The sequence below is a fragment of the Cynocephalus volans genome, chromosome 10, assembly GCF_027409185.1.
Source record: "Cynocephalus volans isolate mCynVol1 chromosome 10, mCynVol1.pri, whole genome shotgun sequence".
In the NCBI taxonomy this organism is placed as follows: domain Eukaryota; kingdom Metazoa; phylum Chordata; class Mammalia; order Dermoptera; family Cynocephalidae; genus Cynocephalus; species Cynocephalus volans.
This window is the reverse complement of record NC_084469.1, coordinates 92482958-92551930: the sequence shown is the minus strand read 5'-3', so window position 1 is coordinate 92551930 and position 68973 is coordinate 92482958. Positions and strand designations below refer to the sequence as shown.

General features: G+C 53.3%; 3 protein-coding genes and 1 non-coding gene across 5 annotated transcripts; 3 read left to right on the top strand and 1 right to left on the bottom strand.

Moving 5' to 3' along the window:
- Positions 1–11664: 11664 nt before the first annotated feature.
- LMNB2 (lamin B2) lies at positions 11665–31715 on the top strand. The gene is made up of 11 exons (XM_063112273.1): positions 11665–11928; positions 19398–19534; positions 23118–23274; positions 23444–23569; positions 26178–26474; positions 26685–26905; positions 26998–27289; positions 27374–27481; positions 27914–28033; positions 28280–28384; positions 28994–31715. The coding sequence occupies exons 1-11, from the start codon at positions 11665–11667 to the stop codon at positions 29033–29035; spliced, it is 1869 nt and encodes a 622-aa protein (XP_062968343.1). The 3' UTR covers positions 29036–31715.
- Positions 31716–32220: 505 nt separating this feature from the next.
- On the top strand, positions 32221–33207 carry TIMM13 (translocase of inner mitochondrial membrane 13). The gene is made up of 3 exons (XM_063111280.1): positions 32221–32393; positions 32482–32550; positions 32759–33207. Exons 1-3 carry the CDS (start codon positions 32274–32276, stop codon positions 32855–32857), a joined length of 288 nt encoding a protein of 95 aa, XP_062967350.1. The 5' UTR covers positions 32221–32273; the 3' UTR covers positions 32858–33207.
- A 377-nt stretch (positions 33208–33584) lies between these two features.
- Positions 33585–63015, bottom strand: TMPRSS9 (transmembrane serine protease 9). Of its 2 annotated transcripts, XM_063111277.1 has the most exons (18): positions 62874–63015; positions 59702–59829; positions 58112–58179; positions 57822–57997; positions 56925–56966; positions 54547–54660; positions 51607–51778; positions 50057–50331; positions 48405–48541; positions 45636–45954; positions 44120–44291; positions 43402–43673; positions 42606–42742; positions 38773–39175; positions 35298–35469; positions 34485–34750; positions 34257–34393; positions 33585–33746 (listed from the first exon to the last, which is right to left on the bottom strand). In XM_063111277.1, exons 1-18 carry the CDS (start codon positions 63013–63015, stop codon positions 33585–33587), a joined length of 3294 nt encoding a protein of 1097 aa, XP_062967347.1. The 2 variants fall into 2 exon arrangements, with proteins under 2 accessions (XP_062967347.1, XP_062967348.1); XM_063111278.1 differs by lacking the exon at positions 58112–58179 and having other exon boundaries at positions 57822–57963.
- A 5355-nt stretch (positions 63016–68370) lies between these two features.
- Positions 68371–68472, top strand: LOC134389878 (small nucleolar RNA U13). The gene has a single exon (XR_010024832.1). It is a non-coding gene; the product is annotated as a small nucleolar RNA U13 (small nucleolar RNA).
- Positions 68473–68973: the final 501 nt, after the last annotated feature.

The window sequence follows — 68973 nt, the reverse complement described above, 5'->3', positions numbered from 1 at the left end:
CCCACGGTCGGTCGGGGGCTCCCGGGTGACTCACATCTGTGTCCCCTCCCCCGCCAGCCTGGGGCCTGGCCTCGGCCCCGCGGCTCGGCTCCCCCGGCTCCCGGCCCGCAGGGCCGGCTGACGCATCTCACCACCTCCGCGTCGCCCACCGCGGGGGACGCGAAATGTCCCCGGGTCTGCGAGGCGCGGCGGCGCCACCTCGTGACCGTGCCGGGTCACTGCGCCCGCAGCGCCGGAAGGGACCAGCCCGCGGGGACAGAGAGGGGAGGGTGACCAGGGCGGGGACTGGGGTGACAGCTGCAATATTTTATACACACGATATTTTACACGTGCCACATCTATTTTATAGATGCAATATTTTTAAAAAGTCAAATTGAACAAATCAGCACCGTGCTCTAACCAACCCACACGCTCGATTTCAACCAATGGTGACTATGAAGTTCAGTGGCATGAAATGCGTTCAAACCGTTGTGTGACCATCATTACTATCTATATCCGAGACTTTATCCTTCCTAACATCAACTCTACCCATTAAGCAATAACTCCATTCCCCTGTCCCCACAGCTCCTGGTGACCTCTAATCTACTTTCTGTCTCTGTGGATTTGCCACTTCTGGACATTTCATCTAAGTGGGGTCACACACTACGAGAATTTTTGTGTCTGGCGTCTGTCACTGAGTGTGATGTGTTCAAGGTTCCTCCACGTGGTAGCGTGTGTCAATTCCTTTCTAAAGCTGAATAATATTCCATTTTGTGGGTGGACCACATTGTGTTTATGCAGTCACCTCTTCTGGACGCTTGGGTCGCTTTTGTCTATTGTGGGCATATGTTCTTGTAAATAAAGTTTTACTGGAAGGAGGGCTGGGAATCAGGGTGAGGCACTCACCTTAGGCACAAAATTGAAGGGAACAAAAAGCTTGGTCATCAAGGTGAACAATATTTTTATGCAATATTCTTAAAGAATCAAAATGTATGCAAAAAAAAAATCTCTCTGATGAACAGCATATCAGAATTTTAAATATAGACAGGATCTGACAGAGCCAGTTGCTGGGGGAAATCAGTTGTGGTCACATGCAGATCAGATCCTGTCTCTATTTTCAATTTTGATATTTTGTTCATCACGGATACTTGTGAGTTGTTTTTTATTTTTTTAAAATATTGCATTTCAATATTATTTATCTTCATGACTGAGTCTTTTGGCACCCTCTTAGATTTATTTTGTTTTTCTTTTTTATTCTTTTTTATTTTTTCATGAGATCTATGCTGGTCAGCCACTTAAATTTTGCACCCCAGTACCAGGACTCAGGTTGCCTCCGTCTGCCCCAAGGAAAGGTGACCCTGTCCCCTGGGAACCCACAGACCATCCCATGCCAACATGTGTGAGTCAGGATTTCCTGAACCAGGAAAACGGGTGTGTCCCTACCCACCTCCCAACTGAGATCCCTTGTCTCTAGAATAGGTACACTGAGCCACTTTTTAAAAGTACTTAGGCATGGCATCGAAGATAATAATACTCGCAAGCATTTGTTGAGGGTTTACATGATGTTGCACTTGTGTGATCGTTCATTCAGAGGAAGGAGTGACGATGTTGCGAGCTCAAGGGCACACAGCTCGGAGTTCCCTGAGGATATTCCAGAATGCTCCAGATGTGCCAAGATACCTGCGGTCAGGGCGGGGAGGAGGGACGCACGGGGTGTTTGGGGTCTAGAGAGAGAAGGCTGGGGAGATGAGGGTGGGCGGTGGGGTGGGCCACGGCGGTCCCCTTGGGAGGAGACAAAGCCAAGTCAGCGTTGAAGGATCAGTGGGAGATTCCTGGTCAAGACCGGAAATGGCATCCCAGGCCGAGGAAGCAGCCTGGACAAAGGCCCGGCCTCTCAGAGGATTGCTATGGCTGCTGTGGAGGATACACAGGAGGAAGGACTCGGGCACAGATTCTCTGAGCCCTCTTTAGCAGGGCAACGATCAAGGCACCGGATTCAGGCACAAAATTCAAGGGGGTGCTGGAAAAACTCAGGTGTCAAGATAAATCATATTTTCCTCTCTCATTTTTTATTGAGATGTGATTCACATACCATAAAACTCACCTTTCAAAAGTGTCTGATGCAGTGTCCAATTTTAGTACAGTCACGAGTTTGTACAACCATCACCCCTAATCCAGAACAAGATAAATAATATTTTAATACATTTTTAATATTTTAATTTTAATAATATTTTAATTTAAAATGAAATAAATGCCAAAAAAATCCATGATGAAGTAAATATGAACATTTTTCATCCAGACAGGACGGATAACAATGCCACACTGAGCTATTCCTGGAGCCTGAGCCAAAAGGAGAAAGCAGTATGAGCAATGCTGCCTTGATTTAAAAATTTCAAAACATATCCAATATGGAATTTTTTTGGTTTTTGTGGTGTGGTGTGGCTTTTTGGGTTTTTTTTTTTTTTTTTTTTTTTTTTGCATTCATTTCAATTTTTAAATTCTTAAATTTATTTTTATTTTTTTATTTTTGGCAGTTGGCCAGCACTGGGATCCAAACCCTGGACCTTGGCGTTATCAGCACCGTGCTATAACCAAGTCAGCTAACTGGCCAGCCCCATTTTTAAAATTGCATTAAAATATTATTTATCTTCATGACCGAGTTTTGCAGCACCACCTTAATGTTTTGTTCCAGAAGTGAGTGTCTTGCTCCCTTAATTCTTAGAACCCTGATTCTGGCATCCCTGCTCCCTGCAAACCCAGGAGGCAGGGGGATTGTTCCCATGGGAACAGTGAGGAAGCCAAGTCTCCAGAAGGCTGGGAAGTTGGCCTGCCCGGAAGAGTTGGGTCCAGGGTTCCCTCCCAGCATGGCGGTGGAATGCAGCAGAATTAGGAACCACAGCAGTGGGGAGCGATGTTTGAGAGAGGTGGGAGCAGGGACGGGGGACCCTGACATTATAGGAGGTGCCATAGAAACTCTAACCCATAATGGAATGTATTTGAAGGTGGGGTCTTTGGGAGGTGATGAGGTTTAGATGAAGACATAAGGCTGGGGCCCCTATGATGGGATTGGTGCCCTTGCTAGAAGAGGAAGCAACCAGAGCTCATTTGCTCCTCACCATGTGAAGACACAGCAAGAAGGCTGCTGTCCGTAAGCCAGGAAGAGAGTCCTCACCAGGGGCCAAACCAGTCCCCACCTTGATCTTGGACTTCCAGCCTCCAGAAAATAAATTCCTGTTGTTTAAGCCTCCCAGTCTATAGAATTCTGTTACAGCAGCTGGGGCAGACTAAGACAGGATGATGTGAGGAGCTGGGATGAGAAGGACGGGGGGCGGGGGGGGGGGGCAGACAGAGCCCCCAAAACGATGTGTGGGAGGGATGGGCGTGGCCAAGGAGGCTTCCAACTACCCCGCTTTGAATCCCAGGTCCCCTCCTGACCAGCTGTGTAAGCTTTGGCATGCCATCTTCTCTCTGTGTGCCTCAGTTTCCCCCTCTGCAAAATGGAAATAACAACACCATCTGGGATTATTCTAAGCGTGAAATGAGTTCATCACCATCCTCACTTAGAAAAGGGCTCTGTGTGTAGTAACTGCCCTGACACTGTGGGCTGTTATCTAACTTTCCTGTATTGATCGAGGGACTACCAGGTGCTGATTTGGCACTGGTGGGGGGCAGTACACAGCTACTTCAGAGGGGGTGGTTGGGTGGGCTTCTCTGAGGAGATGGCATTTGAGCTGAGATATAAATGGCATGAAAAAGCCAGGCTTGAGCGGCTCTGAGGGAAAAGCATCTCAGGCAGCAGGCTCAGCACGTGCAAAGGTCCTGAGGCGGGACCTCGCCTGGCACATCTGAGGAACCCCAAGGGAGCCCAGGTGGCTGCAGCAGAGCGAGTGAGGGGTGAGCAGAGAGGATGGGATCAGAGAGGTGGGTCTTGGGGGCTGTGGAGGGGCATCTGGATTGGACTCCAGTGTGGCCAGGAAGCTACTAGCAAGTCTGAAGCCAGGGAAGGGCTGGGCTCTGACATCATGTTTTTCTTGCAGAGATGAACAAGACGTGATTCCTGTCCCCAAGGAGAGGTTTCCGGGTGGAGGTGAGTCATCAGCTGAACTTCCAGACGTTTGTAAGACAGGAACCAGCCGGGAGGAGGTGGGGACGACATGCCAGGTGGCAGGGATTGAAGGAAAGGAGGCAAGGAGGCCGGAAGATGAGGCAGATTTGGGAAATGCTGGGGGCAACGGCAGCATGGGGGGTGGTGACGTGGCATGCGGAGGGAGGTGGCTCTGCTCTGAGCAAGAACCAGCAAGTCTGCCCGGTTCCTATCCCCCGTCCACCACTCATGAGCTGTGTGTCCTTGAGTTGGTGACTTCACCTCTCTGAAACTCCCTCTTTTCTTAGGAAAATCGAACTGGAAAGGATTACACAAAACGATGACCGAGAATGTGCTTGGCATGTAGAAAGTGCTCCGTATACCTTCCCTACTCTTGTCACCTTGAAAGCCACTCGAGGCGACCCCCTTCCCTCCCCAGATGCCCGTACCCCCGCTCAGCTGGTTCCCCCCACGGCACCCAGCAATTTCCAAAACCTAATTCGTACCATGTCCCTTCTCTGCTCACCCTCCAAAGACAAAACACCACTGGAAAACCCTTCCTGATCTTTGGATGTACCAGCCACGTTCCCACCTCCAGGCTTTGGCTTTCTCTGGTTCCGGTCTCTGGAACCCCTCCCCCCCATGCCCTCACATCCGTGTCATTCCTCCCCTACTCCCACCTGTCACCCCTCATTCCCAGCTTTGTGGGTTTTTTCCTTCTGAGCCCTTAACACCATCTAACATTCTGTACAGTTTACTATTCGACCTAATTATTATCTGTGCCTCTGGCTAGAAAGTCGGCTCCACCAGGGCAGGGATTTTCATCTGTTCTGCTCACTGCTGTGCCCCTAGCACAGAGCAGATGCCCAACTGGACTTGTCAAATGACTGAATGAGTCCCCTAGAACACGTTGAGCGTGTGAGCATTATGTTAAAGGATATACTTAAGGGCTGGCTGGTTAACTCAGTTAATTAGAATATGGTGCTGATAACACTGAGGTCCAGGGTTTGGTCCCTGTACTGGCCAGCTGCCGAAAAAAAAGGTGTGGGGAGATACTAAAAAGTAAGTAAAAAGGCAGAAGCATGACTCTCACATGAATAAATGATGGATGTGTCTCGAAGACTGTATTTAACTAATTAAATAATGAGGGCACCAGTAAGATGTTACAGTGGTTCAAAGATTTCAAAGAAGCACACGTTTTATAGGCCATCAGGATGCCAGAATAAATCTGCTTGGTCAATATTCTGGTCTCCAGGAGATAATCTGTATTTCTGTGGATGCATATGGTTTAAGCAACTGTATGGTTACAGGGTGCAGTCCCCACAAGACGGCCCTCACTTCAGATACCACCTGCAACTTTGGGGTCAGACCAGCTGGCTACAAATTCAGGGGTCCCCACGACCACCCTAAGGCTTGATAATTCACTAGAGCAGCTCGTCATACAGGAAAGTGCTCCACTTATGATTACAGCTTTTTTAGGGCAAAAAGATACAAATTATAATCAGCCAAAGGGGCTGGCCTGTTAGCTCAGTTGGTTATTGCGTGATGCTGATAACACCAAGGTCCAGGTTTTGATCCCTGTGCCAGCCAGCTGCCAACAAAACAAAGCAAAAGAAACTCAGATAAAATCAGCCAAGGGAAGAGAGGCAAAAAAGTGCAGAGTCCAGGAGAGGTCCAGAGGCAGAATTCCTGGTCCTTGTTTCCTTGTGGAGCCCTGGAATGACGTGCAACAATAAGCACAAAGTAGTCCCAAGCAGGAAGCTCACGCGAGCCTTTCATGTCTAGTGTTTTTATTTGAGTTTGGTCACACACTGCCGGCAGGACCTTCAGTCCCCAGCCCTCCTGGAAGTCAGCACCGACCCGGCACAGCTCAAAGCCCCATCAGACATCACAGTGTTTGACTAGACTGTCCAGAAGCCAGAGCCTCCAGGCAAACAAAGATATACCCATCAGACAGGACATTCCAGAGACCTAGAGGTCACCTCCTCATAGCTGAGGACGAAGGCCAGACCTCTCTCTCTGGGTGAGGCCAAAGTTCTTACTACTGCAGTGGAGAAGAGACATTTGCGCTGCTCTGTCTGTCACAACAGCTTACACACTCGTACAGTAGCTCAGAGACCGTGAAGCAGGCTGGGGCTCCCCAGAATCAGATAACACAGACCACGCTCATGTGTCAAGCAGCTTCTAGTATGGCTGCAACGGTCCCTATGATGGTTAAGTTTATATGTCAACTTGGCTGGGCCTCATGGTGCCCAGATATTCAGTCAACATTATCCGGGGCGCCTCTGTGAGGGTGTTTTTAGAAGAGATGAACCTTTGAATCCGTGCACTGAGTAAAGCAGATGCACCTCCCCAATGTGGGAAGGCTTCATCCGATCTGTCGAGGGCCTGAAGTGAACACAAAGTGAAGGAAGAGGTGGGAGGGTCCTCGAGCTGGGACGTTGGTCTTTACCTCTCCTCACACCTACACCTGGGTCTGCCGGGTCTCAGGCCTTCAGTCTCAGACAGGAGCTTACAGCATCTGCTCCCAAGAGCCTCCAGTGTGCCAACTACAGACCTTGGGACTTGTCAGCTTCCGTAATGGTCTGAGCCAATTTTTGTTTTCCTTTGGTAGCTGGCTGGTATAGGGATCCAAACCTGGACCTTGGTGTTATAGGCCATGGTCTAATCAACTGACCACGCTCTAACCAGCCAGCCAGTCCCCTAATTCTTTGTAATAAATCATTCTCTCTCTCTTTAGACACAAGGATACTTCACAAAGATCATGGAAAGATGCATATTGTCTTTTAATTCTATTTTTACACAAACTTTTTGAAGTACCCTTGTACAGATCCTGTTGGTTCAATTTCTCTGGAGAACCCTGGCTAACCCTGACTAACCCCCACTCCCCTGCTGTTCATGCTTTTGCATACCCCCCATCCCCCACCCTTAAGTATGGGTGGGACCTAGTGACTCACTTCTAACAAATACAGTGTGGTAAAAGTGATGGATCTCATCTCCAAGAATAGGTTATAAAAAGAGCGTGCCTCCTGTCTGGCTGGCCCTTTTGCCCCAATACGTGCAAGAAATGGAAGGCAGCCTCTGCCAACAACTAGTGAGAACCTGAGGCCTCAGTCCAACAACCCACAAAGACATGGATCCCATCTACATCCACACAAACAGATTCCTTCCTCGCTGAGCCTTCAGATGAGGCTGCAACCTTGTCTGGCAGCTTGACGGTTGCATTGCAGGAACCTTTGCTGCAGGGCTCCCAGCTACGTTGTGCCTGCATTCCTGACTCACAGACACTGTGAAATTATAAATGCATGCCGTTTTAAACTCCTGCATGTGGGGGATAACTTGTTACACAGCAATAGCTAACTAACGTAACTAGTTTTCTATCAAAACACAGTAGGTAAATTTTGGTCCCTTTCAATGTCGTTCAGTTTTTCTCTATAGTTGATTCAGCAACAGTGTATGAGTCTCCTGGAGCTGCTATAACAAAATATCCCCCAAACCGGGGGGGTTTAAAATGACAGAAATGTATTGTCTCACAGTTCTGGAAGCCAGAAGTCTGTAGTCAAGGTGATGGCAGGGCTGGTTCCTTCTGGAGGTTCTGAGGGAGAATGTGTTCTGTGCCTCTCTCTAGTGGTTGTGAGCAATATTTGGTATGTAGATGCATCATTGCAATCTCTGCTTCCCTCTTTACCTGGCCATCTCCCTGTGTCTGGCATTCTCCTCTCTGTGTCCAAATTCCCCTCCTCTTCTAAAGACCTCAACCATTAGATCAGGGCCCAGGAGCACATTGTATGTCTTCTCCCGCAGTTTGCTTTCTTTCCAGTGTTATGTGTGGGAGGTCATTTGTGGATGATGTTGCTGAGGCGTGTTCATTTTCATGGCTGTATAATATTTCACTGTGTGAATCTATATCAAGGTCTTGGTTTGTTCTTATCAATGGATATTTGGGTTGTTTTTGGTTCTTTTTTCTCTCTTATTATAAACAGTGAGGGTTTCAGAACCCACGTTAAACCCTCTCTCTTATGTGATGAGAAACTAAGACAGCCCCTGAACAACACACAGCAAGGACCTGCGGCTCTCAGTCCAACAGCCTGCAAGGGACTGAACTCTTCCAACAGGAAGGACCCTGTCCCAGCTGACACCTGGGTTACAGCCTTTTGAAGCCCAGAGCCAGAGGCTTTCACAGCTAATCCACATCCAGATTCCCAACTCATGGAAACTGGGATAAGAAAAATGAGTTGTTTTAAGCCACTACATTTGGGGCTCTCTGTTATGCAGCAATAGCTAACTAACCCACTGATGTCACTGGACGTATGTGTTTCCTTCTTTTGTATCTGTCTCTACCCACAGGGCCTTGTCATTTGCATTGCATGCAATGTGCCTAGGACGCGGACTTTGTGCTGGCTGTTCCTCCCCCCGGAATGCTTTTCCGTACACTGTCACACATCTGATCCCCCACTCTCTTCAATCCTTGCTCCAATGTCACCTTCTCCAAGAGTCCCACCCTGTTTAAAAATGCAAACCCTTTCCCTGCACGCTCCCAAGCCCCTTTACCCGGCATTATTTTTCCTCCATGCTTACCGTCTTCTAACACACCACATACTGGACGTACTTATATTGTATATTAGATTCTTCTCTGTCTCCCCAGGGCCTACCACGCAGCAGGTGCCCAATCACTACCTCCATTCCCTGTTGGTGCCACGCCTCCATTCAGTCACTTAGCAAACAGCTGCCAGCCAGCTACCAGCCCCAGCGCTCTGCCCGCCTCCCGGATTTCAGTTGGGATTACAGGACTGGAGCCCCAGGTTCCTGAATTCTGATACTAGACTCCAGGTTTAGCCTGCAGGCTTTGGAATCTGGGTTCCAGAATGTGTTCCCTAATCCAGGCTCCAGAATCCAGCCCCCCCAAACTCAGACTCTGTAATTCAAGATCCAGGTTTCAGAATCCAGGCCCCCCAAGATCCAGGCTCTGGAATCCAGCCCCCCAAGATGAAGAAGACTCTAGAACTCAGAATCCAGGCTACAGAATGTGGAGAATCCCAAGATCCAGGCTCCGGAATTCAGGATCCAGCCTCCGGAATTTGGTCTCCCAGAGATTCAGCCTCTGAAATCCGGTCTCCCCGAGATCCAGGCTCCGGAATTCAGGATCCAGGCTCGAAGTCCGGGCCGGGAGCCAGCAGCGGCAGTTGGGCTGAGATTTTAAACATCTGGCGCCAAAATCCAGCCCAGAGCCGGGAGGGCGGCGCAGCGGGCGGGGACAGGCGGAACTGCAGGGGCTTCCCGGGCTGGACAGCCCCGGGTGTGGGATTTGGGACCCTCACCCCGCAAAGCAGACAGCAGTGGACCTTTAACTTTCTAAGGCCCTGGAGTCAGAGAGTCCCGCGTTCGAATCCCGCCTCTGCTGGGGCAGGGGGTCCGCAGACTGGCCCCCTCCGCGTGCCTCAGTTTCCCGTCCTGGAAATGGGCCCGGAGACCCCGGCCGCATGTCGTGCCTGGACAGCCCGCGGAGGCGACAGGCCAGCTTGGTCGGGTGCCCCGGACCTCGGGCTCCGGGTGTGGCCGCCGGCGAGCTCCGGGGGAGGGGACACCCCCGCCGCTGCTGTCGCCGCCCCTCCCGCTCAGCGCCAAAATTTAAAAATTGCCCAACGCCTCCCAAATTGCGCGCGGGGAGGCGGGAGCTCCGGGCCCCACCCACGGGAAGCGCTGGGCTTTCTGGGACTTGGAGTCCAGCCCCCGGGGGTCCGCGGGGGCGGCTCCCAACGTCCCCGAGCCCCCGCCCAGCGCGGAGAGGGGAGGGCGGGGAGTGGGTTCGAGAGCCCATGTTGCAGAGGGCAAGACTGAGGCCCAGGCAGTGGTCAGCGAGAGCTTGGATGGGGAGCGGGGTGCAGCTAAGTCTGGGGGTGGGAGGTAGGTGACCCCATGCCACCCTCCAAGTTCTGCCCTGCTTCCTATCACATTATTTATTTCGCTTTAAATTCCCTCCCATTTTACCAACTGACTGTATTTTATATTCCTGCCATTAGTAGGGGACGAAAACAGTCTCAGATCCTTAAATACAAGGTAACTTTTGAGAAGAGGATACAGCCCCCGTCTAGCCAGGCACTCTTGCCTGCCTGGGATTTAAGGCTGGGGCCCATCTAGGAAGAAGGGAGTGTTAGGCACTTGAGACCGGTGGGTACCCAGGGGGGACCTACCCCGGTGTCCTCGGAAGGCTGGAAAGGGAACCAGATGACGTGTGGCAATGTCTGGAGACATAGTGGTTGTCATGACCAGGGGTGGGGAATCCTCTTGGTATCAAGTGGGTGGAGACGAGGCATCCTGCTCAACGCCCGCAATCGACAGGACCCCTTCCACCAACCCCCCACGACAGAGAAGGATCTGCCCCAAATGCCCCACAGTGCAGAGTCGAAGAAAGCCTGCTCCGTGGATTTGCCATGCTAGATAAAATTTGTGGGAGGCAATTGTTTGGACTGAGCCCTTGCAGTAGGGCCCAGCGGACCAGACCAAACCACAAGGGAGTCACTCTTGCTAAATGCAACGGAACCAAACTAAAGTTTAAAACGGGCCAGTTTTCCAAAAACCAGGAGATTCACAACAACCAACCCAAAAGGGCCCAGTGAAAGTGAACAGGCTAGATAAGGAAGTCCCCTTTGTTTCTACCGGATAAGAAAAGTGACCTTGAACCGTTTTTAGTAACCAATCCGTTTTTTGTTCCTTTTCTGTACTTTTTCCAGCCCTTCCCTGCCTAGAAAGCCACCCGTCTGCTCAGCCCTCTGGAGGGCCTTTCTGTATCATAGTGGGGATACTGCATGATTCATGAGTCGCTCATAAAAGCTGATGAGATCAGTTAACTCAATTTGTTGAAATTTTCTTTGACAGTCTCTCTGGACATTTCATGTAAGTAGCTTGGTACAATATATGGCCTTTGGTGTCTGACTTCCTTCCCTGAGCATTTTAAAAATTTTTTTGGTTTTATTTTTTGGCAGCTGGCCGGTACGGGGATTGAACCCTGGACCTTGGTGTTATCGGCACCACGCTGCAACCAACAGAGCTAACCGGCCAACCCTCTGAGCACTTTTTTTAACTTTATTTTTTAACCGACATGCAATAATTGTAGCTATTTGGGGGTACAGAGTAATATTTCGCCACATGCATACACTGTGTGATGATCAAGTCAGACTAATTAGAATAGCCTGAGCATTTCTTTAAATGTCATTTTTTAATTGATATGCAATAATGGTACATGTTTTGGGGGTACAGAGTAACATTTCGAAATATGCATGCACTCACTGTGTGATCAAATCAGGCCAAAGAGCACAGCCTGAGCATTCTGTTTTTTATTCCTTCGCTAGAGAATGGACGAAGAAGCTCAGCATGTTTCTAAGGTTCCTCCATGAGCTTCCACTGAGGTTCCGTCCGTGCATACGCCGAGGCACTAGCAAGCAACCCGCTGTCCCCCAGGGGCCGGGCGGGACTACAACTCCCGGCGTGCCCCGTGCGCGCCCGCGGCAGGACTACAAGTCCCAGGGTTCCGCGCGGCGGCGGCGGCGGCAGCGACGGCGGCGGCGGGGCGCGGCGCCATCTTGGCCGGCGGCGCGGATTGAATGAGCCCCGCGCGCCCGGGCCGCCGTCGGGAGCCGCGCAGGCCGCGAGCCGTCGCCGCCATGGCCACGCCGCCGCCCGGCCGCGCGGGCGGGCCCGCCACGCCGCTGTCGCCCACGCGCCTGTCGCGGCTGCAGGAGAAGGAGGAGCTGCGGGAGCTCAACGACCGCCTGGCGCACTACATCGACCGCGTCCGCGCGCTCGAGCTCGAGAACGACCGGCTGCTGCTCCGCATCTCCGAGAAGGAGGAGGTGACCACGCGCGAGGTGCGGCCGAGGCCACGGGGACCCGGCGCGAGGGGGCAGGCCGGGGCGGGCCCTGGCCCCTGGGGGGCTCCCGAGCGGGCGGGGCAGACTGTGATGGGACCCGCCTTCTGGGGGCCCTGGGCTGGGGTGCAGGCCGGGCAGGCCGCGTCCTCTCAGGGGTCTCCGGGGGATCTCAGGGGGCCCTGGGCTAGGGGTGCAGACCCGGCAGGCCGCATCCTCTCAGGGGCCTCCAGGGGACTTCTGTGGGCCCCCGAGGGAGGGGTACAGGCTGGGAAGTTGTCCTCTGGGGGTCCCCAGGTGGCTTCTGGGGACTCCTGAGTGAGGGGTGCAGGCAGGACAGGCCCTATCCGCCAAGGGACCAGAGATGACAGGAACCCCATAGTGAGCAGTGGAGACTGGCATGGGCTGGTCCTCTTGGAGATCCCCAGGGAGTTTCAGAGGAACCCCCCCATGGTGTAGACAAAGTGGGCCCTGTCTCTCAAGGACCTCCAGGGGGCTTTGGGGGTGCAGGCCCGGGGGCTCTTCTCTGGGGGACTCCCCAGGTGGCTTTGGGGGTCCCTGGGCGAGGGGTGCAGACTGGGCAGTCCCCACCCACTGAGGGGCCTGAGATCTTGGGGACCCCTGAGCCAGCAGTAGAGACTGGGATGGGCCCCATCCTCTGGGGGGTCCCCAGGGAGTTTTGGGGGGACCCTGCGTGTGGAGTGCAGGCTGGGCAGGCTGCATTCAACAAGGGGTCCAAAGCAATCTCAGGTAACCCCCTGAGCGTGGGGTGCAGACTAAGGCAGTGGTCCTCTGGGGTGTCCCCAGATTTCTGTTGAGAGATGGAGATGGAGCAGGCCCCACCCACTGAGGGGTCCAGGAGATTTCCCCCTTCAGAGTGAGGGCTGCAGAGAGGAGTCTCCAGAGAATTTGGGGGCCCCTGGAAAAGGGATGTAGACTGGGGCACTCAACCCAACGAGGAGTCCCTGCGGGATTGGGGGGCCCCTGAGTTTCAGACTGCAGTCTCAGGTGTGTCTTGTCCCTCATAGGATTCCAAGGAGATTTAAGGGAATCCCCCTTCCATGCTGCGGCTGTGTGATCCAGTGTAGACCCCACCCCTAAAGGAGTGTGTGTGGGTCTCCAGTGATGAGTGTGGGTATTTGGGTGTCCTGGGGGCATGTTGGGAAAGTCTCTGGTCTCTAAGGAGACTGGGGGCTCACACCCTCTGAGGGGGGCCTGAGGAGAGGTGGAGGGGCTTACAGGGTCCCTGGTCTCAGTCCACCTTGGAGCTTTGGGTCCTGTGATGAATCCTGGGGAGGTCGGTTACTGGGGTGGGAGTTGGGACCTGGGCACCGTCTTCCACTCAGGCAGGGGTGGGGGGTGCTGAGGGAGAGGTTCTGACACCTTGGGGTCCCGTAAGAAATCTGGGAGGCCCTTAGTTGGGCTCTGGAGACACTGGTGGCTTGGTAGGACCTGCCCCTGAGAGAATATGACAGAAGTGGTGACATGAGGTCTTGGATCCAGCAGGAAGTTTGGGGTTCCTGGGAGCCCTGGGCTTTAGTGCAGACTGAGGGAGAGGGGGCTAGTGAAGCCCCACCCCCAGGGGGACATGAGGCCAGGGTGTCTGGGAGTCCTGAGTGACATCTGTCCTGGGGTGGGGACCCTGGCTGACAACCTAATCCTCCCTCCTGCTGGCCACACCCAACCCAAGGGCAGGTCTTCAGAGTAAGAGGGGGGTAGGGAAACACCCACCACTTGGTTCCTGCTGGTGGGTCGGGGTCCTCATGTCCCAGGGTCTCGTTCTGAGAGGCAGGTACTGAAGCTAGGATTTACCGCTCAGCGCCTCAGCTTCCCCATCTGAAGAATGGGCAAAGTGGTGGACTTCTGGCAGGAGACCAGTTGGGGGGTGGTTGTTACTGGGAGCCACGAACCTTCTGTGTGACCTTGGGCACGTCACTTAACTCCTGTGGGTCTCAGTATTCTCGCCTGAGCGTAATGGTAACACCTACTTCTTGGAGTTGTTTCTGTTTTGTAAAATAAAAGCGACACAGCAAAGGACAGCACCCCAGAGGAAGCCCTCCACGGGCTCTGTTGTCACCGCTTCATAGTGCCTGTGAGAGGGACGGCTGTGTCTTCAGGGAGGTGGGGGTCCCGTGGAATGGTGCTGTCCTAGGGTCGCCCATTGGGCCTCCTGCATTTTGATCTGTGTGACCTTGGGCAGGCCACTCAGTCTCTTGGAGCCTCTGTTCTGCCTTCTGTCCAGCAAGGGCAGAATTGTCCCGGGTCAATTCTGAGTGACCACCTGCCTCAGCAGCATCCCCAGCACGCGGGTCCCATTCCTGCCTGCGGGGCTGGTCGGCACACGGGGTTGGAGTTGGCTCCATGTCGTCTTTGGACCTCTGCCGTCCCACCTGCAAGTGGGGTTAACATCTGCATGGATCTTTGGGGGTGCTGGGCCTGGCAAGGCTCCTGCTGGACCTGAGAGGGAAGCTGACCGGGCCGCCTCCTGTCTGGGCAGTGACATTGTCTCTTCTCAGCTCGCTGAGGCTGCTTGGAATGGGGGACTTACTTGGGGCAGCAGTGGGAGCAAGGGATGCCGTGCTGTGGATGACAGACTGCCCGCTGTGGGCCCAAGTGCCCGGACCATCACTCCTGCCCTGTCACCCACTGTGAGTGTTGAGTGTCTGCAGGGCCGGTCACAGCAGACAGCCAGGGAGTTCCAGCCAGTGCTAGTTGTCCAGGAACCCTGGCTGCTGGGGGGTGCAGTCGCATGGCTGGGGGCTTCATTGGGGGACTTTCTAGACAGAGGTCAGCAGGAAGTGAGAGTGAATAGGCAGGATGCTGGGGAGGGGTTCCTCCTGGGATGGACCCCAGTGTGTCACACAGAGGAATGGGCTCTTGATTCTACCCCCAGGGGACACTTGCCAAGTCCGGGGACATTTGTGGTCATCCTCACTGGAGGGAGGTGATAGTGGCATGTGGGTGGTGGAGGCCAGGGGTGCTGCCCAGCATCCTGAAACAGGACAACACAGCCTGCGTGTCATTAGTGTCAAGGTTGAGAAACGCTGCTGGAGAGGATGGGAAGCCACACGAGAAGTTCTTAGAAGATGCCATTTAAAGTTTTATAAGCGTTCCACAAGCCTATAATTCAGCTCAAACCGTCAGGGTGCATAAGGTAAAACTAAAGCCCCCGCCCCCATCTTGCATGTCGTTGCTCGTCCTGACCGCTTTTGGGATCCCTGTCCACACCTTTCACACTTAGGCGCAAAACCAGGACCTTTCCCGCATGAGGCTAGTTGATGCCTTTCTTGGTGGCATGGATGGTGCAGTGGTGAATGGCCACGTGCAAATATCACTGGAGGGTTTTCAGGGAAGGCAGAGGGCTGGGGGCCGGCCAGATTGATTGATGTTTGTTGGAGAAAGATCACTGGGTGCTGGGGTTGTGGGGAGGGAGGTTCCCAAGGTGCAGGTGCCCCAGGGAGCCTGCCCCTGCCAGGTGTTAAGTTCCTTGAGGGAGGAAACTTGGCTTCAGTTTCTGTTCCCTTCCCCCCACCCCTGGTGTCCTGTTGCTGCTCAGGTCTGCCCGAGGGGGCCCCGGGGTGGGGGGGCTTGGTGGAAGGAAGCGGCTTCAGAGTTGACAAGCATTTGGATTTTACCTGCAGAGCTGTAGTTCTTGGCCAGGGTGGTTTTGTCCCCCAGGAACCCCAGGAAAAGTCCACCTCGGGTTATCTGAAACTCCCCACCCCCCAGGCCAGCATGTACTGACACATTTGTTGGGATTCCTCAGGCTTGGCACTTGCAGGATGCTGTAAGAGACAAAACGAAAGTCCCAGCCTGCCTAAATCTCCCTTGCAGCACCCCCACAAGTGTAGGGTGAGGTCCTGCCTGGACACACCTGTTCCGGGGCTGAAAGGGCCTTTGTGACACTCACCCGCCTCTGGGCCTGAATCTTCTAGATCACCACAGTGAATTGGTGGTCGTTGGCAAACATTTTCTGAAAAGGTTCAGAGAGTCAATATTTTTGTCTTTGCAGGCCAGATGATCTGTCCAAGGCAAACGTCACCTTAGATAATATATAAAGAAATGGGCTAGGCTGTGTGCCAATAAAGCTTTATTTATACACACTGGAATGTGGATTTCATATAATTTGCTGTGTCACAAAATATCTTTTTCGTTTCTTTCTTCTCCCAGACGTTTAAACATGAAAAAACCCTTCTGGGCTTGCAGGCTGGATAAAAAGAGCTCGCCTGTGGGCTGGAGTTTGCAGACATGGCATAGATAACCACCTTATTAAAACCAAACAGACGATATTATCAACTAACGTCCATACCTTATTCAGGAGACAGGAGGTCTTGTTAGTGACCCCTGCGTCAGGGTGTCTGCTCAGACCCTCCCTTGGGCTTGGGGGGTTTGGGGAGCTGAGATGGCGGGACAGAGGGCAGAGGTGCATGGTGTGTTTGCAGAGTGAAGTTGGCGGAATTTATTCCAGAAGTCAGCTGGAGGTTGGGGACTGAGGGTGTGGCCACAGGTGACCCTTTGTGGGGGGGGGGCTAGAGGGGGCTCCCATGGCACAGGAGGGAGGGGCTTGTTTTGCACCCCCTCACCCCCGTATGTCCCTATCGTGGAATTGGCCCTCAGCAAACTTGATGTGCCCTGTACAGCAGTGGCCAGGAGAAGGCCCTTTACTGTTCTGCGCCTTGATATCCCCATCTGTGAAGTGGGACTAGGAACTGTTCTTGCCCCATCTGTAGGGTGAAATAAGTCAAAGCTGCTGGGTTGGGGGGCGGGGGGCAGTCTCAGGCTGGCTGTTTAATCCTACCTCCTCCGGAATTGCCTGGGACGTTCTGGTTTGAATGCTGAGTCCCACGTCTGGGTGTCCCCTTGGTCCCGAGCAAACCAGGATGATTGGTCACGCTACCAAGAGGCATGTCTTTGGTAGCCCCCATTTCCTCCTCTGCTCTGTGTCTTGTCTGTAAAAGATGGAGGGGGATGACCCTCCTGGGATCTAGGTTGACCTCCCACTCTGCACACAGATGCTCACCATTCTTCTGCAGCTTTCTGGACGTGGCACAGCTGCTAGAGTGGCCATGCAGGGCGTGGTTCTGTCTGTCACCTTTGTCCCGTCTTCTCTGTCAGCACCAGGTGCAATATAGGAGTTAACACTTAATCTCATACGATTCACCCAATTAAACTGTACAGTTGAGTGTTTTTAGTATATTCAGAGCTGTGCAACCATCACCAGTATCTGATTTTTTTCACATATGGTGTGCATACACGAGAGCACTTCAGAAAGTTCATGGATTCATATTATGTTTTAATTCCATTTTTCCACGACCTTTTTGAAGAACCCCTGTGTGTGTTTATAGATATATATCTCTCTCTCTGTATATAACAGCCTTATTGAGATATAATCCATATGCCATACGATTCACTCATTCAAAGTATACGTTTCGTCACCTGGTTAGAGCACTGTGTTATGGCACCAAGGTCAAGGGTTTGGACCCCGTCCCGGCCAGCTGCCGAAAATAAGTAAGTAAGGTGTGCAGTTCAGTGGTTTTTAGCATATTCATAGAGTTGTGTATATCATCTCTCTCCAGTTCCAGAATATGCACATCCAAAAAGAAGCCCCGTCCCCATCAGCAGTCACTCCCACCCCCTCCCCCAGCCCCGGCACCCACAAATCCACTTTCTCTCTGTGGGTCAGCCTGTTCTGGACATTTCATGTAAATGCAGTCACACACCATGTGGGCTTTTGTGTCTGGAGCCTTTTGTGGGGCGTGACATGTTCAAGGTTCATCCATGTTGTAGCGTGGTTTCTTTTCATGGCCGAGTAACGTTCCAGTGTGTGGATGGTCCGCACTGTGTGTGTCTGTTATCTGTGGATGGACATTTGGGCCGTTTCCACTTGTAGGCTGTTGTGAACAGCGTTGCCATGAGCGTGCATGCACACTTTTCTGTGTGGACGTGTATTTTCAGTTCTCTTGGGTGTGTACCTAGGAGTGAATTGCTGGGTCATATGGTGACTGCATGTTTAGCCTTTGGAGGAGCTGCTGGACTGCTTTCCGCAGCGTCCACACCAGCTGCCTGTGAGGGTTCCCATTTCCCCACATCCTCGCTAGCACCTGTGATTGTCTGTCTTTTTGATGAATGTCCTAGTGGCTGTGAAGTGACATCTCACAGAGGTTTGTTTCCACGTATTTTAAACACATTAAATGCTTAGCCCTGTGCACATGGATGGGGAGGAGACTGACTAGTAATACAAGCTGTGTTCCCAGTTGACGTGTGTGACCTGCGCAGGACAGACGGCACGTGGGGAGGCTGGGCACATGGCGGCTAAGTGGCAGCAGGATTAAGAACCGAGGGGGTTGCCTTTCAGGGGGCTGCACGCACATCCCAGTGCCCTCAAAGGCACCTCCTTAGGGCCGGGTTTAGGCGGGCCTGGCTCCATTCACCCACTGGGCTTTGAACTTGACGTCAAAACAGCTGGCTGTGGGGGCTGTCCTCCTCTGGGCATCCCCAGAGGCCCTGGGCTTTCCCAGCACCACCCGCCCTCCCAGGCTTGCTAACTGGGCCTGCTCTGTGGGGACAGCTGGGGGCACTGACCCCAGACCCTGGTGAGCAAGGGGCAGGAGCTTCTGCCAGGAGCCCCCATACAGACTACATTAGCCCACTGCCAGCTTGGGGGGATGAAGGGAGCAGCAGGGGGAGGCCAGGCACATCCTCCCATGGAGAGCCCCGGCACATGTGCTTGTGTACATTCCTGTGCATGTGCACGCACATGTGTAGTGGAAGCATGGATTTATGTTAGACCAGTACTTCTGAACTGGGGCAATGGGACATTGGGCGATGTCTGGGGATATTTATGGTTGTCAGGACTGGGGGAGCTCCAGGCATGGAGCCATGGAGGCCAGGGAAGCTGCTCAGCACCCCGCAGTGCCTAGGACGGCCCGGCTGCATAGAAGGATCCGACCCCAAATGTCCTTAGCACCCAGGGGGAGAAATCCTCAATTAGACATTCCCACCAATTTTCTGATTTCAGAAACTGGGAACGTGAGAAAGGTACATAACAACCGTGGCTTATGTAGCTATGACAACAGCTAAGGTGCTTGATTGTCCAGGTGTGGCCGGTCCTCGCCACTCTGGGATGTTGGGCTGAGGCCCATTCTCTGGTTGAGGGAACAGACTTGGTCAAGGTGGACCAAGCTCTGGGACCTAGATGGAATGCAGGGCCTTCTGGCTCCAGCACCGAGGTGCTGCCTGGCCATGGGAAGGGGCTCCTGAGGGACTGGTGCCTGCCCCTCCCTGCCAGGGGCTGTGTGTGTCACGTCTGTCCCTGCATTGTTGTCCTCTTGCTCTGTGGTCCTCTTGCTCTGTGCACTGAGCCCTGGGGCATCTGAGCGTTGACAGCAGCTGGCCCCCCAGGCTGCCGCTGTTGGCAGAGATGGAGAAGGGTCTCTCCACGGCCTTTACCTGGGCTCGGGTCTCCCCAGGTGAGCGGCATCAAGGCGCTGTACGAGTCGGAGTTGGCAGATGCCCGGAGAGTGCTGGACGAGACGGCCCGAGAGCGCGCCCAGCTGCAGATTGAGATGGGGAAACTGAAAGCCGAGCTGGAGGAGGCCAGCAAGAGGTAGGACGTCACACCAGCTGGAGTGTTGCCCTGATTCAGGGACCACGGTGTGTCCAGGGTGAGGTGGGTTCCGGCTTCTCCGAGGGAGCATGCTGCACAGCGGACCCCAGGGACGTCACTGTCCCTGTGGCTGGGATCCACTCTGAGAAACCCCCAAAGGCCCTCTGGGGGCCCTGGTCGACTCGGGCAGCCCTTGTGGGAGCAGGCCGTGTGGGTTCTTGGGGGCCGATGGGCAGCCCATGCCACACGCTCACGCTCACAACCCAAGCCCGCCTGGTCCTCTGTCCCCGCCAGCTGCTGCCAGGTCCCTTTTTTTTTTTTTGGTTATGAAAGTCATAGGCAGATGTTCACCATCCAGAAAGCGGAAAAAGCAAGGTAGTTTAAAGAAAAAATAAAATCACCTGTGAGCCTCCTCCAGGGAGAACTGCCCTGGACAGTCTGGTCTGCTCCTTTCTGTGCACACACGTAAGCATGCGTACATACGCTTGCACACACGCACATAAACATTCATACAGACACACATACCCACATGGACATGCACTCGCGTGCACACACACTTATTTACACTACAGGTGGGCGCTCCGTAGCTAACAGTGAGACTCTTCCCAGATAAGGGGCCTTATGGGCATCTACCTGTTGTCAGGTGTCCTTTGCTACTCGGTTTTGTCCCAGCTGCTGGGATGTTTCAGTGTCTAGTGTATTTAACCAGGTGCTCTGGGTCATTTTGGCTGCGATAGTCCCTTTGGGTGACAACTGTGTCTATCATCACAAACAATCATCTCTTCGACTTTTTGGCGAGACTTGCCTAATTCTGGGTGCCAAGTGTCGTGGGTGTTTATCCCATGGGACCAGCAGAGACAACCAAACACTGGCTCGGGACTGTTCTTGGCTTGAGGCTTCACCTCAAGTGAGGCCGCCTGTGCCGCGCCTGTGGACAGCCCTTCCGCAGCCTCCGCCAGCGTTACAGACCCGCATGCGCCTCTCGCTATTTCCCGCTCCATCTCTGAGCAGACAACGGATAGAGTGTTCCCATGTCCTCCCATTCCAGGCCTGCCTCAGCCTGGGAGCGACGTGCGGGTGCCCACTGTCCCCTGCTGGCAGGAGCGGTGCCCGGGCTGGGTACCCCCGGAGCTGTTGGCACCTCAACCACCTGGCGCTGGGATGGGGGGTGACAGGCAGCCGATGGCTTGAAGAAGCGCTGCCAGCGGCTTGAGAATCCACACCGTCCCCATTTGGAATCCCCTTGTGAGCCTCCATCCGGCACCCTCCATCTGCCAGGCCCATGCTGCTCCTGTGGAGAGAGCTGGCTTCCCTTTGCCGAGAGAGATGACCATCCGGGTCGGCCCAGGCCCTCCCTGCCCACCTGCCTGGGTCTCAGTGTGACAGTAGGGACCATCTGGGCCATGAGGGCAGCCAGGAGCCAGCCCTCTGCACCCACCTCCTGCAGGTGCAGGCTGCGGGCTCCAGGCTGTCTGCCTTGGCCCCCCTCACTGGAGGTTAGTAAGCACGTTTATCAGTGGAACCACGACATGCCCTCTAACATCAGCGTGGTGACTCACAGGGGATTTATGGGAGCTGAGGATCTCAGGACTGCGCCATGCCATCCTGGACAGAGGGGGTGGCACACACACGCATGCGAGGACGCACTGGATACAGGAGCTCCACTGCAGTTTAAAGGAGCATTTAGAAGACGATGCACTGTGCTCTCCCTAGGGCCCAGGATTCCTGCTTCTCGAATTTCCTGCACAGTTACATGTGTGCCATTTCTGGTCACGCCAATTTTCTCCATCTTGTTTGTTAAGCACAAACAGAGCCAGCCTCCTGACAGGTTACATCAAGTGTTTTTCTTAACAAACATGTCACCAAAACCCCATGGTGACAAAAGTGCAGGTAGCCTCATGCAGGACCTAACCAGTAAGCTGGATTTTCTCACATAATCCTCTGGGAATTATTTGTACACGGTTGAATGATCTTTTAATGCTTTGAAATTTACGAAACAAGTGCTTAAGCCAGTGAGAGCCACACATGCCCTGCTTTCTGGACCCTTCCGTGTTGTTCTGCAGCACCCTAAATTTTCGATAAAGTTGTTTAGGGGTTTTTAGGGTCCCTGATTCCTCTGCTCGTCACCTTGGTCTCTTTGCCAATCTTGAACCTGCCGGGCATGCCTTACCCAGGACCTTTGCACTCTCGAACGCTCTGCCTGGGGTGCCTTCTTCCAGCATAATCGCGTGGCTCGTTCCCGTGTACTCTTCTGCAAGCCTGTCTTGAGAGTCACCGTCCAGCACACATGGGCCTCACTTCTTCCTGGCCTCAGGTGTCCTTGTAACGCAGACTGACAGCCGACAGGCAGCGCATGTCACTGTACCTCTTCCCACAGGGATGCTCTGCTGCGTGAGGGCAGCAGTGTTGCTCCAGACACAGCCCCGGTGGGATTGGCTGCATTGTCCTGTGAGAGGGGACAGATCAGGCCCCTTCCACAAAGCTGGCATTCAGTGATGATTTGTGAATCAATGGTATCAGTCCCCCAAACCCCTGCAAAAATTCACCCTAGGGACGTCCTCTGTGAGCAGAAGAATCAGGACTGTGTGACTTAAGCTCAGGGATGGGGCTCTCTGAACCCCGAGACCCTCAGTGGAGGTCGATACAGTGCTGGGAAATAGAGCTCAGTGTCCCTGAGGGTCACCAGCAAGGACACGGGTGGCTTTGCATCTGAAGTCACAGGTCTTTATGCCACTCCACCTCATGCAGGCTGATGTGGTATCCCTAGGGGCTCCCCACCCAGGGTGACTCTGCCCCCCAAGAGACACTGCGTGTGTTTAGGGACATTTGTGATTGTCATGACTAGGGAGGGAGTTGTTACTGGCAGGGAATGGGTGGAGGCCGGGGACAGTGCTCAGCAACTGCAGTGCCCAGGATGGCCCCGCCACAGAGAGCGATCTGGCCTTGGATGTCCACAGTGCCCAGGGGGAGACCTTGGGTGTCCCCACTATTGCTCAGGAAGGCCCAGTTAATTTCTTGAGGAAGGAGGGTAAGCATTTCAACTCTAAGATTTAGAATTATGTTTATAAATCTTCAAAAGCCTAAAATTCATGTTGTTATATTTCTGTGTGTGTAAAATATTTGAATATTTGTTATCTGAAATAATATTGGAGATAATCTGGTCTGTTAGAATACCAGGTAAGCCTGCTTAAAATAGTTCGTTTACAAATGAGATCAACTTTTCAAAGGCCAGAATTTTCATTTGTAATTTTAATAAATTATACTTTAATTTTTAAAAAAATCAGAGTTCTCCCCAAATGATCCCACCCTTGTGCAAAACTTGCAGGAAAGGACATAAAAGCCCACTCCTGGAGGTCGGTTGTGAGTGATGTGTTGGTTGGTCAGTGAATTCCCAATGGTGCAGGGCAGATTGGAAGATCATATGTATATTTTACCCTTACAAGAGTAATTGAGTTGTCCTCAAGAGGGGACCAGTCAGGCCCCTTCTAGGCTCCGAGGTCCTGGTGACCTTGTACTCGGGCTTCTGGTGCTTTGGCCAGATGGCTGCTTCCGCTCCTGGCTAATTTGCCCTCTTGATTTTCAGCGCCAGGAAGAGGCAAGGTGAGCTCACAGTGGCCCAAGGCCGTGTGAAGGACCTGGAGTCCCTGTTCCACCGGAGTGAGGCGGAGCTGGCCGCTGCCCTCAGTGACAAGCGTGGCCTAGAGAATGACGTGGCAGAGCTGCGGACCCAGCTGGCCAAGGTAGGCCCTGGGCAGCTGCTGTGCCTTCGTGCTCCCAGTTTAGGGTCAGGAAGCCTCACCAGTGTGGTACGGCGCGGGCTCGTGGGGTGTACAGGTGCTGTGGGCCATGTCAGCAGGGTGTGTGCCGCACATAGACTGTCACCTAGGCTTGTTGTCCTGTGTCTCCTAGGCAGAGGACGGTCACGCAGTTGCCAAAAAGCAGCTGGAGAAGGAGACTCTGATGCGCGTAGACCTGGAGAACCGCTGCCAGAGCCTGCAGGAGGAGCTTGACTTCCGGAAGAACGTATTTGAGGAGGTGAGTCTGGGGGTCCAGCCTTAGCCTGACCCAGGCATATGGGTGTCCTGGGGCTGCTGTGACAAAGGACTGCAAACCAGGCAGCTTAAAACAACGGAGATCTACCCTCTGAAAGTTCTGGAGGGCAGAAGTCCGAAGTCAAGCAGGCTGCAGGGGAGGGTCCTTCCTGCCTCTCCCAGCTCCTGGGGCTCCAGGTGTCCCTGGGCCTATGGCCACGTCCCTCCAGTCTCTGCCTCTGTCTTCATGTGGCTTCTTCCTCCTCTGTATGTCCCTGTCCTATGTGTCTCTTATAAAGACATTTGTCACTGGATTTAGGGCCCACCTGGATAATCCGGAATGATCTCATCTCAAGACCCTTTATTTATTTATTGTATTTGTCCGTTTTTGTTGCTTATAACAAAATACCTGAAACTGGGTGATTTATAAAGAAAATGAAATTTATTGCTTACAGTTTCTGAGGCTGGGAAGTCCAAAGTCCATCTGGTGGTGGTGACAGTGACCCAGGGGTCTCACATTGCAAGATGGTGGAAGCAGAGAGAGCAGAGAGAGAGAGACAGACTCTCCCCTTCTTTGAAAACCCTCAGAACCATGCCTTTGACCACCATTTTTAATCCATTCACTACCGCACGGTCCTACAACCCAATCACCTCTTCAAGGCTCCACCTTTCAATTACCATAATAGGATTTCCCACCCTCTTAACAGTCACAGTGGGAGCTAGGTTTCTAATACATAAAACTCAATGTGAGCTTCATAGAGTTTTGGGGGGACATAATCCAATACGTGCACACATACACACATATGTACATACATAACATTTATTAATCTATCTATAGTGGCTGGCCGATATGGGGATCTGAGCCCTTGACCTTGGTGTTACAAGGCAGCACTCTAACCAAGCTAACCAGCCATGTACAAAGATCCTGTTTCCAAATAAGTTCCCATTCACAGGTTCCAGGGTTCGGGACTGCGATGCATCTTTCTGTGGGCCACTGCTGAGCCCACCACAGGGCCTCCCTGTCAGGGGGAGGGGTGAGGCCTGTCTGCTTCCTTCCCTCCCCTCCCAGCCACCTTCTCCCACCCTGCAGCCTCCTAATCTCTGGGCCTGTGGCTCCTTGGGATGGTTGGGCATGACCGGGGTCCCCAGCAGGCCAGCTGGGGTTTCTGTGACCTCTTGTCCTCTGGGATGTGGGACCATGGTGTGGGGGACCTGGCCGCATGAGATCTTCCTGACCTCATCCATCACAGAGCCCATTATGTTGTCATGGCCCAGAACATAACCCTTGGGCCAGGCTGGGCCAATTCATGCAGTCACCAGGGAGAGCCACTCGTTGGAAGGATGCCCATGCAGCTGAGGAGCAGGGCCCAGCGCTGGCCGGGCCCCGTGAGAAGCACAGGCTGCCTCGGGAGCCTGGGAGGAGGCCACCGGGGGGTTGTGAGGGGGCCTGTGGGGGAGACCGTGAAGAGACCCCCGAGGGCCACCGTGGGGCGCTCTTGGAGGGAGCTGCTGCAGGGGGCAGTGCAGAGGCCCGTGTGGGGCATGGGGGGGCGCGAGTAGCCGCGAGGGGTGCCGGGAAGGTGGGTGTGCTGCTCACAGGGCTCAGCTGGGCTGGGCCACCAGCCTGACCAGTGCTTTATAAAGATGACTGCGTTCCTTTAGACACATTCCTGCTGTTTTTGTAAACCAGTCACACAGAGATAAGTGACGAGATTTCTGTGCTAAAGGAAGTTTTGTAGTGTGAGAGCTGGAAGTTTCCTTCCCATGTGCTGTGTGAGCTCAGGTGTAGTCTGCTCTCTGCCCCAGCGCTTGACTCCACATGCGTCTGGGACAGCTGCCATTGTGACACCTGTGCCTCGTGGCCTGGGGATCTTGTCACTGTCAGTGTTACCTCCTACCGCTGTACTGAGGACAGATCTGCTGCCCCCTGTATCTCAGGCCCTGGTCACCTGGGTGGGCTCTGCCAGCAATTCATTTTCTTAAGTAACAGATTTTACGATAAATAATTCCTGTACCATAAAGTTCACCCTTTTAAAACGTACAATTCAGTGTCTTTAGGATCTTCACAGGGTTGTGCAATCATAACCACTATCTAGTTCCACAACATTCTCATCAGCCTAAAAAGAAGCCCCGTCCACCTCAGCAGTCACTCCTCATCCCTTCCCCAAGCCACAAATCCACTTTCTGTCCCTGTGGATTGGCCTGTTCTGGACCTTTCATGTAAATGGAGTCACACACTATGCAGCCTTTTGTGTCTGGCGTCTGTCACTGAGCGTGTTCCAGGTCCATCCACGTGGTAGCATGTGTCAGAGCCTTGTTCCTTTTCATGACTGTGTAATATTCTACTGTGTGGATGGACATTTGGACTGTTTCCATTCTTTGGCAATCGTGAATCATGCCGCTGTGAACATTTGTGTATCAATTGATAATTTGTGACCAAGTAACCAGGGTGACTGCCTGGAGGATTATAATTAGGACATTTTAAGCCCTCCCTTGGGCCTTATGCTTGAGACCAGGACAGGAGCTGACGGTACAGCAGGGCTGGGGGCGGCTCCCTCCCGGGGTCTCCAGATCCTGCCTGGGCAGCAAGGTCACCATGACTCTGCCCCTAGGAGGTGCGGGAGACACGGCGGCGGCATGAGCGCCGCCTGGTGGAGGTGGACAGCAGCCGGCAGCAGGAGTATGACTTCAAGATGGCCCAGGCGCTGGAGGAGCTGCGCAGCCAGCATGACGAGCAAGTACGGCTCTACCGGCTGGAGCTGGAGCAGACATACCAGGCCAAGCTGGACAGTGCCCGGCTGAGCTCCGACCAGAACGACAAGGCCGCCAGCGCCGCGCGGGAGGAGCTGAAGGAGGCCCGCATGCGCCTCGAGGCCCTCAGCTACCAGCTCTCTGGCCTCCAGAAGCAGGTGACACATGAGGGCCCCGCCCCGGCCTGCCCTCAGCTGTGTGGGCTGGGACTCCTGCCTCCGGGTGGCAGATGCAGCGGCATCTGCTCCAGCCTGCCCAGCACCCCGCTCTCCCAGCCCCTGCTGTCTCCCTTCCCTCCTGCTGTCTGGGCCTGGGTGGGCTTCTCATGACCCCAGGGACTGCCCTGACCTGGCCACCTGCCTCCCCAGGCAAGTGCTGCTGAGGACCGAATCCGGGAACTGGAGGACACGATGGCGGGAGAGCGGGACAAGTTCCGGAAGATGCTGGATGCCAAGGAGCAGGAGATGGTGGAGATGCGGGATGTAATGCAGCAGCAGTTGGCCGAGTACCAGGAGCTGCTGGACGTCAAGCTGGCCCTGGACATGGAGATCAGTGCCTACCGCAAGCTCCTGGAGGGCGAGGAGGAGAGGTGGGCACGGGGCAGGGGACAATGGGGGAGGGACGGGGTGCAGTGGCCAGGGCTCCAAGTGATCCTGCCGGCCCTGGGCTCCCTCCCCCCAGGCTGAAGCTGTCCCCCAGCCCGTCCTCGCGCGTCACCATCTCGCGGGCTACCTCGAGCAGCAGTGGTAGCAGCGTGTCAACAGCCGCACGCTCGGGCCGCAGCAAGCGCAAGAGGCTGGAGGCTGAGGAGCCAGCGGGCAGCGGCTCGAGCGGGTTGGGCACGGGCAGCAGCGGCAGCAGCAGCAGCAGCAGCTTCCACCTGGCACAGCAGGCCTCAGCCTCGGGCAGCGTCAGCATCGAGGAGATCGACCTGGATGGCAAGTTTGTGCGGCTGAAGAACAACTCAGACAAGGTGTGTGGCCACCATGTCCCCGGGCTGGGGAAGGCCCCATGGACCTGGTAGGGCTGTGTGTCAGGCGGGGGCCTCCTTTTCCAGGATCAGTCTCTGGGAAACTGGAGGATCAAGAGGCAGATTGTGGAGGGGGATGAGATTGCCTACAAGTTCACGCCCAAGTATGTCCTGCGGGCTGGCCAGACGGTCACGGTAGGTGGCGGGTTGGGGAAAGGCGGGTGGGTGGGACTGGGGGAGAAAACGGGCCTGGGGGGCTGGAGACACAGGATGTGGCTTGGGGAGGTGGCACCTGGCTCTGAGAACAGCTGCCTGCAGCCCTGGAGTACCTGTGTGACGGTGTCGCCCCATGGGGGCTCCCTGGACTCTTCAGGGATGTAACAGGGGTCTGTGTGACAGTCACAGGCACAGACCCTGGAGACCAGCAGGCTTCACATCCCATCTCGGCCCGTTTGCCAAGAGCCTTTGGCCACTGTGAACCTGTCTTTTCCTCTGTGCTCTGGGGACTCATCCCTGAGCAGCCTGAGTGGGGCTGGGAGGTTGAATGCTGCAGGGTAGGTGCCAGTTGCTAACTCCATTCCCTGGACAAGAAGTGACATTGACGGGAGGCTGTTCTTGGGTCCCCAGGTATGGGCAGCTGGTGCAGGGGTGGCTCACAGCCCCCCCTCAACGCTTGTGTGGAAGAGCCAGAACAGCTGGGGCATGGGGGAGAGCTTCCGCACCATCCTGGTCAATGCTGATGGAGAGGTGGGTGCCCGGGCTGGGGGGTGGCAGCAAGGGGGCTGTGCATTCACATCCCCACCGCCTGGCCCGCGCAGCTTCTCCCTCCTCCAGCCCACCCTTCACTGCCGGCTGGGTGCTGGAGTCTTGGGGTGGAGGCTGGGGGCCCATGGGAGGCCGCAGCCTGGCCATGCTCCTGATGCAAGCGTCTGGAGGGGTCACGACTGCCCACACCCCAGGGTGTTGCGCATTGGTGGCATTTGTCTCAAACAGGAAGTGGCCATGAGGGCCGTGAAGCAGTCCTCGGTGGTGCAGGAGAACGGGGAGGAAGAGGAGGAGGAAGCTGAGTTTGGCGAGGAGGACCTTTTCCACCAGCAGGTAGAAAGCCCTGCGCCCACACGTGCACACACACGGACCTGCACACGCACACATGCTGTACTCGCTAGGCCCCCACGAGACGCCCTCCCGGCTCTCGTGGCCGCGGTCATAGCCACACAGACTGCCACTTGAGAACTGTCCTTGCCTCCGGGATCTTGCCCGTCGTGTGGGTTCTGTGACATCACAGACCTCAGTGTAGCTCAGGTCCCCCCAGAGGTAAGCTGTTGAAAAGCCGATCCCATCTCAGAGTGGTGCCACACAGTCCCCAAAACGCTCTGTGACCACACTTCCTCTAGTCTGAGATACCAGCCACTTAAACAGTCTTTCGTTTAGAGTCCGGGAATCACAGCTGTATGAACTGCACACGTTGTAAGATCCCTCTGATCTCTGCAACTTAAAAACATGACAATGTGTACCTCACAACAGGGGTAATGTAAATATGGAAGGTTCTGGAAATAGGGACTGTTGTGGCTGCTGACCTTATCGGGAGCTGAGTTTCCTGTGGCGGCTTAGCCACTGGCCCAGTCCTGCCCCGTCCTTTCTGGGGTGGCGGGGGCAGCCGCTGTCCCCCAGGCTCCCCTAACCACTGCCGTCCTTCCTTCCTTCCAGGGGGACCCAAGGACCACCTCGAGAGGCTGCCGCCTGATGTGAACTCAACACTCTTCATTCTCACATCTTTCCTTACCCAGAGCCACTGGAAACTATTTTTATATCATTGGCTTTCTTTAGTCCTTGATACATTTCTAGAGAATTTTTAAGCAAACTGCCAGAACGTGGGGGCGGGTCTCTGTCGATCTTTCCTGTCGGTGGCTTTCCTCGGACCCTCCTTTGTCACTACTACACCACTGTCCAGGAGACTTTGGTTTTCCCTCCTATTTCACTGGTTGGTTGAATTTGAGGCCCAGAGCCAGGAACCTGAACCCTGGAGGCTGAAAGGGACTTGGGCTTGGAGCAGGAGGACACTTCACCATCTGTGTCCCTCCATCGCAGACCAGGGCCTGGAGGGACAGAGTGTGAAACTGCATAGGAACTCAGTAGTTGTGGGGTGTGCTTTTAAAGCTTTTTAAAACCAAATTGAGAATTCAGGTTCCGGCCTGGTCCCCGGGGCAGGATTTACTCTGTGGCCTGGGCTTGGAGGGTGTGCCGTGATTCCCGTTCTGATGGCATGGGCGGCAGGCTGGGCGTGTCACCCTCCATCTCCTGGGCCTCAATTCTGAAGCTTTCCACAGTTCTGTTCCTAACCCTGCAGGCCCAACAGGACAGGAGTGGGAAACTGGGACAAGCCCATTCTGTCTTGTCACCAAGATAAATGGGAAGGGAACAAATTGAGGGGATACTTGATAACCATGATTTTTGGAAGTTTTCTGCGTGTAACACAGCCAGTTCCTGACCCTGCAGGGGGAGAGATTTCACAGTGGGTCACTGGCCTCGTCCCTGTGTCCAGCTCTCAGATCCTGGGGCTGAGTGTAGCGAAACCTCCCTGTTGCCATCTCCTGTATATATACAAGCATAGATCGATATTGTAGCTTTTATGTAACTTTCTCGCTGAAATCATGTTTCTCAGACTGACATGCCAATGCCAATGACCCCTTATCTCGATGGCTCCAAATCCCAGTCGAGCTTCTGCTGGCCCGGCACCCTTTTCTGCAATAGCTCACCGTTTACACCCCTCCCACATAGATACACAGAAGTTATTTTTTTAATGGATATTTATTTTTTTACATTGGTCAGTACACAGATTGCCGGGACCCCCATTCAGCGGCTCACACCAGGGCCGCAAGGACAAGCTGACCATTCTCTCAGAGGGTGGCATGGGGGCGAGGACCTGTCTCAAAGAGCTCTGAACCTCCCAAACAGCAAACTTCCTTCAAAAAGCGCAGCTCCAGTCTTAAGATGCCACTTCTGAGCCACGGATGCGTGCCCTGCTGTTCCCTGCCCGCAGGGCAGCTCCCACACTCACGCTGCAGCCTGGCTTCCCTTGGGAATTACTTATGGCTGGGAGGGAGTGGCAGGCCTGAGTCCCAGGCCAGGAAAGTGCCTGTGGCCGACGAAACAAAAACGCTGCTTTGGCACCTAGGACCAACCAGCTGCCCCTTGCTTTTGGAAGTCTCCTTCCTGGTGACAGTTCCCTGCGTCGTGTGTCACTCCTGTGTAGAGGGAAAGTGGATCTTACCAAAGCAGTTCCTCATGGAAGGCACAGACAGGCTACACTGCCATTCCCAGGTCTGGCTGGCCTGTCCTGGCGACTCTCTGCCCTGACATGTTGCCCTTGGCCAGACCTCTGAAGCCTCCTGCTCTCCCCTTCCCCATCTTCATAGCAGCAACCACAGGGTACTGGACCAGCAGCCTTGGTGCCAGTGAGGGCTCCAGAGTGTAGGTCCTGGTGGTCCCCAGACATGTCACTGGGCTCAGCCACATTCTATGTGTTTTGGAAATCTGGAGGATCAAAGCTATATTAGGTTTGGGTCTATGGTTTACTCAAACTGCTTTCTAGGCCAGTCTCAGGGATGGAAGAAGGGCCCCCCCCCCCCCCACGGCAGGTTCAGGTGTCCTGAAGTATGTCCCCAGGCCCACAGGTCCCAGGTGCTTAGATAGGGGTTGCTCCTGGCAGAGGCTACTCACCTCCACGCTGGTTCTAGTCTTCACCCCAACCCAGTGTGGACTGGGTGGCCAGCTGGTGATTGGAGGTTGGTGATAGTCATTGGTAATCAAATATTTGTGAACACAGTGGAATCCAGTTTTTAAAAAAGTTGGCTGTGGCCTGGGGAACAATCTGTACTGATCCTAAATAAGCTCAGCTGATGCCACTTAGAACAAAGTGGAAACGATTCCTTTGCGCGCACCCATGTCGTGTGACTCCAAGCACAGTGTCCTTCCTAGAGGAGACGCAGTCTCTGCCTGCCCCCGGTGAGGGAAGCCCATGCTGCTGGACCACTGGGTCAGGGCGGCAGGGGGCTCCCTGGGTTGACACTAAACCCCTTCCCACTGACCCCAGGAGCCTGCAGGAGGGGAGTCTGGGGTCTAACCCAGAACCTGATCGTGCACCAGTTTTCATGACAGTGATGGCTTTTAACTTGGGTTTGTTTTTAATCTACACTTAGCAGTTGTATTTATATTAAAAATCTGAGTCAGAACTGACATTCCTCGTGGACATGCCACTTTCAATGTCCTCATGTCCCTACGTCAGGCGGAGTGCACAGCACAACTTGCAGATGGGACTGGGCTTCTACCACCCGGGCTGGTTTTTAGATGCATGCCAAACGTGTGGTTTTGTCTGTCCCCCAATAATTTGTAAGATAATTTTATGACTGGAAACTTTTGTACACTCCAATAAACATTCTGGTTTTAAGTTCTGCCTCTGCGTTTATTACAGCGCCGTTTAGCGCAGACTGGGACTCTGTGCCCAATGAAGTGGGTGTTTAAGGCCCGCCGCACCCCACCCACAGCGTTCCTGGCGGGTGCACACAGGCTTCAGCCCCAAAGGTCCCCGGGGGAGCACTTTATTTTTCTATTCCAGCCTCTGACGTGACTGTGCGACTCGGTCCTTCGTCACGTGACGGAGGCCGGTTGCTCCCGGCTGGCTCCGCCCCGACTGCAGCGCGCGGTGTAGACGCGCCCGGTATCTCCTGCGCACGCGCACGGCTCACCCCACCCTCTGCGACAAGTTGTGGGCGGAGCCTGAATGCGCAGTGACCGACCGACTCCGGAAACCGGTTCCCAACGGGGACGAGCGGCCCTCGCCTGCGCATGCGTGGAGGGCCCTCGCGCGGCCTCATGGGAGTTGCAGTCTGGCGCTCGGCCAGCCTGACTCCATTTCCCGTCGTGCCCTAGGAGGCCTGGCTTCCGGCGCGGCTACGGGCGGCCTGGGTGCGGTTGACTTTGCGGAGCCATGGAGAGCGGCTTCGGCACGGATTTCGGGGCCTCCGGAGGCGGGAAGTTGGACCCAGGGCTCATCATGGAGCAGGTGAAGGTGCAGATTGCCGTGGCCAACGCGCAGGAGCTGCTGCAGGTACAGGTTGGGCCCGGGGAGGGGGCGAGGACGCAGGGGTACCCCCGGGGGCCCGGCGTGGCGGCTGAGGCCTCGCGTGTCTCCACAGAGGATGACGGACAAGTGCTTCCGGAAGTGCATCGGGAAGCCGGGGGGCTCCCTGGACAATTCGGAGCAGGTGAGACCCGCGGGGTTCCGGAGCGGGGGTCGCGGGGCCTCGACCCGGGCGGGGCAGCCTCTGCGCGTGCGCGGGCTAACGGGGCTGAGGGGCGGCCGCGCGTGCGCATCGTGCAGCCCGGGCGGGCTCGTGTCGGGAGTCCCGGGGGCCCGGGCGGTGCTGGGTGTGCGGTGGCCCGAGCTGAGCTGCGCCCCCTGCCCACCCCCAGAAGTGCATCGCCATGTGCATGGACCGCTACATGGACGCCTGGAACACCGTGTCCCGTGCCTACAACTCGCGTCTGCAGCGGGAACGAGCCAACATGTGACCGAGAGGCGCGGCGCTGGCCACCCACGGTCACCCCCTTCCCGTTTCCATGCCCATAGACGTGCTTAGCGAGGCAGGGCCGGCACATGGCACGGTGCTGGGACAGGGGACTGTGTCCCCGACCATGAGTGCGGCTGGGGTCTGGGGGGACCCCGTGCAGCCCAGGGGCACCTGTTTCAGGTCTGGGAGTCAGTGGTCCCTCCCGTGGTGTGCGCCTCTCCCCGGGCAGATGAGCCTTATGTGGACGAAACTTGTCGGGGTGGGGGTGGGCAGACCACCCCCCTGAGCTGTGACCTCGTGCGGGTGAACAAATAAACTGCTGGGGTAGGGGTCGAGAGCCCCGCGCATGTTCCCTGCAGGAGATTTGTGTAGGAGATGCCCGCCCAGCCTGGGCTCTGCCTCCCGGGGGTCCGTCTTTCCCTTGGTGCCACTGGGCTGCGGGGTCATGGGGTGTGTGTTGTGCAACACAGAAGGGAACCTAGAAAGTGCGGCTGGTGCCACTGCCCCAGCACCACCATCCATCCAAACCCCTGGTCCTTGGGGTGGGACCTGCAGGTGGCCGCAGCTGTGACATGGAAATCCCGGGCCAGCGAGTCGGGGACAAGGGGCTGTGTTTATTGACTGCACCCCGTTCCGTGCAGCACCCCGCCTGGCTCCCCTCTTCGGGTCTGGTGGTCGGCTGGTTCCTGCTGCCTTCGCATCTCCAGTCCTGGGCAGCCACGCGGCGGTTACTCCTGGATGTTCTGCCCTATCCAGCCTCTCACGGCCGCCACGCGGGTATAGACGCCTGGGAAGTGGGGTCTGCCACAGCCGTAGCCCCAGCTGGTGACCCCAGTTAGCACCCACCGGCCAGAGGCCTCCCTGCAGGCCAGGGGTCCCCCAGCGTCGCCCTGAGGGGAGAGAAGAAAGGGCTCTCAGGAAAGGCCTGTACATCCCCCACCGGAGTCCCTAAGGCCAAGGGAGAGCTGGCTGGCCTTAGGCCATTACAGGAATGACGCCAGGTGAGTGACTTCCCCTGTGAGCCTCACTTTTATTATCTGGCAAATGTGTTCAGCGCTGGGATGACCTGTTCATGCCGTGGGCAGGCATTTATGGACACCCGCCACGTGGTCCCAGAGGAAGAGGGCCTCGTACTGTGGCCGCTGTCGGGCCTGCCCCCGTCGCTCGTGTCCACCGTCCAGGGGCCATATACGGTGGGGCGGGAACTGGTTAGTGGTGGGTGCCCAATAAACAGTTCTCGAGTGAAAGACTGCACAGCCAGAGAGGTGCGCTACTTGGTCCGGTTCGGGGAGTGCAGGGAAGTTTGCACCAGAGGGCGCCGCCTGGCTGGCGGGCTTTGGAACAACGGGAGCCCCGCCCTTCTCCCTGGGTGGGAGGGACCCCGGCCCCGGGGGTCTCACCGAGCAGCTGTCCACGCCGCCCTGCGGGAAGCCAGCGCACAGCATGCGGCTGCTGATCTGCACCGGGTAGAAGTGGCGGCATGTCTGCTCGCTGAGGACGTGCACGGCCGCCTTCTGCAGCTGCCGCGACATCGAGCCTGCGGACGGGCGACACGGGCCAGGTGGGGCGGGGACCCCCGTCTGACACCGCCGCCCCTCCCTCCGACACTCGCAGCCCGGCCCGCCTACCTCCCTCGCGCACCGAGCCCCAGCCGGTGATGACGCAGCGCGCGCCGTCGGGGGCCCGCGGCCCGGGCTCGGGCAGGCAGATGGGCCGCACCAGGCGGCTGCGGCGCACGGGCCCTGCCAGCTCGAGCAGCGCCACGTCGTAGTCGAGCGTGTAGAGGTTGTAGAACGGGTGCCTGTAGATGCGCGCCACGCGCTCCAGCTGCCCCTCGGCGCCGCTCAGGAACGGCGTGCCCAGGAAGGCCGCCCACTGCTTGGGGTCCCCGTAGCTGCGGGGCGCGCCGGGACAGGCTCAGTCCAGATCCCCGCCCTTGCGCTGTCCCCACAGGGGCCGGCTGGGGACTCTGGGCAGGGTTCCTGACCTCTTGTGGGAAATGCGGCCAGACTCGTCCCTTCCTCCCACAGGGAGGGGACGGCGAGGGAACCCGTTCCTGGGATGCGCCCGGCCCAGCCACTGGGCACCGAGTGTCACCCCAAGACGTGCCATGGCCACCTGCCGTTAGTGCTCTGAAGGGGAATTTCGGGCCGAGCCCTGAACTCGGGCATCCCCTCCGGAGGGCGGGCGCCCCGTCGGGAAGGGGCCTGGGCCCTGGGAGGCGCTTTCTACTGGGTGGCCGTGGGGCTGTAGCCAAATCTGAGAAGGGAGCGCTGGAGGGGGAAGCGACCCACATGTCCCCTACGGGCTTGTCCCGCCAGCCCCGTGGGGTCAGGCTCTGGGTGGCGGATGGGCAGGGAGGGCTGCACGGGGCGGGGACGGCATTGCGGGCGCGGGAGGCGCAAACCACCCACACAGGCCTGGGGCCGTTGTGGACTCACACGTCGAAGCAGTGCGCCGCCGACAGCAGCCACCTCTCGGCCACCAGCACGGCCCCGCAGCGGTGTTCCCGGCGCCGCAGCCACAGGCTCACCTGCCACGGCCACTCCCCGCGGCCCGCAGCGCTGCCGCCCACGATCCTGGTCAGCGCCGCCGCGGGCGCCAGGCCGCAGTCTGGGGAGAGCCAGGGGTGGGCGGTGGGCGGGAGAGCGGCAGCGCCCGGTTCTACAAACTAGCCTCCTCCCCGCTCTTCTCGGACAACGTTTGAAACGCATCCAAGTTTGTTTCCTATAAACTCAGCTTTGGAGTCTCTCCTCCTGCCCCAGGGCCTTTGCACGTGCTGGGTGTGGCTATCCCGGAGGCCCTTCCCAGATGCCCTCCCTGGCACTGTTTACCAGGATCTTTCCCTGATATTTCCTCCATGCTGCGACCCTCCCACCCCCAGTGGGATCCCCCCGCCACCATCAGGCAGTACTAAGCACATCCTCAGAACACAGTATGGGACGGACACGTGATTGACTTCAAGGGGTGCTCAGGGAACACCATGATCACCCATTGTAGGGGGGACTCAGGTGCCCACCTGATAATTCCTGTAGGGCATTTTCCTTCTGGGGGCCAGCCCCCTACCCCAGCCCTCTCTCCCACCACCCAGTGGAATTTCCTGCCCTCCAGGTTTGGGAAATGCCCTTCTGTCCCGGTCTTAGCACATGCAGAGACTAACAGGCAAGGGAGGTGCTCAGTGTGCCCACCCAAAAGGAGTGAAGGGGGCAGGTTCGTGAGGCTGACTGCCGAGTTGCCAACAGCCCCTCCCGCCTGGAGCCTTGTATCCCGGGCAGACACGAGCCTCCTGGGCACCATCATATGCCCCCCAAGACCAGGTGGCCTTGGGGAATCCGATGGAAGCCACAGCCCCTCTCCTTGGAAGATGCCACCTCCACACAGAACCCTCCTCCCATTTCAGGGGCCCCAGATTAAGAACTGCCAGGCTACCATTATTGCAAAAGTAAAAATCAGCCCAGGCCTGGGGGCCAGACCAGATAAGGCCAGCTGCTGCGTCTGTGCTGTGGGCCGGATGTCCTCCCAGAGCTCCTGGAGGCTTAACCCCCACTGACAGCATGAAGAGGGTGGGAAATCCTGTTATGGTCAGTGAAAGGCGGGGCCTTGAAGAGCTGATGAGATTGTGAGGAGCTGCCCTAATGAACGGATTCATCCATTGATGGTTTGATGGTGGTCATGGCATGGTTCTGGTGGCTTTAAAAGGACAGCCAGTGAGGAGGTTAGTGTCTCTGTCTCCTTCTGCCATTTCACTATGTCACACTGCATCACTGTAGAGTCACCATCAAAAAAGGCCCTCACCAGATGTGTTCCCTAGACTTTGGACTTCCCAGCCTCTAAAACTGTAAGCAATATATTCAATTTCTTTATAAATTACCCAGTTTCAGGTGTTCTGTTATAGGCAACAGAAAAGGATTAAGAGTCAGTGAGCAACACCCTTTCTCCCAAGGACATGGCTCAGCTGGGGGGGCGTGAGACAGCCTTGTCTGAGCCGGCACTACTTTATAACTGGCTGAGAAACAGACCTTTTGCTGTTAGAACTCACATCAGTCGGAATGAAATGTCCCCCTTTCGCCAGAAGGATCTAAGGCAGGTGCAGGCCCTCTGATAAAGGACACAACTTTACACAGATGTCTTATCTCTGTGGCCCCCAAGAAAACAGGAGCCAGGACCGCTTTGCAGTCCAGGCCTGACACTGACCCCTTCATACATATGGCCCTGCTTGGCTTTGAGCCAATGGCTACATCCCAGTCTGTCCCAAACCAACCCCATAATAACCCGACTGTTTATTGAGCCACCCCACAGTTCTCCTGGCGTGCAAAGGTTCTCAGACGTGGGTCTGTGCCCGGTGGTCTCAGTCTGATGGGGCCGAGGTGCTGTATAAACGTGCAGACGTGGAAAAGAGAAAACCGCCCTTGTGACACGTCCTGATGGCTGTGATAGGACAACGCGATTATGAGTGGCTTCCCCAACTTCTGTACACTCCGCCCATCCCTGAGCTAGAAGAAAGGATGGGGAGGCCCAGAGAGGGACATTTATGATGGAGATGGGGCAGAAATGACTGGAGGGGTGTGGGGCTTTAGAGAAATGCCCCTCACTCAGTGTCTGTGCAGAGGGGTGTCATGGCTGGGAATTCTGGGGAAATCATGGCAAGAAGTAAGGTGGATAGACCTCCAGCTCCTGCTGCTGAGAGCCTGTCCCCTCTGGGGGAGCCCCAGTAGGGGAGACCTGCCCAGTTCTGCTTGGGTGGTCCTTCCGTCCCTCCCAATCAAGACGGGGGGGGGGGTTCACTAGGCAGGGGAGTTCACCTATCGCTGCGTTTACCCTTTGTTCCCAGGATGCGGCAGGTGGGGTCTGCTTATGCATCCATCAGCCCGAGCCTCCTGGAACTGCCTCTGTTGGACGGGGCTATGATTTTTGACCCCCAAATACAGCCGTTTCATAGTTCTGATTAATACTTAATAAAAATTAGCTCAGCATCGAAGATGGGAGTGGAAAGATGGCAAAGACACATTCTCTATTAGTATCTCTATCTACGGGCCAACGACTGCCTGCTAAGTTTAAGGCACTTCAGCAGCCGCCTGAGTGTAGCGGGGCATGTGCTGTCCCCTTTCAGGCCCCAAACGGTAGCCTTTGGGATCAGCCGCCGCCCTGCCAATGCCCAGCTCCTCCCTGTGGTCTTCTCTGCACGCCTTGCTGCTTGCCCAGACCTTGCGCACCTGCCACCTGAGCCACGACTTCCCTGCTTCTCCCGGCACAGAGCAGGGCGCCGTGAATGTGGGCTGGATGAAAGGTCACCCCACGATGAAGACACCCCTCTCCCCACCGTGGACTTCCCATACTCCAGAGGAGTTTCCTTAAAATGGGAGAAGACCGCGGGACAAAGCCTTTGCCACGAGACAAGGTACATCTGGCCAATATGCCTGTGTCTGTGGCTGTCAGGATGTATGCCCCACCCCCCACTCACATGTTGAAGCACTAACCCCCAGGACCTGAGAATGTCACTGTATTTGGGGATAGGGCCTTTAAAGAGATCATTAACTGAGGGCTCCCAGTAATGGTGGGCAGGGCTGAGCCAAGCTGTCCCCTGCATAAAGAGGTCATTAAAGTAAAACGAAGTCATTAGGGTGGGCCCTGATCCAGTCTGACTGGTGTCCTTGTAAGAAGAGATTAGGACACAGATATATACAGAGGGACGACCATGTGAGGACACGGGGAGAAGACGGTATGTACATGCCAAGGAGGGAGGCCTCCGAAGGAACCAGCACCTGCCCACCTTGATCGTGGACTTCCAGGTTTCAGGACTGTGAGACGACGCATGTCTGCTGGTCAAGCCCCACAGTCTGTGGTATTGGTTATGGCAGCGCAAGCTCATTAACACGGGTGTCCTCCACCCCACGCGTCCCTCCATTTCCCCTGTACCTGGTAGCTGGGAATGCGTGGTAGGCTCCCGGGTGTCTGGAAGTGGCGTCTGGCCCCTAGCAGTGGTGCTTATGGCAGATAAGGTCGTGTTAGCAGGTTGGCCAGTCGACCTGCTGGTGGACCCAGGGGTGTGTCGGCTGGTGGTGACCCCTGGGACTGTGAGACCAGCCATCGTCCTGAGGGGATGGCTGGTGGTGGTGGCCGGTGTCCTTGTGGTCAAGGGGGGAGGTGTGGGGAGGGGGTCTGAGGACATGGTCTCCAGGATCCAGCCCTTCAGCCTGGTAATTCGTGTGTACACGCCGGGTTTCTTGGCCTGAGCACAGCCAACCCCCCAGCTCACAATCCCGGCCAGATAAAACACACCAGGGGTCTCCTCGCAGGCCAGGGGGCCCCCAGAGTCACCCTAAAAAAAGAAGGAAAGGGCTGCTTGACCATTGGGGTACCCTCTGCAGGCCAATGCCAGGCCCTCCTGAGTTCCCACAAGGAGGTGGGACCCATCAGAGAAGCAGGAAGGCACAGCCCAGGCATTATTTAAAATTTTGTTATTTATAAGTTTTATGTAAATATGTTACAGGTAACATTTTGCGACTTGCTTTAATCATTCAACATTGTTTTCAAGATAAGTTAGCTATTATGAATCAACCATTTATATATAGAATAATAGATATAATAAATGTATTTATTATTTATTCTATTAAATGTTATCAGATATAAAAATAAATAGAATGCATATATATAAAAAAAAAAACTCTATGCAAAGCACTATTCTCACAATAATCCTAGAAGATAAATATTGCTATGATCACCATTTCACAGCTGAGAATCTGAGGCCCAGAGAGGTTGAATAACTTGCCTGAGGTCGCACAGCTAGGATAAGGTTGAGCCAAGACCTGAATTTAGCAGTCTGGTTCCAGAAGCTGAGCTGCTTAGGTTCCCACTGCAGGGATTTGCCAACGGGCGTTCCATTTGTCACCTCTATTTTGATGTAATATGACCTTTGACTTCGAGTGTTAGCATTGAGTCTGATGCCATCGTGAGTCCTGGCTCTTTTGACTCTCCTGTCTTTCTGTGGAAATTATTAGCATCCTGTCTCTGTCTGTGAGCAAGAATTTGATGACATGCTTTTTGTTGTTTATGTTGGGCACTTGCAGGCTCACTTCCATCAGCTCTGGCAAGTTTCTTAGTTCTTTGATAATCTTACCCCTGCCTTTATCTTTCTGGAACTTCTTTTATCTGGATGCTGAGGTTCCCTGGACTGAGCTTATCAGTCCAAAATATTCTTATCTCTTCTCGAGGCATCGACTATCTGTTTCTGCTCTACTTTATGAAAGATTTTTTTTCTTTTGTGGCTGGCCAGTATGGGGATCTGAACCCTCGAACTTGGTGTTATAAGGCTGTGCTGTAACCAATGCTTTATCAAAGATTTTATCTTCAACTCTTATTTTGAGGGCTTCCCCCTTCCTCTAAGAGTTCTCTCTTAACCGCTGAATAACCCCTCACAGCATCCTGTTCTTGTTTCATGGATGCAGTTATCTTATCTCTCTCATGTCAGTTATCATAGTCTTGGGGGCAAATGCTCTTTTACTCTCCAGTTTCCTTTTTAGTTTGTCTGGGTTTTGTTCTTGCCTTTGGTTTCATTACTATGTGAGGGAGACTATCTTCCAGAGATCGCTATAAGAATATGTCCCATCTCAAAGGCTCTTCTTACCATGTGATTTTTTGATACTCTTTCACCAAGAGGTGGGGTCTATGTCTTCTCCACATGGACATGGGCACGCTAGTGGCCACAGGAGAAGTAACTCTGTGACTTTCCAGGCACGGTCATGAGCCGTGACTCAGCTTCCGCCTGTTCTCTCAGGAGGCCCATGCTTGGAAGGCAGCTACCATGTTGTGAGGAAGTCCAAGCAGCCACAAGGAGGATAACTTCAGCCTCAAGTTCGCAGCCCTGGCTAGACTCCCGGCGACCACCAGCACTGATTTGCTGGCCATGTGAGTGCAGCATCTTGAAAGTCGACCCCTGTGGGCCCCAGGTGAGTCACCTGAGCTGATGCTGGGTGGAGCAAAACCAAACCACCCCTGCTGAGCCCCTCCCAAGGTGCAGATTCATAAGCCAAATAAACAACTGTTGTTTCAAGCCACTCAGCTTTGGGGGTGGTTGTTAATGCAGAAATAGACCACTGATACTTTTTATTTTGTTTGGGGTTCTTTTATGTCTTCATGCCTAGCAGTGAAAATCCCCCTGATTCTTCTTGATCAGAATTATCCTGACTTAAATGCTGTATGCATTTTAAAACCAGCTCATCAAGTTCTATGACAAAATGCTATTGGAATTTTGACTGGAATCACACTGATTTACAGAAGTAATTTGGGGAGAAATAGATCTTCATAATATTGAGTCTTCCTATCCATGAATATGGTCTATTTCTCCTTTTATTCAGACCTTTTTGTTTTCTTCATAATTTTATAATTTTCTCCATGAAGATCTTGTTTTTCTGACTTTTTTTATTTTTATTTTTTTTGGTGGCTGGCCATACAGGGATCGAACCCTGGACCTTGGTATTATCAGCCCCACGCTCTAACCACATGAGCCAACCAGCCAACCGTCCATGAAGATCTTGAACACACTTTTATTAAGTTTGTCTATTCTTAGACACCTGACAGATTTTGTTACAATTATAAACACGATTCATTTCTCCTATGACATTAACTATTGCTGGGAAAAGAAATGTTGACTTTTGCATGATGATCTTGTTATTGAACTCTGAGTACTAATAGTTTCTTAGTTGATTCTTTGATTTTTTTTTTTCTTTTGATAGACAATCATATTGTCTGAAAGTTATATTTTTGTACATTTTAAAAATTCTCAGGCTGGCCGGTTAGCTTAGTTGGTTAGTACACAGCCTTGTAACACCAAGGTCAAGGGTCCAGGTCCCCATACTGGCCAGCCACCAAAATAAAGTAAAATCCTCGTACCTCCTTTCTCTTTCCTAGACTCTCTGCATTCGTCCCGATGTCCTCGGCAGCACAGACATCCTCGTTTTGGATGGAGAACTTTTGTTTCACCATGAAGCATGACATTTGCTTCTGTTATAAATCTTTCATGGGGTTACATTTTTAAAAAAATTTTCTTTACAGATGGTTGTTAAAAATTACCGGATGCTTTTCCCTGAGGTTTTGAAGATGATTCTGTTCATGTCCTTCACCCGACTCATGTAAGAAAGAACGTGAATGGGTGTTCCCGTGTTGAACGTTTTTATGATATCAACTCGCCTGCGCTGTGACGCACTTTCCTTTTCATACCCTACTGGATTTCACTGGCTACTGTCTTAGGAAGGGTTTCTGCACCTGTGCTTGTGAGACTGGCCTATAGTTTTCTTTTCCTGTGTGTTTCTTTGGCTTTCATGTCAGGGCTCACTAGCCTGTATATGTTCTGGAGCAGTTTTTCCCCCTGAAAACGGATCAGCCACATTTCAGGGGTTCACCAGCTACTCTGTTGGACAGTGTGGTTATTCACGGACTAATTTGTGATGAGCTCTTTTCAGTTAATACGTACCGTACATCTTTTCCAGTCGGCAGGTGCATGTTTTGTATAGATCTGTCACATACTTTTTAACTGCTGCCCCATCTTCTGTTTGGAATATAATTTCTTTAACCTGTGTCCTATTGATGAACAATTTGGGATGTCTCCAGGTCTTCACTATTCAAACTCTGCTACACTGAAAATTCGTTCCCTTCTGTCTTGAGAAATCCAGACCCATATACGGAGAATTGCTGGTTGAAAGGTGTAGGCGTTTTATCTACATCCTGCCCCATGTCCGCCCTTGAACGCTTACCTGGCAGGAATCGACTTTGCCTTCCAGAAACCCCGCACAGATCATGCGGTCTGTGAGGGAGAAGTTGTAGAGCGCACTGCACATCTTCTGGTCTATGATGCCCACGGACGCCTTCTGCAGGACATCAGGCTTGGTAGCTACCAGAAAAGGAGAGCCCTGAAGTGCCACTTACAGAGCGATCACGAAACCATACCCAGTTTAGGTCTGATAACAACCCAGAGACAGAGGCACTATCCCCGTCCTACAGGGAAATCGAGGCTCACACAGTTGCAGAAATTACACAAAGTCACATAGCGAGGATTCCCATGTTGGAGCCCTGGCGTCTCGCCACTGTCCCCACGTGGCTGGGGCCCTAGTGCTTTGGATAACCTGTAGAAAGGCCATTCTGAAGCTTCAAAGGAAGTGTTAACCCTTGCGGGTAGGGGGTTCTGAATGGTATAGCACAAGGGTCAGCAAACTTTCCTATAAAGGGCCAGAGAGTGAAATAATTTTGGCTTTACGGGCCAGACAGTCTCTGTTGAGACTATTCAACTCTGCTGTTGTAGCAAGAAAGCAGCCAGAGACACTGTAAATGAATGAGTGTGGCTGTGTGCCAATAAAACTTTATTTATACCAACAGGTGCTGGGTGGGATTTGGCACCATGGCAAAATGGAGAGGTGAACAGTATGCAGACAGTGGCACCAGACACAAACGATGCAGTCAGGCTGGCTCAGGGCCCAGGTGAGGGTTGCCAGTCCCACCCCTTCCCTGACCAGGCCCAGGGGACAAAGCCACCGTTGCCCTCAGCGAGCTCACCATTTCCCTCCTCCGTGTTACCCCATCCAGAGATCATGCACTTCCGGCCCACGGGGAATTTCTGGATGGCCAGAGGGAGGCAGACGGGCTGGATGTACTTGTTGAAGACCAGGGGGCTGGCCAGCTCCAGGACGGCCACGTCGAAGTCCAGGATGCCGGGGTTGTAGAGGGGGTGCAGGACCACCCTGCGGAGCCCCATCTTCACCGGGCTCCCACCAGCGCCCAGGAGGGACACGGTGCCCAGCTGGGCCCGGACCTGCTCCACCTTTGTGCTGCCAAGACAGGGGCCTCAGATGCGCCTGCCAGCCCACTGCCCATGCCCACCTTCCCCAGGGAAAGACTCCAGGGCCACCAGGAGGAGGGGGGCCTCAGGGCTGGGGGTACCCTTGGGAGTTCAGTGTCTTCATCTGTAACAAAGACCCCCAAGGCTTTGTGAATCTCAAAGGTAAGTGCAGCCTGGGTGTCACGCCACGGGGACTGGAGCCCGCTGCCCTGCCCCTGCACCGGGTCAGGCCCCGTGTATCCTCCAAGCCTCGGCGCCGGCTTGCACCAAGCCCCATCCTCCTGGGGGCTCCTCCTGTCCCGTTTCCCATCACTCCGACTAGAGGAGGAAAGGCTTCTGGGCCGTGGCCCACGTGGCGGCCCCAGCAGGGACAGGGGTCTGACCATGTGAGGATCTGAGGGGTGAGGGGCTGGCTCCTGACATGGGAGGCCTTACTGGTTGAAGCAGTGGGCGGCAGACAGCAGCCAGCGGTCACCCACCACGGTGGCTCCACAGAAGTGCCGGGAACCTTCCTTCAGGCTGACCTGCCAGGGCACCTCCCCCGAGGCGGCTCCAAACCCGCCCACAATCCGGGTGGGCTTCTCCATCGCGGGTCTGGCCCCACACTCTGGGAGGGGATGAGAGAGGGGAGTCTGGGCATCTTCCCCTGCTCGGAACGCGAGCACTGTGGGCCCGGAGGCGCCTCAGGACACAGGCCCGGGGCAGGTGCAGTGACTAGCCCCACTGTACAGGCGAAGCAACTGAGGCTTCGGGGTGTCAGCAGCTTGCCCGAGGCCGCACGGCAGGGGTGTGGCACCGCTGGGGGTATAAATGGAAAAGGCGAGCGAAAAATTGTATGGTGTCCTGGCCCCGTCAGCCTAAGACCCCGCACACAGACCTGCAGCCCACAACGTCAGGTTTACTGGCTCATTGCAACCGGGGGTCTGCGCACCAGAAGACCCTTGGGAGGGCTCCCCAGAAAGAAGAGTCGGGTTATTGTGGGCTTGGGGGACAGGGCGGGGAGTAGGGGAGACTGACATGAAGCTTGGTTTCTCGGCTCTCATCCAAGCGGGGCCACGTGTAATGGGGTCAACTTCAGGTCTCGGCTCAGACTGGAAACCACGAAGACAGACGTAGAATGTTCTGCCGGAGCCCTGAATCCGGAGCTCTGCACCCAGGCTGTAAACTGAGGTCGCTTCTCTGGGTCAACGTGAATGGGGGTACGGATGGGGCATCTCATTTTTCCTGATCTGACTCAAAACAGCAATGTTTGTGACAGATTTCAGAGAGCAAGGTTTCCCCTGTGAGGGACAGAGCGGAATGGCACAGGGAGCGGGGCCTGGGAGCGACCCGGCCTCCCGATCCTTCGAGCCGGCGTTGCCCACGTTCCTTATCTTTGCCCACGTGTCGTGAGCAGCCCGGGCACAGCCTGATTCCTTCCTTTTTTTGTGTGGCCGGTACAGGGATCAAAGCCCAGGCCTTGCTGTTATCAGTGCCACGTTCTAATCAACTGACCTAACCTGCCGGTCCCTTGATTTCTCTTTCTTAATCCGCGGCTATTTCAAAAAGTTCATGGAAAAATAGAATTGAAAGGTAATACTGATCTTCCCGTGAACTTTTTGAAGTTCCCTCGTATACTTGTAAATAGTTTTGGAGGGACATGGACAAGCTATATAGCGTTAATCATCAGGATGACGGGGCTGGCCGGTCAGCTCGGTTGGTTCAGGCTCAGTGTTATAACCCCAAGGTCAAGGGTTCAGATCCCTGTGCCGGCCACCAAAAAAAATAAATAAATAATGCAGATCTGAAGGATGGACAATCTGTGACCTTCATCTGTGCCTGTGCTCAGACCGACATCACTAACCAGTCACCAATCTCTCTTTCCCCAAGTGCTTCAGAAAGCCAGGACCAATCGATCTCTGACCCTGCACAAGAGTGGATATCAACTCCTACCTATCTGCCTGGAAAATACCTTGTGGCTTAGGAGCGGTGACCAAGTCAAGAGGCGCAGTGCTGGGGGCCAGCGTGGGTTTGGTGGGGGTGTTGACTGCAGGGCTCTCGGGGTTGGTGGGCCAGGCAGTGCTGCGGGTGGTGGGGGGAGGAGCCATGGTGGGGGCCAGAGGTGTGCCTGCTGTGGTGGTCACCTCCAGGATCCAGTCACGCAGCCTGGTGACCCGAGCATAGACCCCTGGACGCCGGGCTTCTGCACAACCAATTCCCCAGCTCACAATGCCAGCCAGAAAGAACCTGCCGGAGGGCTCCTCACAGACCAGGGGGCCTCCTGAGTCACCCTAGGAAACAAAGGCACACCATCAGGATAGGTTGGGGCTTCCCGGCAGCAGCCAGTCCACAAGCCAGAGCTGCAAGATCAAAGGAGCCCTGCACCAAGACGCCTGTGATCCCTGTCCCCACGAGCTCACAGAGCAAGTGTGGACTGATAGTTCACATCTCAGAGCCTCAGTTTCCTTTTCTGTGGGAAAAAAACAAAAGCAAAACAAGACAGTCGGACTATGGGATCTCTAAGATTTCTTCCAGGTCTACCACTGGCAGTGTAAGACCTGACCCAAATAAACAACATCCCCTCCCGTCTTTAACCCAGTAGATCTTTGCTAATGTCACCACTTGCTTAGGCTGACAGTACAGCTGCCCTGCGGGAGCCTCCAGATGTCTCACCGGCAGCTGCAGCGTTTCCCCCAAAGTGCCTGACCTGCTCTGACTTGTCCTGTCTTGCTGTCCTTTGTCTTCCATCCGCACCCAGCTCACCTTCTTAAACACAAGCTCTTTCTTATTATTTCCCAACATTTTCTCCAGGTTCTGGTTTCGCTGTGGTAACCTGAGCACATCTAGCAGTCTCTCCCTCCCTTTTTTTTCCCACCCACCAGGCCTTAGAAATGAGAGCAAAGATATAAACTAAAAAGAAGAGAGTCCATTAAAGAAAACATGGTATATATACACAGTGGAACACTACTGAGCCAGGAAAAAGGATGAAATTCTGCAGCAACATGGATGAGCCCGGAGAAAAGTATGTTGAGTGAAATAAGCCAGGCACTGAGAGAGAAGTAACCACATGTCATACGTGGAAGCTAAAAAGGTTGATCTCGCAGAAGTTGAGAGAGGAGCGGCGGTTCTGGAGACTGGCAGTGGCGGGTGGTCAGTGGGTCCAACATGGTAGAGAGAGGATGGGACCCAGGGTTCCCTAGCAACACAGTCTCCTCTGTTAACAGCAAAGTCCTGTGTCTCTCCGCAGAGCTCGTCAAACGTCCGCAACACAGAGGTGACAAATGTTTGAGGCGATGGAGATGCCAGGCACCTTGACATGATCACTGCGCACAGTGTGAATGTATCCCCGTTGTCATACTGTGCACCATGATTATCTATAACTATCATGGGTCAATCAAGAAAAATAAATTAAAAAGAGAGAAATAGAAAGTAGAACAGTGATTACCAGAGGCAGGGAAAGGCCAGGGGGACGGGGGTGGGGAAAGGCTGGTGACGGGTACAAGGTTACAAAGTTACACTTAGATAGGACGAACAAATTCTGGTGCCCTAGGGCGACAACAGCTGATAATGTTGTGTATTTCAAGATAGCCAGAAAGGGGGATCTGGAACCCGTAACCACAAAGAAATGGTGAATGTTTAGGTGCTGCGTGGGCTAAGTGTTCTTTTTTTTTTTTTTTTAATGTTTTGTTTTGTTTTTATTGGTTATGAATATTCATGGGGTACAAAGCAAATTGTCACCACTTGTGCCTAAGATGTGATGGCCAGATCCATCCTGGCAGCATGTCCATCACCACAGATTGTGATGATACCCCGTGCCCCCACCCAGCTAACTCTTCCGATTAGATCCTTGTACAGCACATGGATGTACTGAAACAACAAGCTATACCCAATAAACATGTACGATGAAAAAGTAAAATAGGAAGGAGTCCACAGCCGTGCCAGTGATGAAGCGGGACGTGAAGAGTCATGAAAGGCCAGCGGAGGGGAGGAGCTGCCCAGCCTGAGTGCTGGAGCCCAAGAAATTGGGGTAGAAAAAGGGGTTTGGGGACCAGCAAGGGATCAGCAAGACAGGGAGGTCTTTGGTCCCTAGACAAGGGACATCCAGTCCTGGAGTACAAGCTGCTGAGGTCTCCCACCCAGAGGCAGTGCACAGTAGATGTGAGATCGCATCAAGGATCAACCAGTGTTCGGGGGATCCTTGAAATTAAAAACGACGACGACAAAAGAAAACAATAAGTTATATTTGCCTGAAATATAATTAACCAAAACCCTAGAGTATCGCACAACCACCGTAGGAGCTTATTACATTCCTCAGAGGAATGGGGAAGAAACGGCGTTCATGCAACAAGAGCAGGACCCTGCCAGACAGACGGTGGCTGAAGAAAGAAGCAGTGACACTCCTTGAAAACAAAACTGTCATTGTTGACATAAGATCCAAATGCAAGCACTGAGTAGCAGAATGAACATTGCTGAAGAGTTAATCAGGTGTCATAGAAAAAAGGTCTTACTATAATTGCGACAACAAGCTATACAGCTATAAAGCAGAAAGGAACAAACAGCAATTTCTCTCTCTCTCTTCAGTCTCTGTGCCTCTGCGCATCCCTCAGCATTCACACTCACTTGTGTCCACTTGTGCATTCTTCTGGTGAGGGGGGACCGTGGAGGGGAGCAACGGGGTGGAAACCTGGGGGCCCTTCCCAGCCAGCCTCGGGCGGGGCATTGTCTGGGTGCCAGGGCTTACCTGGCAAGAGTCCACCTTCCCATCCAGGTAGCCAGCACACACCATCCTGTCTGTGAGTGAGTGGCCATACAGGTCGGCACACAGGTCCTGATCCAGCAGCTCCACGGTGGCTTTCTGCAGCACCTCTGGCTTCACCACTGCCCCAACAGGGAGAGAAAAGCAGGGTGAGAGTGCCGGAGCCCTGGCAGCCATCCTGAGCCAGGAGGCTTAAAAGGATGGCCCTTCTCCAAGCCTCAGTTTCCCCAGCAGCAAACGTGGCTGCTAGCTGCACCCAGATGAGAAACTAGCAAAGGGTTAACATGCCCCAGATGCCCCCTGATAACCCTCCCCCCCCCCGACACCTAAGAGCATCAGACTTTACACCCATTCCCCAAACTGCTTGGTCCTCAGCCTGCCTTATTTCTCAGGCCCCAAACTCAGAGTCAGCCTGGCATCTTCTCTCTCTCAGAATCTATCAGCTCAACACCCAAATGCACCCAGAATCTGCCCACCTCTCACCACTGGGCTGGGCGGCCATCAGCCCTTGCCTGTTCCCTCCCTGTTCTGCTGTTGACTCTAGTCCTGCCCTGCTGAAATCTGTTCCCACACAGCAGCAAGCACCATCCTTGCTAAACTTTATCTTTTCTTACTTATTATTTTGGGGCAGCTGGATGGTACAGGGATCTGAACCCTTGACCTTGGTGTCACTGTCCTGCTCTAAGCAACTGAGCTAACTGGCCAGCCCAGGGGTTATTTTAAACAGTGCAATCACCAACAACAACAACAAAAAGGCACAAAAATGTCCCAGAAAAGTGGTCCTCAAATGTTAAATAAAATTTGGGGGAGGCTATTTTTTTGGACTAGGCTCCTGCATTAAGCCTAACAGACCAAACCAATATGGAGTTTAACTATAGTAGCTGAGCCTTAGTTAATTGCAGGAGGTTCTGTAACCAATTAACCACTGAGGCTGTAACCAGTAGTTGCGACACTGCACTTCCGTTTCCTGCAAATGCTGTCAGGTCACATGATTGGTTGCAGTTCCCTGAACCTGCTCTGCTTCGGGGGGCTCCCTGACTCGCGGATCATGTTTGCTCTTTGTTTTGTTTTTCTTTGCTCAAACTAAGTAAAACATTTTTTTTTTCAGTTAAAAACAAAATTTTATTTTTTGTATGGGTGGCCAGTACAGAGATCTGAACCCTTGACCTTGGTGCTGTCAACACCACGCTCTTCCAAAAGAGCTAAGAAGCCAGCCCTTTTTACCAGTTAAAGTTTAACACTTGTACATTTAACACAATAGACACTGCAATAAGGACACATGTTCACGAAATGAGCTGAAACAAGAGGGGAAAAAAAAGAATAAAAACAACAAAAAGAAAATTACCAAAAAAAAACAATAAAAAATATAAATAAAGAAAGAAACAAGTCGGCAGAGTGTGGCCTACCTAGTTCCGCCTCAGCTGGGAACGTGCATGTCGGAAAATAAAACTTTCACTGTTCTGTGCATGTCTGTGACTGACCCCATGCACATTGATTTGGGGGTTGCAAATAACTTTCAGCAAGTCGTCCAGTTTGCACACACAGAGTCTGTGAATCAGGAGGAGTAGCTGTGTTTTGCCCCCCGCCCGCCTGGGTGGGGAGGCCTCTGCTCGGTCCCCCGGTGGGGAAATGCTTACGGAAGTCCTCCTTGAGGTAGCCCCAGCCCGAGATCAGACACTTCTTGCCGGGCGGGAAGATGTGCGTGGTGGCCGGGAGGCACGCGGGCTGGATGTACCTGCCAAAAGGCAGGGGGCTGGCCAGCTCCAGCACTGCCACGTCGAAGTCGGCCGTGTCCGAGTTGTAGAACGGGTGCTTGATGACCTGGGCCACCCGGGCCCGCACGGTGCTGGCCTCCAAGCCAGTGAGGTAGGTTGTGCCCACGTAGGCCACCCACTCCGTCAGGTCTTGGAATCTGTGGGGGCCAAGCCACAGCTCAGACGTCCACCCAGGGTCAGGGCCGTAGGGGGAGGCTGGCCAGACGCTGGCCTCAGGTGCAGAATTTAAGGGGGTGTCCCCAAACTCAGTGATCCAGATTAATAGCAATGTAATAAAAAAATCACAAGTGTGGAAGAATCCATGGTGCGTGAAGTAGAAACATTTTAAACAAAGACAGGATATGACAGGGCTGGGATTGGGGCGAGAAGAACCAGGCACTAGCCTTGGGTGCAAAATTTAAGGAGCGCCCAAAATCTCGGTTATCAGGATAAAGCGTACGGCAATGCAATGTTTTCAAAACATCAAAATGAATGCAAAAAATATAGACAATGAACACAGCGTCAACAAAATATCATTACCAGGGTAAATGCAAATCAAAGGCACAGTGAGCTACTGCTCCACGCCCATTAGGATGGCTGTTGTCAAAAGACAGAAAATCACAAGTGCTCGTGAGGATGTGGAGACATCAGAACCGCTGTGCACCGCTGGAAAAGTGGCAGCTCCTCAAAAGTGGAATATCAAATGACCGTGTGGCACAGCAGCTGCACTTCTGCGTATGCATCGAAGGAATCGAAAACAGACTTGAACAGGTGTTTGTACACCCAGGCTCTCAGCAGCGTGAGTCACAACAGCCAAAAGGCGGAACAACCGTGTCCATCAACAGACGGATGGAGACACACAACGTGGTCCCCCCGCTCAGTGGAACAGGACTCAGCCTTAAAAAGGAAGGAAATCCTGGCATGTGCTACAGCGTGGATGGACCTTGAGGACATTGTGCTTGGTGACATAAGCCAGTCACACAAGGACAAACACTGTGTGATCCACTCACAGGAGGTCCCTAGAGTCGTCAGATCCACAGAGGCAGAAAGTAGAATGGGGGGTGCCAGGGGTGGGGAGGGGGACGGGGAGTGAGTGTTTCATGGGGACAGAGCTTCAGTTTGGGAAGATGAGGAAGTTCTGGAGACGATGGTGGTGACGGCTGCACAGCCACGTGAATGTGCTTAATGCCACCGAGCTGTGCACTAAACATGGTTAAGATGTGAATGTTATGTTGTGTGTATTTTATCATAATTAAAATAATAAATTTTAGAAAGGACGCATTCCGATTCGAAAGGAAGGAAGGAAATAGAGTTCCAAGGGCTCCGAGGACACTGGGAGCTGCGGTGTCCCCGGACAGGGAGGGAAGGCGGGAGGAAGACGGGGCTGTGGCCTGAGCCCCGGGGCCACGCGGGACCCGGAGCAGGGGACTTACTCGCTGAAGCAGTGGGCGGCAGACACCAGCCACCTGGCGCCGACGACAGTGGCCCCGCAGAAGTGCTCTCTGTTCTCGCGAAGGCTGACTTGCCAAGGAAACTCGCCCGGGGACGCGTCCAGGCCGCCCACGATCCTGCCGGCCGAGCTCCAGGCGGGCCGCGCGCCGCACTCTGGAAGGCACCAGGGCACGCCCGGGCGGCTGAGCAGGCAGGGCCGCTGGCCCGGCTCCCGGCACGCCCGTCTCAGTCGCTCACTACGGCCCCAAGGCCAGTAAGATGCCACGTGCCCCCCATGGCCTTCCCCACCCTCTCGGGGTCCCCCTGTCTCTCCCGCCCTCCAGGCCTGCGGGTCCAACACCCACGGCCACTCGCACCACTGGCAGCAGAGAAAGGTCTCCGTCCAGGAAACTTTTCTCTGCCCTGAGTTCGAAGTCGACATGTTACGCTTCGTCATACTGGTTCTGTTTGTTTTGTGGGGTTTGTGCATGTGGTTTTCGTTGTCGTTATTTCGTGGGCTGGTACAGGGATTGAACCGTGGACCCTGCTGTTACCAGCACCACAGTCTAACCAGCTGAGCGAAGCAGCCAGCCTGTCACACCGTTCGTGACCATGTGCTCGGTGCCAGGCAGGAACCTCACCAGCACTTTCGACTTTAATCTGAGTTGTGCAGACTCGGCAACCGAAGAGCCAGGTTCTCGCTTTCTTGGGTTTGTAGCTGCCTGGTGGTCATTTCCCTTCTCTTTCCCCCACTGACCGCTCCTGTGACATCTCAGTTTCAGCGAATGTGCCCATGCAGTAAAGGGTTGACCCAGCAGGCCTGGGTTGTCCAAACCCTGCACATTTCAAAGAAAGGGCTGGCCCCTGTTTAACTCCTGGAAGGAAATCTCTAAGCACTTAGAATATCCAGCCTGATAACAGTGTCTTTATTTACCTGGGCCCTTAGACCGCTCCAGAGAGTTTAGGCTAACAATATGACTTTTGGTGGGGACCTTGGGCCACGTGGTACCAGGAGGGGCAGGAGACTGTTACAAGGTGAATTGTGTCCCCGCCCCCCAAATCCTAACCCCTCAGCACATGTGAATGTGACTGTATTTGGAAATAGTGTCATTGCACGTGGAATTAGTTAAGATGGGGATGTGCTGGAGTAGGGTGGGCCCTAATCCAATAGCTGGTGTTCTTATAAAAAGGGGAGATTTGGACACAGTCATGCACACAGGGAGAACACCTTGTGAAGACAGGGGCAGAGATCGGGGTGATGCTTCTGCAAGCCAAGGATTGCCACAGCCACCAGGAGCTGGGGAGAGGCCTGGGACAGATTCTCGATCAGCCTCAGCAGGAGCCAGCCCTGCCCTGTCTTGATCTCAAACTTCTGGGCTCCAGAACGATGTCAGTAAATTTCTGTTGTTTACACCCCCCAGTGCGGGGATCTTTGTTACAGCAGCCCCAGCTCTGCAGGTGCAACATAAAATGACCAACCCCCATCAAAACCCTGGACACCAAGGTGTGGGTAAGCTTTCCTGGTTGGCAATACTTGGTGTGTGTAGTCACAGGTGGTCCCTGGGAGGCATAAGCACAGTTCACACAACTCCACTGGCAGAAGACAAATGGACGCTCGTGCCTGGTCTCTCCTGGACTCTGATTTCATCTTTTCCTTGAACTGTAAGAAGCTATGACCATGAGCATAACAGCTTTTCTGAGGTCTGTGAGTCCTTCTAGCGAATCATTGAACCTGAAGCTGGGCTTAGGGAGCCCCAACCACAGTGGCCAACTTCAGTACATCAAGGACACCTTACCCCCCATGCTCCTGTCATTCTCCACATCCGGACTCTATGCATGTCTCCTTTACAATGTATTTTGCAAGTGCAAAGTTCTCATATGTACATGTTTGTATAGGATGGCGTGTCTCTCTGCTCAGTCTACTTTTATGTCCTTCAGTAAAGTTTTATTACATGATTATTATTACAGGCACGACACATGTTTGTAAGTTTAGTCCTTGACATTTTATTTTGTTGCTGCTACTCATCACAAGTGTGATTTTTCCATTGTATCTTCTAATCTGTAATAACTTGTATAAGGGCCGGCCCGTGGCTCACTTGGGAGAGCCTGGTGCTGACAACACCAAGTCAAGGGTTAAGATCCCCTTACCGGTCATCTTTAAAAAAATAAATAAAATAAGAACTTGTATAAAGCAAAACAATGTATTGATACTTGTACTGATCTATATATTGACATTTATTTTATCCTCTCCTCATTATTGGAGAGAGGATATTGAGGTATTTTTAATACCTTATTTTGAATAGCTTTTCAGTCAATTTATTGATTCATTTTTTTTATTTTGGGGGGGGGCTGGCCACTAGAGGGATCCAAATCTTTGACCTTGGTGTTACCAGCACCACACTCCCCCCCTAGTAAGCTAACTGTCCAGCCTTATTGATTCATTTTAGACAGACAATTACTTCACCTGCAACTTATGAAAGTTTTCCCTCATCCTTTTCAATACTTACATTACTGTTCTTACCTTATTGCAGAGGCTAGCATCACTAGAAAAATGTTAACAACTCTTACAGCATTTTAATTGTCTACTTCACTTGCTTGAATCACTTCAGCAACTCCCCACTACCTACAGGACAGAGCTCCAGTTGCTGGTATTTGTGGCTTTCTACAGCTTGGCCAGAATCTACCTTTTCAGCCTGATTTCTCTTCCCAACTCCCCCCAAGGACTCTCTGTGCCACACACCCTGTTCTTTTCCTTTTCTGCTTCTTGCTCATGTTTCTCCCCCACACCACAGTGTCCTCTCCCTTTTCTCTGCCCACTCCAGTAAGTGCCCCACTCCCCATGTGCCCACATGTGATGTGCACTGTGAGCCAGAGAGCAGAGCTAGCAGCTGACCCTGGCAAGGGGATAAGGACTGGAGAGCAAGCCAGACAGGCAGACTGACCACAGTGCACCTCATCAGATCCATCGGAGCAGTCGACTCTGTCGTCACACTCCGGGTTCGCTTTGGTCACACACTGGCTATTCCCGCAGGAAAAGGAGTTCCCTGGACAGCGGCCTGAGGACAGAGAAGAACCATGTTCCTGATCTCACTCCACCATTCCCAGTCTCAGCGAGATACTGCTCTCCGCTTAGACCCTCCAGAGCGTGGAAAACATCCCTTATATATTTGCTTGTCATTGAGTATTTCTGAGATAACTTTCTTGCAATTAGTACGGAGACATAACACAAGGATGTCAATTAGCACCGGAGCCAGGGCTGAGCACACAAATGTATGTGAGCCATGTGTGTGCTTTCAAATGTTCTAGTAGCTATGCTTTTAAAAAGTAAGATATAGGTAAAATTAAATTTTAAAAATTATGGTAAAATACACATAACAAAATTTACCATCCTAGCCATGTTCAGGTGCACAGCTCAGTGGCATCAAGCACATTCACGTGGCTGTGCAGCCGTCACCACCATCATCTCCAGAACTTTCTCATCTTCCCAAACTGAAATTCTGTCCCCATTAAACAGTCCCCAGCCCCCTCCCCAGCCCCTGGCACCCCTGTTCTACTTTCTGTCTCTGTGGATCAGACGACTCTAGGGACCTCCTGTGAGTGGAATCACACAGTGTTTGTCCCTGTGTGACTGGTTTCTGTCATTGAGCACAATGTCCTCAAGGTTCATCCACGTGGTAGCACGTGCCAGGATTTCCTTCCTTTTTACGGCTGAGTCATATTCCACTGTATGGATGGACCATGTTGTGTTCATTCGAAAAGTCATTTCTAATAATATTTTATTTCACCCAAGAGATCTAAAATATTTTCATTTCAACATGTCATCAATATAAAAGATGATCAGTGAGAAATTTTACGTTCTTTTCTCATATCAAGTCTTTGTAATCCTGTGTGTATTCTATACTCACAGGACGGAGGGATTTCTCAGGACATGGGACTTTCAGTACTAAATCCTGCACAGTCCCAGGCGAGCCAGGATGCGCTGATCGCCCTACACACATGGTGTTAGTCATGTTTCTCGTTTTCTATATTCTGATGCTGGGATATCTTGGGGTCTTATTGACCCTGGAGGGACAGCCTCGCCTAGAGTTGACTAGTTCCTAGAGATAGCAAACAAGTCAACCAGAAGCATGCCTTTCAAACGCAAACCAACCAACCCAGAACCCGCACCGCACCCTTCCTCTGTGGGGCTCTGAGCCAGTATCCACCTGCCCCAATCTCCCCAGGGCCAGGTGCCAGACAACCAGGGCCAGGCCCTGTGCTCAGAGGTCTCCTACAGGGTCTCTCTGGACATCTGCACTCAGGGCCTCACATACTCTCATGAGCTGCAGCAAATATGGCCATTGCATGTAAAGACCAGGCGTGTCTGTGGTTCGAACCTCTCCTGGGGCTGCTGCTGGTGTGTTGATCATCAGTAACGTCCAGCTGCCGAGGTCACTGCCCCACCAGCTCCAGCCGTGACCACAGGTCACAGAACACTCCAGCTTGGCTCGAGATAGGAGATGAGCACGTTTTTATCCCACGATTCAACGTTGAGGATTTCATAACCACATATTTTTACACATGTGTATCGTGGCAGCAAAACGCAGGTTACAATGCACACGTCTATTGCGAGGGGGGCTCAAAACACCGGGGTGCAAACAACGATGGAAATCTATGCGCTCCTTGTAAATGACACTACATTCCGTCTTGACACGGAAAGATGCCCACAGGGCGGTACGGAGCAAAGGGAGCAGGTTACGTAGGATCTGTTTATGGAAAACGAGGTTTATCCCCGTCGGGACTGTGGACACTGGGGCAGGATCACTCTCTGTGGTGGGGCATCCTGGGCGCTGCAGGGGCTGAGCAGCGTCCCTGGCCTCCACCCACTCCATGCCAGGAGTGCCCCCCAGATTTGACAACCACAGATGTCCCCAGACATGGCCCAGTGTTCCCCGGGGGGTTGCAGGATCCCCCCTAGTTGAGGAGCATTGATGTCAAAGCCAAATGAATGTATCCACACATGTGTATTGCGATGTCTAGAAGGAAAGTCACCAAAATCTTAAAAACGACAAGATTTCCAACACTTATCCTTTTTCAAAAACAACCACCACCAATCCCGTTTCCTCGTAACCCTGCTCGGCCACATATGGTTCAGAGTCAGAGAGCCGTCCCTTCGCAGCCGCTCCAGCTCTGCAGGAGGCTGGTGCCACAGCCAGCATCTCCCATGTCCCCGGGGTTTCCTTCGCTTACTTGCAAGCAGCCTTAGGAAACCTCTGCAGGTAGCACAGTCACAGAAAATCTGGCAGAAGGCGGGGAGCTCATGACATCGAGAAGCACATACCTGACTTTAAGTCTCTTTCTGTCAACTGTCCCTTATGGATCCCTGCGGGAAAGCAGAGAGGACAGAAGCTCATTCAGTGAGTGGCGAAATCTTTGAAAACATGTATCACGGGCAGCCAGCAGCGCAAAGCACAGAGCCACACCGAGCACCACAGAAGCCACTTAAATTCTGACTTCAATCGATGAAGATGAGATCGAATTAAACACTCTGTTCCTCAGTCTCGCTGGCCACACGTGGAGCATTCAACAGCCCCACGGCGCTGGGGCTACTGTATCGGACAGTGCGGACAGGACAGTACAATCCCCGAGAAAAGTTCTGTCAGATAGCACTGGAGCAGAGGTGACTAAGACCCAAAGCAGTGTGTCGGGGCTGGTGGGGAGGGAACTATAAATGTCCTTCACAGCAAGGTCACGGTGGCAAGTCTTTATAACCTCATGACAGTCTAAACTGGTGTCTGGCCTCCAGTCACCCCCCACGGCACCATACACCTTTAGAGAGCAGCATTGACTCTTATTTCTAGAGCAGGGATTGGCAACCTACAGCCGTGGGCCAAACCTGGCCCACTGCTTGTTGTTGTAAATAAAGTTTTATCGGCACACAGCCACACCCATTCTTTCACATACCCTCCATCGCTGCTTTTGTGCTGCGGTAGCAGACTTGAGAGGTCGCAACCAAGACCCAAACATGAAAATATTTACACTCTGGCTCTTTGTGGAAAGAGGTGGCCGACCCCGGGTCTGTGCCATTGACAGGAAAGCAATGTGGGCGTGTTTTCTTTTCACGGGAGGGGCGGTCATTGAAAACCTGAAGTTTAATGCAACTGTCTATGGCTCCCCTCCCAAAGCAGCCCCCTCCAGCTTCCTCTTGATGGTGTGTCAGCCTTGATGGCCCACTCACCCGTGAGCTCGGCCGACAGGATGGTGCCGTAGGCAGCCAGGGGGATGCCGCCTTCCCGTAGCCTTGCCCGAATCCCCTTCTGCAAGAGCTCCTCCTCCAGGCCCAGGCGCAGCAGCTGGAGGGCTCGCAGCAGGAAGCGCAACTGGAACCGCACCAGCACGCTGGAGTTCGCATCCCTACAGGCAGGAGGAGAGGCCCTTGGAGAAAGAGGGGCTCCCCTCTGCTGGAACCTTCCAGAACCTCTCAGATGTGCACCAAGGTCCCTTCACCCAGTGGAGGCTCTGACTCACCTGTAACTTAGCACCGTGCAGTCCACGCAGCTTGCCTCTAACTCTGTCTTCCGAAAGCTGCTTACAAACTGCAACGGAAACAACAGCAGCCAACACTGAGACCCACGGCGACGGCAGCCGCCACCATGGAGACCCGCGTGTGCTGAGGGTGCCAGGGAGGGGTGGGTGCTAGGGAGAAGTGTCTCCTTTCACACTCAGTAAAGGTGCATTTTGAAGTTATTCATATAAAAATTCGTTCCATCCACAGATGGATAAATAAAAAATGGGATATATCCACCCTCTGGAACATTATTCAGCCAGAAGAAGGAATGAATCCCACTCCTGGGTGTACACCTAGAAGAACCCAGAGCAGAGTCGTGGAGAGACACCGTACACCACGCCCACGGCAGCGCTGCTCACAGCAGCTGAGAGGTGCAGACGACCCAAGTGTCCACAGACAGACGAACGGACACAGCGCGGCCCATCCACACCGTGGAGCGTCACTCAGCCGTGAACAGCAGCGAGGCTCTGACACACGCTGCCACAGGGATGGACCCGAACACGTCACACTCAGTGACAGATGCCAGACACACAAGGCCACACGGTGTGCGACTCCATTTACAGGAAACGTCCAGAACAGGCCGGTCCACAGAGACAGAACGTGGATTCATGGTTGCCGGGACTGGGGGACGGGGTGGGGTGTGACTGCTGATGGGGACAGAGTGTCAGTTTGGGAAGATGAGAAAGTTCTGGAGGCGATGGCGATGTTGGTTGCACAACCGTGTGAATTACTTAATGCCACGGAACCGTACACTTTTTTTGGGGGGGGTGGCTGACCGGGGATCCGAACCCTTGACCTTGGTGTTACAACACCACGTTCTAACCAGCTGAGCTAAGCGGCCGGCCCCGTACACTTGAAAATGATTAAAATGCCAAATTTTATGTTATGTGTATTTTACCATAATTTAAAATGTTTTAAAAAGGGAAGTTATGCTCGTTATCTGTGGCCTGTTTCCCACCCTCACCCCCGCCCCAGTGGGGGCCATGGCTGAGAGGCAATATGCCAGGGTGTGCACGGACCACTGTGCTGGTCTGTTTCTCCACTGACGGGCACATGGGTTGTCTCCACTTCTGGGCTGCTGTGAACACCCACGCGCGGGCTTCTGTGCGGACACACGTGTTCACTTCTCTTGGGCGGACACCCAGGAGTGGAACGGCTGGACCGTACGGTGACTCTATGCTCAGCCTCTGCAGGAGCCACCAGCTTGTTCCCCACGGCGGCTGCAGCATCTCCCATTCCCACCAGCAGCGCGTGAGGTTCTGACTTCTCCGCTAGAGCAAAGCCGAGAACCTCCGCACGTGGCCTGCAAGTCCTGCATGCGTCAGTCCCCACAGGACACAACTCTCCCCTGCGTGCACCAGCCTGGCCACCCTGGCCTCAACCTGTGTGTCCCACGGCTCCACCACCCTGTCCCAGAGCCCTGCTAGGCTGCGGCCCCCACTTGGCTCCCGCCTCCTGCTCTCCATCCTCCAGCATGGGAAGCTCCTCCAGGTCAGAGCCCCCAAGTTGCCCCTTTGTCCATCTGGCCCCCAAAGGCAGGCTGCCCTCACCAGCGTCTCCAGAGCGGGCGTCAGCGTGCGGTAGTAGTCCGAGGTCACCTGCTGCAAGCTGCTGGCATAGCGGACCCCTTGCAGCTCGGCCGTGTGTTCCACGCGGACGCCCTGTGTAGAGAGGAGGGCTGCGGACGAGACCAGGGCCCCGTGAGAGAGCCCGGCCGCGGGGGCCCAGGGCTCAGGGCTCGGCTGAGCCTGCCACCGAAGGCCCCGGCCTCTCTGCTCCTATGCCACCCTGGGGTCTGATCGCGCCCAACACATGTGGGATGGGTGACTTCCAAAGTGTCCTGGTTTGGTGATGAATTCTATGGTCACTTACTCAAAGGCCCCCAGGTACAGCATAAGGCTGGTAAACACTGAACTGAGCGGGCCCCAAATGTCCCCAAATTTTCTGTGAGGGCTGGAATAGGTCCTGCTCCTTCGTGTCTCATTTGCAGTGTCCGCTCACGTGACCATGGAAGGACAGTCCCACCTCCTCCCTGGGAAGGGGACACTAAATATTACAGAGGCATAATCAGAGCCGGGTGACCTAGGGCCAATGTCCCCTGAGGCCACCCTCCGGAAAACACGAATTTCTAACCGTCAGAAACATTGCACCAGAAAGTACACAACTGCACAAAAAATTTTAGATAAAGCCTACAATAGCAACCACATAAACCACGAAAGCACGAGTGTTGGTCCAAAGTATGTTGGAACTGTCAAAAGTGCACACTAACAAGAACTGGCCATAATTACAAAATTTAAAAAAAAAGAAATTAGCAACAAGTAAACCGTGAAAGCTGGGTCCCAGTTCTATTTATCCTAAAGGGACATATATTCATGCAGATAGATATGTAGATATTCATTTGTTCAATAGATAGAATAAATATTCTAAAACAACTAATATTCTAAAACAAAAAATATTCTAAAACAGCTCTAAAAATGGTCTGTTTTCTCATTTGAGAAACTAAAAGTAAAGAAAAACTAGCACCCTGTGGTGTGGGCTGAACTGCCCGTGTGCTGTGTCCCAGCTGCTCATTCATTAAGTCTTTGCTTTGAAATAATTATAGACTCATAGGAAGCTGCAGAAATAGTGCACAGAGGGCCCGGTACCCTTCACCCAGCCTCCCCAACCTCTCCAACTACAGTTCTGAGCTGTCTGGGAAGGGGCTGAATGTTCACTTTCATTTGTTAAAAAAATTTAAATTTTAATTGGAAGTGCTTCTTAGAGACTTCCTGGAGCTTCAGGGGGTCCTGCTGGGGATTACACTATCTGTTCTCAGAATGTATCTGTTTTTCTAGATACAGGTGTGAACCTGTGCCCCGTCCCTGCCTCTCACTAGGATGTGCACACACACACACATACACGCATAGGCGTGCACACGCATGTGCACACACACACGCATAGATACACACGCACAGGCACGCACGCACACACACAGGCACACACGCACAGGCACTCACACACACAACACACAGGCACACACGTGCACACACGCACAGGCATGCACATGCACGCGCACACACGCATGTGTACATGCACGCACAGGCACGTGCACACACGCACACGCACGCACACGCATGTGCACACGCTCGCACACCCATACACACAGGCACACACATACACACAGGCACACGCACGCGCACACACACACAAACCCACAGAGCCCAGATTTTATTGCACTTCACACCCACAGCCACTAGAGGGCGATAGTCAAACGTGTCTGGCTCTGGGATGTTCCAGAAGTTCCACAAAAATTAAATTATAAAAAATCAGGGGGACCCACACAAGGCGGCCACCTTTCTATTTTGTCACACAGGAGCATTTCCCTTAAACTACCACTTACTATCATCATTTTATAAAAGAAGGGTGAAGAAAAGATTTTTTTTAAAAAGAAGAAAAAATCAAAACATACAAGAAAGTTGATTTTAACGCCCTTCAAATAAGACTGTCGGAAACCTGTCATCTCAGCATAAGCCCTCCCAGGTCTCCGCCGTCCAACAGAACTCCATGCCAAGATGGAATGTTCTAGATCTTCCCTGCCCAACAGTGCCCACGAGCCACGGGTGGTTAGTGGGCAGTCGAAACGTGGCTGCTGGGGCTACGAACTGAATTTTAAATGTTATTTAGTTTTAGGAATGATTTAAATCTAAACATCCTGGAGCTAGGAGCTGTCATGTTCATTTCTGCATCATTTGTAACGGTTGCTCGTGCTTCCCAAGAATTCCTGTCTATGTTCTAGATCACAACACGCAGGGACTCTAGGACAAATGACACACGAGCAGAAGCAAGATTCTGGAAGAGATGCAGACTGTCATTCATGTCGTGAGTATATGCAAAATACACGATAGCAGGTGTCGTAGCAATGCTGGAGAAAAGAAGGTTGTGAAACAACTTGAAAAAAACCTAATCTTTGAATAGGTGTGATTTATGCACGTGGCTCAAAAATCAAGCAATACCGAAGGGCGGACGGTGCAAGGTCTCCCTCCTGCACCTGCGGCCCAGGGCCCCTGCCTTGGCCTCAGAGGCAACCAGTTAATCAGACTCTGAAACTTCCTTCCTGAAAACTATTTATGCTCATAGACAGGCAGTTTTTCACTTCCCGCTACTCTGCACACACATTCCCCTTTTTGAAACTTAGGTCACTTGCGGATCGTTCCATCCAAACCCAGGAGACGCTTCCTTTGTCTGTTTTTATAGCAGCAGCCCCTATGCTGTATGGACGTGCTGCAGCTCTGTATGTCCCGTGCTAAATAATATCAATACGATGCTGTTGTTCAAACAATGAAAGAAATATGCAGTGTGGGCAGCTGTGGGTCGCAGGTGGTGGGAACGTAAGTGACGGGTCATTTCTATACTTTTAGGTACTGTTCAGATTTCTCAGATCTTTCTAAAACAAGTTCATTCCACCGTCTCTACTTCCCTCCAGCTGCAAAACTTCCTTCGGGAACCCCTTCAGTTGGGAAAACTGCGATCGGCAGTAACCCGCCTCCCCATCCCCCATCCCCCTGACAGTGGCTCCTGCGTCCCTCCTATCTTCAGTGGCCTGAAGGGTCAGCCTTCACGACCACGCTTGGACGCTCGGCCCTTTGATTCTGGGATAATCACGTGGACACCACTGAGCCACTTCTGAGTGTCTTTGTGCCGTTGCCTGATTTTGTGAACCCAGCCAATCCCACAGCCACTCACCCCAAAGGACTCCCAGGGTGAGGACCACCACACAGGTGGCCACTACTGCGGTGACGGCCACTCGACAGCACGCGGCATCCGGAGCGGCGACTTCTTTGGTTGTCCTGGGCATGAGCTGTAAGTCAGCCACGGTGGGCTCCATGGCTCAGAGATGAGACACCAGGACAGCGAGCTAGGTGCCAGCAAAAAAGGGACAGAAAACAAGGTCAGAGCTCGAAGGCGTTTTTCTTCCCCTAAGCAAGGGTCACACTTGTGGCGTCGTTATGTGGCGCATGACTGGGTGACCTGCTCAGAGCCAACAACCCTCCCAAGCTCTCTCCATCCTTTCGCCTCACTTTGTAATCACAGCCACCGTGGCCACCACCAGCACCTCAGGTGTCTGTCCTCACTAGAAGTCACGCTCCAGCCGTGTGTTGGCACGCGTCTGATGACAGGCTTCAGTGAAGGGAAGGGGCCCGATGTGTCGTGTCTGCCAGTTCCTGTGGTGTCAATACTCCCACCGCGGCCGATGTGAAGCCGCTCGCGTAACACCACTGGCCAGAGCCGGGGGAGACGCAGTATGAACTGCTGTATGATTTCCCACCATGCAGATACAAACAGACGCAGACAAGCTCAGGACCGGGGACCACGGGTCGGAGAACTTTTTCTGGAAAGGACCAGGTAGTAAATATCTCCATCTCGTGAGCCCTGCAGGCTCTGTGCAAAGGACCCCACCCCGCCATCGCAGCACGGAAGCAGCCAGCCCACAACTGTGGACCGTTCCCTGTGGCCACGGTCCAGTAACGCTTCCTTCATGGACCCTGAAATTCAAATCCCATATAATTTTCACGTCACGATATTATTCCTTTTTTTTTTTGAGTCTTCTTTGACCATTTAAAATGCAAAAATAATTCTTAGATCAAGGGCTATAGAAACGGGTGTGTGGGGGGGAGCTGTTTAGTATGTGGTGTTGGTAACGCCGAGGTCAAGGTTCAGATCCCCATACTGGCCAGCCCCCCCTCCCAAAAAAAATACATGCACAGGTGGCCGACATGACATGGCCCATGGGCTGCAGTTTGCTGGCCCCTGGCGTAGATAATAGTAAAATGCAGGAAAATGATCATGAAGGGGTGATTGAGCGCTGACGACCTTTGCTTATACAGGCTGAGGATCCCTTATCTGAAGTGCTTGGGACCAGGAGTGTTTTGGATTTTGGATTTTTTCAGATTTTAAAACATTTGCATTGCACATACCTGGCATCCCAAATTCAAAGATCTGAGCATCGTGAGCCTCATATCGGCTCTCAAAGAGCACTTGTGGCTTTGGGAGCATTTTTGGATTTCAGATTTTCAGATCTGGGATGCTCAACCTGTAATATAACTTTTTAAATTGTGAGCGTATATAATGTAATCTTCGATAACATCAGCTCCAGCACGTCCTTGGTTGGAACTGTCTGCCGTTCACAACGGTTTTGGTGCCTAAATGGTGGCAGCACGTGGCAGATTCAGCAATGATCAAACGATTATTCTCCCTGTACCTCAAATTCACTGGGTCTACCAGAGGCCCTGCCTTCCCTCCAGACCTGCTTATTCCCCACCTCTTGTGTTCCTGAAGCCCAGATTTCCTCAGGGGGATCCCACCCACCCACATGGGCCCCTGCATGTTAGGTGAGCTCCTGGGAAGGGGCAGGTGATCCAGGCCAGGACTTCTCCAACTCAAATGTGCTTATGAAGACCTGGGGGTCTTGTTAAACTGCAGATTCTGAATGAGCAGGTTTGGGTGGGGGGACGGAGACCCTGCGTTTCTGACACCCCCTGGGGGTCCTGATGCTGCTGGTCTGTGGTGAGGGTCTGTGTTTGTTCAGAAGTTTCCTTCATCCGCCCCCCACCTCCTCGCCATGGTGACATGAGCTGGGACAAGGCCCTCCCGCACCCCAGCACCCATATAACACCAAGTCTTGCAATTTTGTTGAAAAAATAAACTTTCTGATTTAGAACAGTTTTAGATTTACAGAAAAATTGACAGCGCAGAGTCCCCATATCGCCGTGACTCAGTGTCCCCTGTGAGTAATGTCTTACATTAGTGTAGCATGCCTGTCACTGTTAATGAGCCAGTATTGATACATTATGATCAACTAAAGTCTATACTATTTAGCTTCCCCCTCCTGTCCCTTCTGGGTCCCAAGGTGCTGTTACAGCCTCAATGTTTGTGTCCCCCCAAATTCATATGTGGGGGCTTTGGGAGGTAATTAGGTCACGAGGGTGGAGTCTTCATGCTGGGGTCAGTGCCCTTAGAAAAGGGACCCCAGAGAGCTCTCTCGCCCTCTTTCTGCCACGTGAGGTGACAGCGAGAAGGTGGCCGTCTGCAGCTCCGAAGAGGGTTCTCACCAGAACCCAACCCTGCTGCACCCTGACCTTGAACTTCTGGCCTCCACGACTGTGAGAAATAAATTTCTGTTGTTCATAAGTGTCTTAGTTCATCTTCTATTGCTTATTACAGAACACTTGAAATGGAGTAATTTATAAAGATACAAAATGTATTTCTTACAGTTCTGGAGGCTGGGAAGTCCAGCATCGAGGGGGCACATCTGGTGAGGGCCTTCTGGCTGGTGGGGACTCTCTGCAGGAGTCCTGAGGTAGTGCAGTGATCACATGGCGAGGGGCTGAGCGTGCCACTCGGGTCTCTCTTCTTATAAAGCCACCAGTCCATTCCCATGATAATGCATTGATCCATTAACCCATTAACCCACTAATCCGTAAACAGGTTAGTCCATTCACAAAGGAGCCCTCCCCATCCAATCACCTCAGGACAGCCCATGCCCAACTGCATTCTGTGGAACGAATGACCAGGCACCACCTGAGAGCTCGTCAAGCCCTAATAGATGACACCAGACCTCCAGGGCGGGTACATTCTAGGATGGCCACCAAGATGGCACCTCCTGGTGGTCACGCCCTCCCTTGAGTGTGGGCAGGGCTTCGACTTGCTTCTAACCAATAGAGGATGGCGAAAGGGATGGGATGTACCTGGTGACCCGCACGTGATTACCTCACATCAGATGACAACACCCCTCTGGCCAACTCTCCCTGTCGCTGGCTTGACACTGCACATGTGGTCAGGAGCAGACGGCAGCCCCCAGCCTCCAGCCAGCAAGAAACGAGGCCCTCAGTCCTCCAGCCACAAGGAACTACATTCTGCCAACAACCCCATGCACTTGAAAGCAGATCTTTCCCCTGTCGAGCCTTCAGATGAGACCTCAGCCTCGGCTGACAACTTGATTGCAATCTGATGAGAGACCCTGAGCAGGGGTCCCAGCTAAGTGGAGCCTGCATTCCTGACCCCCAGAAACTGTGAGATAATAACACGTGTGTTGTTTCATGTTGTTTCACAGCAAAGAAAATGAATACACCACTTTATCCACTGAATGCTACTCAATAGTCAACTGCTGGCTCCATTTTTATAAGTCTGCAAAATTTGAGCTATAAGCTGTCTCTCCATCATAACAGTTAATGCTTTTTTAAAAAGCTTTTCTTGTTAAGAAGGCTGTGGCTTAAGAAAAATAGCTCTGCGATCTTTGTAGAATGGCACCTTACTGCTCTGGCCTCTAGCTTCCTGCTCTGTAAAATGGGCACCGTGCAATGCCTGTCACCTGGCTGATTTTTGCCTCTCTGGGATACCAAGTTTGGAGAGGTGGTAGCAGGAGGATCCCTGACACCTTTGCCTCAGACACTTCTCAGTGTCAAAAGCCAACAAATTTCCTTTCTCACTTAAGGCAGTGGTTTCTGTGCTTGCAACTAGAAGCCCCAAGATGTTGCCTTGGGTGCATTAACCCGCATCCAGCCTCCTGTTGAGTGATTCTCTGACATTCACGAGACCCAAGCAAACTTTCACCCCAAACTCAGCGTGTCCACAGCCTGCAGAGAAGACTTTTTCTCCAGAGGAAGTGAGTCACCTTTCCATTTTCTGCAAAGGTGATCTGATGACCTCCTCTTGGCCTCAGTGCCTCCTGGGACTCTGCCTCCAACATGTGGGTGGAGAGGGACTCATACCAGGCCTCTGACACACTTTTCCCCATTAGAATCCCACACAAAAGGAAGCTGGGAACGCAATCCCGTCCTATTTCCCTTGAGGGAGCTCCAGGGAGGTGCGCACTTGGCGGGGGCTTCCCTGGAGGGCGTGGGGCTGACACGCAGGACACCCAGTTAGACTTGAAGTTCAGACAAACCAGACATACTTTTGTAGCGTTAAGTATGTCCCTGTGATGGTTAATTTTATGTGTCTACGCGGCCAGGCCACAGTGACCACTCGCTTGGTCAAACATTATTCTGGATGTTGCTAAGCAGGTGTTTTTACATGTGATTCTCACTCACATCAGTGGACTCTGAGTAAAGCAGGGGACCCTCCACCGTGTGCGTGGGCCTTATCGAAGCAGTTGACGGCCTAAGAGAAAAGACTGAGGTCCCCCAGGAAGAGCAAATTCTGCCTCCAGCCTGTCTTCAGCAGCAGCTCTGCCCAGGTCTCCCGCCTGCCCTGCAGATTTCAGACCTGCCAGCCCCAGATCGTGTGAGCCAACTCTGAACCTTGACCTTGGTGTTATTAACACTGTGCTGTAAACAACCAGGCTAACCGGCCAGCCCCCCAATTCTTTAAAATAAATCTCCATCTCTCTCTCTTTTTCTTTTTCTATGTGTGTGTGTGTGTGTGTGTGTGTGTGTGTTCACCTGATTGGTTCTGTTTCTCTGGAGAACCCCATCTCCAATTCGTATTTCAGCTTAAGTGTGTCTCATGCAATATTTGGGACATACTTACTGAAAAAAAACTTTTGTTGTTTAACTGAAATCCGAATGTACCTGTGTGTGCTTTGTGTTTACTGTTAAGTCTGGCGACCCCATGCTGGGGCCCAGCCAGCATGCTCCATCCTCAGGGGAGCTCGTCCCTGCTGGGAACAGTCACTCCGTGTGCACGTCCCGGCCACCATCCAGAGCCACTGAGAAAGGGGAGACGTGGGGGCAGCGGGGACCGAGGCTCTGCAACACATGCCCCTTTATTCTTCCGCTTGAGGTGAATCGACTCCTGAGAGCCAGAGGATCTCTAAGAATCACTTGATGAAATGTTTTAGGGACAAAAGACACCAACATTCGCTTCTGTGATCAGAGCTGGAAACTTGAATTTAGTGTCTGAGAGCACTGGGGTCCCCCCCAACACACACACACTGTGTTCATTCAGCCCCAGCCACCTCTGCTGTCCCTGCCCCACAGGGTTTCTAACATTCCTGTGTTCTCTGAATTGTCTCGTCATCGCCATCATTAGCTCGAAGAAAGGGCTCTGCTGCTATTGAGCATCGAATACAGAAGCACTATTCATCCCACTTTCCACCCATCCGATATTTACAAGGGGCCAGGCCAGCCCGGCTGTGTCGTGCAGGGTACACTGCCCCGAATGAGGCAGATATGGTTCTGTGAGCTCATAGCACTGAAATCTTAGGAGGAGAGGCCCAAATAAATTGAAATTTTGTTATCAGATCCTTTTGTGGTTTGTAAGTGTGAAGATTGGGTTTTCACTCTACTCTGTAAGATGTGCCTCCTGCAGACCTTGTTACGGCATTAACACTACCCATCGGATGTGATAAAAAAAATAATAATAATAAAACAAAATAACTACCATAAAGGCTCAAAACTAGAAGTGCATTCATGGGGCTTTGAGTCTGTGTACAGACAGGGGTGCCAAGGGAGGGTTTCCCAAAGGAGTGGCTAGTTATCCAAGTTTGGAAGGATAAGTGAGAATTCAGTGAGTGACCCGTTCAAGGAACAAATTCCATACAGCAATGACAACACATGGGAAAGCCCCGTGACAGGAAGGAGGAAGTAAAGACCATCGTAGAGAAAGTGCATTAGTCAGCTACAGCTGCATAACAAATTCCCACAAACTTAGCAGCTTAAAACAACACACACCTAGGGGCCAGCCCGTGGCTCACTCGGGAGAGTGTGGTGCTGATAACACCAAGGCCACGGGTTCGGATCCCATATAGGGATGGCCGGTTTGCTCACTGGCTGAGCGTGGTGCTGCCAACACCAAGTCAAGGGTTAAGATCCCCTTACCGGTCATCTTTAAAAAAAAAAAAAAA

Bases quoted from the DNA above. Each gene is read 5' to 3' on its own strand.
- LMNB2 (XM_063112273.1), top strand. From the start codon at position 11,665: ATGAGCCCCGCGCGCCCGGGCCGCCGTCGGGAGCCGCGCAGGCCGCGA. The intron at 11,929-19,397 runs GTGCGGCCGAGG...GGGTCTCCCCAG, and splicing joins AGGAGGTGACCACGCGCGAG to GTGAGCGGCATCAAGGCGCT. The intron at 23,570-26,177 runs GTGAGTCTGGGG...CTCTGCCCCTAG, and splicing joins GGAAGAACGTATTTGAGGAG to GAGGTGCGGGAGACACGGCG.
- TIMM13 (XM_063111280.1), top strand. From the start codon at position 32,274: ATGGAGAGCGGCTTCGGCACGGATTTCGGGGCCTCCGGAGGCGGGAAG. The intron at 32,394-32,481 runs GTACAGGTTGGG...GTGTCTCCACAG, and splicing joins ACGCGCAGGAGCTGCTGCAG to AGGATGACGGACAAGTGCTT. The intron at 32,551-32,758 runs GTGAGACCCGCG...GCCCACCCCCAG, and splicing joins CCCTGGACAATTCGGAGCAG to AAGTGCATCGCCATGTGCAT.
- TMPRSS9 (XM_063111277.1), bottom strand. From the start codon at position 63,015: ATGGAGCCCACCGTGGCTGACTTACAGCTCATGCCCAGGACAACCAAA. The intron at 44,292-45,635 runs GTATTTTCCAGG...ATCCCCTCCCAG, and splicing joins CACCGCTCCTAAGCCACAAG to AGTGTGGGGCCAGACCCGCG. The intron at 35,470-38,772 runs GTACAGGGGAAA...GGCTCTCCCCAG, and splicing joins CACGCATTCCCAGCTACCAG to ACTGCGGCCTGGCGCCCGCG.